The sequence below is a fragment of the Procambarus clarkii genome, chromosome 29 (genome assembly GCF_040958095.1).
Source record: "Procambarus clarkii isolate CNS0578487 chromosome 29, FALCON_Pclarkii_2.0, whole genome shotgun sequence".
NCBI lineage: Eukaryota > Metazoa > Arthropoda > Malacostraca > Decapoda > Cambaridae > Procambarus > Procambarus clarkii.
In genome coordinates, this window is record NC_091178.1 from 44,643,196 (window position 1) to 44,715,284 (window position 72,089).

Sequence of the window (72,089 nt, forward strand, 5' to 3'; positions counted from 1 at the left end):
AGAGGACGACATGGAGACAGAGAGAGTAAGCCACACAAGCACACATATACTCAAACTGAGACAAATATGAAAGTTTTACGTGTTCATTGTTGACTCAAAATCCGGAATTCTAGGTTCGATTACCAGTGGCTGCAGATATGGCTTGGGCACATTTCTTCTCACCTAATGCATCTGTTCACCTAGCAGTAAATATGAACCCAGTACGTAGTCAGCATGTTGTGGGGTTGTATCGTGGGGTAGGGTAGTAATTGGACCTACTAAGCCGTTCACGACATAAAATGTTTGGGCACATTTCCTCTCATTAAATGCATCTGTTCACCTAGCAGTAAATTGGTAGCCAGGAGTTAGTCAGCATGTTGTGAACTGGTATCACGGGAGAGCGAGAGAGGCAGAAATACAGAGAAAGAAACAGGCATAACATACAAAGTCAGAAAGAGAACAGAAGAGAGGAAGATCAGAGGAAGATCAGAGAGAGAGACAGCGAGAGAACGGCAACAGCCTGTTTGTATAAATTAGCTGTCCTCACTCCTACTCTGCAGATAAGGAGAAAAAACTCTTATAATGTTGATTGCCCTTTTTTTTCTAACTAATAGCTTACCACAATTCCTACAACTTCTCTCACAAAGTGAAAATAGTCCCTTTCAGTACCATAAAAGTTAGTAAATTATTAACCTTCATGAGACAAAAAACACTTGAGTCTCTCTCTGTAAATTTTACTTCCGTGTATATTAATTTAAATGTCGAAAAATGCCCTCAATATTGTCTAAGTTATCAACGTGTTGGTCTCCTTCTGGGCTTCACACTCCCCCTTCAGCTTCCAGTCAAGACGTCATCCTCCTCCTCCTCCCCAAATAGCCCAAACAAAAACCCATCCACGCCAGGCAAATTTACGTCGGAGCTTTACCCTGTTTATTAACGCCCAGATACAATAATTACAGATATTATTTACTCAAACGTATCAAAGTTAACTGTTGCAGCCAAATATATATTTTGTTCAGCTGGAATATTGGAGCAATAAACCGCCGACGACATGTTACCAAATTACTCAATATAAATATAAGAACCAGCTTTGGAAAACTTGGCGACCCCAGAATGGCCTAGTCGGATGGGAATCTGTTCTCATGAGAACTGACGTGTGTTCGAGTCTGTCAAAACGGTGTAACTAAAGGGCACAGATTTGTGTGTGTCCCGTCCTGTAGCTGCGTCCGTCCATCTCGACTGTGAGGTCTCTGGGTAGCTAAAACTTGACCTGACCTGACCTGACCCTGGGATGTGGGGAAGGGTGGAAGTCCGGGGGCCCACGGACCCACACCTGGACCCGAGTTAGATTAGGTAAGGCGAGGTCAGGTCGTGTCGGGTCAGGTCGTGTCGGGTCATGTCGTGTCTATATAATAAAATAAATAATATGTCTATATCTAATGTCTGTAATCTAATATCTAATGTAATGTAATGTAATATGTAATGTAATGTAATGTAATGTATATGTAATGTAATGTAATGTAATGTAATATGTAATGTAATGTAATATGTAATGTAATGTAATATGTAATGTAATGTAATGTAATGTAATGTAATATGTAATGTAATGTAATATGTAATGTAATGTAATATGTAATGTAATGTAATATGTAATGCAATGTAATATGTAATGTAATATGTAATGTAATGTAATATGTAATGTAATGTAATATGTAATGTAATGTAATATGTAATGTAATGTAATATGTAATGTAATGTAATGTAATATGTAATGCAATGTAATGTAATGTAATATGTAATGTCTATATAATAAAATAAATAATGTCTATATCTAGTGTCTGTAACCTAATATCTAATGTAATGTAATATCTAATGTAATGTAATATCTAATGTAATGTAATATCTAATGTAATCTGTATATCTAATGTAATGTAATATCTAATGTAATGTAATATCTAATGTAATGTAATATCTAATGTAATCTGTATATCTAATGTAATGTAATATCTAATGTAATCTGTATATCTAATGTAATGTAATATCTAATGTAATCTGTATATCTAATGTAATATATATGTAATGTCTATATAATAAAATAAATAATATGTCTATATCTAATGTCTCTAACCTAATATCTAATGTAATGTAATATCTAATGTAATCTGTATATCTAATGTAATGTATATATATAATGTCTATAAAATAAATAAAAAATTAAAAATAAAAATAAAATAAATAAAAATGAATAAATAAAAATGAATAAATAAAGCGCCGAATGAATCGCTGAATGAATCGTAAATCGTCGGGTAAATCGTCGGGTAAATCGTCGGATAAATCGTCGGGTAAATCGTCGGATAAATCGTCGGGTAAATCGTCAGGTAAATCGTCGGGTAATTTTTACCCGTTTTTTACCCGTGTAAAAACGGGTAAACCCGACAGGTAAACCCGACGGGTTTACCCGCCGTGTAAGTCGTCGAATAATTAAAATAAAATAGTCGAAAATCTGTTCTCGTGATAACTGACGTGTAATCTGTAAACTAAACAAGTCGGGTAAACCGTCATTGTAAACCGTCGGATAAACCGTCGGGTAAACCGTCATTGTAAACCGTCGGGTAAACTGTCGGGTAAACCGTCGGGTAAACCGTCGGGTAAACTGTCAGAGTAAACCGTCGGGTAAACCGTCGGGTAAACGTCGGATAAAACGTCGGGTAAACTGTCAGGGTAAACCGTCGGGTAAACCGTCGGGTAAACGTCGGATAAAGCGTCGGGTAAAGCGTGAAAGACCCCTGCCAGTGTGTTGCTGGAGACCTCTGCCAGTGTGTTGCTGGAGTCCCCTGCCAGTGTGTTGCTGGAGACCCCTGCCAGTGTGTTGCTGGAGACCTCTGCCAGTGTGTTGCTGGAGACCCCTGCCAGTGTGTTGCTGGAGACCCCTGCCAGTGTGTTGCTGGAGACCCCTGCCAGTGTGTTGCTGGAGACCTCTGCCAGTGTGTTGCTGGAGACCTCTGCCAGTGTGTTGCTGGAGACCTCTGCCAGTGTGTTGCTGGAGACCCCTGCCAGTGTGTTGCTGGAGACCCCTGCCAGTGTGTTGCTGGAGACCTCTGCCAGTGTGTTGCTGGAGACCCCCTGCCAGTGTGTTGCTGGAGACCCCTGCCAGTGTGTTGCTGGAGACCCCTGCCAGTGTGTTGCTGGAGACCCCTGCCAGTGTGTTGCTAGAGACCCCTGCCAGTGTGTTGCTGGAGACCTCTGCCAGTGTGTTGCTGGAGACCCCTGCCAGTTTGTTGCTGGAGACCTCTGCCAGTGTGTTGCTGGAGACCTCTGCCAGTGTGTTGCTGGAGACCCCTGCCAGTGTGTTGCTGGAGACCCCTGCCAGTGTGTTGCTGGAGATCTCTGCCAGTGTGTTGCTGGAGACCCCTGCCAGAGTGTTGCTGGAGACCTCTGCCAGTGTGTTGCTGGAGACCTCTGCCAGTGTGTTGCTGTTTGATATTACGTAAATATATTCATTTTTACCAATATTTCGATACAATTTCATGTAGTATTACGATATGTGATTTGGCCTTCAAATCTCAGATTTTCGCATAATATTGCATTTTAAGCAAGTTTTCTTGCATTTTGTTTCGTACTAAAAATCATCTAATTCAGCAATATTTTGACGTTTATCATCCCCTTTTCCTTTATGTGATATAAACAAAATATCATCGAATTAGGCAATATTTTGCTGTTTTTCCACGTTTATGTGAATTTTCAGATTATTGCTATTAATTCATTAAATATACGATAAAAATGATGCAAACACATAATTGATTAGAAATTAACCTTAAACACTTCATTTTCAATCAACTATTTGTTTCTCGTTAAAATACTGAGTAAGATATTAAAAAGGGGAGAAGTTCTGTTTTGGGAGAAGGGTTTCGTCAAAATGTGATCCATCGCTGCTTTCAGTAATTGGCATATTTTCGGTATAAAAAGTCGTAATTTCAAACGGCGAATAAATGCAGAAAGCCAAAAATTGGCTCCAAAATATGGCTCAAGGGTCGAATTTGGGATGTTTTGGATATTTTGAAAACTGCAGGGAGGGCTTGGGCAAAATGTAATCCATCGCCGCACTCAGTAATTGCCATATTTTCGATAAGAAATGTCATAATTTCAAACTGCTAATACGTGCAGAGAGCCCGAATTTGACTCCAAAATATGGCTCAAGCGTCGAATTTGGGATGTTTGGGATATATTAAAAGCTGCAGGGAAGGTTTAGGCAAAATGTGATCCATTGCCGTATTCAATAATTGTCATGTTTTCGTTATAAAATGTCGTAATTTCAAACAGCGAATACGTGCAGAGAGCAAGAATTTGGCTCCAAAATATAGCTCATGGGTCGAATTTGGGATGTTTGGGATATTTTGCAAACTTCCGGGGGGATTGGGCAAAATGTGACCCTTCGCTGCTTTCAGTAATTGGCTAATTTTCAAGCGTCAAATTTGGGATGTTTGGGATAAAAAGTCGTAATTTCAAACTGCGAATACGTGCAAAGAGCCAGAATTTAGCTCCAAAATAATTCTCAAGGGTCGAATTTGGGATGTTTGGGATATTGTTGTTGTTGTTGTTATATGGATGTTTGGGATCGCTGCTCTTAGTAATTAACATATTTTCGGTATAAAATGTCGTAATTTCAACCTGTGAATATGTGCAGAGAGCCAGAATTTGGCTCCAAAATATGGCTCAAGGGTCGAATTAGTGATGCTTGGGATATTTTGAAAACTGCAGGGAGGGTTTGGGCAAAATGTGGCCCATCGCCGCTCTCAGTAATTGGTATTTTGTCGGTATAAAAAGACGTAATATCTGACTGCGAATACGTGGAGAGAGCCCGAATTTGGCTCCAATATATGGCTCAAGCTTCGAATTTAGGATGGTTTGGATATTTTGAAAACTGCAGGGGGGGGGGGTAAAATGTGACCCATCGCCGCTCTCAGTAATTGACATATCTTCGAATTTATACACCGAAGATATGTCAATTACTGAGAGCGGCGATAGGTCAAATTTTGCCCAAACCCCCCCATGCAGTTTTCAAAATATCCCAAACATCCCAAATTCGACGCATGAGCCATATTTTGGAGCCAAATTCAGGGTCTCTGCACGTGTTTGCAGTTTGAAATTATTTAATTTTATACTGAAAATATGCCAATTACTGAGTGCGGCGTTGGATCACATTTTGCCCAGGCCATCCCTGCAGTTTTCAAAATATCCCAAACATCCCCTATTCGACCCTTGAGCCATATTTTGGAGCCAACCTTTGGCTTTCTGCATGTATTCGCAGTTTGAAATTACGACTTTTCATACCGAAAATATTCCAATTACTGAAAGCTTCGATGGATAACATTTTGCCCAAACCCTCCCTGCAGTTTTCAAAATATCCTACACATCCCAAATTCGAAGCTTGAGCCATATTTTCGAGCTAAATTCCGGCTCTCTGCACGTATTCGCAGTTTGAAATACCGACTTTTTATACCGAAAATATGACAATTACTGAAAGCGACGATAGATCACATTTTGCCCAAACCCACCATTCAGTTTTCAAAAAATCCTAAGCATCCCAAATTCGACCCTTGAGCCATATTTTGGAGCCAAATTCTGGCTCTCTGCACACATTTGCAGGTTGAAATTACGACATTTTATACCGAAAATATGTCAATTACTGAAAGCAGCGATGGGTCACATTTCGTTCAAACCCCCCACCCTGCAGTTTTCAAAATATCCCAAACATCCCAAATTCGACGCTTGAGCCTTATTTTGGAGCCACATTCGCGCTCTCTGCAGGTATTCGCAGTTTGAAATTACGTCATATTATGAAGAGAATATGCCAATTACTGAGAGCGGCGATGGGTCACATTTTACCCAAACCCCCCTGCAGTTTTCAAAATTTCCCAAACATCCCAAATTCAACCCTTGAGCCAAATTTTGGAGCCATATTGTGGCTCTCTGCACATATTCGCAGTTTGAAATTACGACTTTTTGTACCGATACTATGTGAATTACTGAGAGCAGCGATAGGTCACATTTTGCCCATACCCCTTCCTTGTAGTTTTCAAAATATCCCAATCATCCCAAATTCGACCATTGAGAATTGTTTTGGAGCCAAATTCTGGCTCTCTACAAGTATTCGCAGTTTGAAATTACGACTTTTTATCCCAAACATCCCAAATTTGACGCTTGAAAATATGCTAATTACTGAAAGAAGCGATGGGTCACATTTTGCCCAAACCCCCCTGCAGTTTGCAAATATCCCAAACATGCCAAATTCGACCTTTGAGCCATATTTTGGAGCCAAATTCTGGCTTTCTGCGCTTATTCGCAGTTTGAAATTACGACTTTTTATACCGAAAATATGCCAATTACTGAAAGCAGCGATGGATCACATTTTGCCCAAACCCTCCCTGCAGTTTCCAAAATATCCCAAATATCCCAAATTCAACGCTTGAGTCATAATTTGGAGCCAAATTCTGGCTCTCTGCACGTATTCGCAGTTTGAAATTACGAAATTTTATACCGAAAATAGGCCAATTAATGAGAGCGGCGATGGATCACATTTTTCCCAAACCTTCCCTGCAGTTTTCGAAATATCCCAAACATCCCAAATTCGACCCTTGAGTATTATTTTGGAGCTAAATTCTGGCTCTCTGAACGTATTCGCAGTTTGAAATTACGACTTTTTATACCGAAAACATGACAATTACTGAAAGCGGCGATGTATCACATTTTGCCCAAACCCTCCCTGCAGTTTTCAAAATATCCCAAACATCCAAAATTCTACGCTTGAGCCATATTTTGGAGCCAAATTCGGGGTCTCCGCACGTGTTCGCAGTTTGAAATTATTTCATTTTATACCGAAAATATATCAATTACTGAGTGCGGCGTTGGATCACATTTTGCCCAGGCCATCCCTGCAGTTTTCAAAATATCCCAAACATCCCCAATTCGACCCTTGAGCCATATTTTGGAGCCAACGTTTGGTTTTCTGCATGTATTCGCAGTTTGAAATTTCGACTTTTCATACCGAAAATATTCCAATTACTGAAAGCGGCGATGGATCACATTTTGCCCAAACCATCCCTGTAGTTTTCAAGATATCCCAAACATCCCAAATTCGACCCTTGAGAATTATTTTGGAGCCAAATTCTGGCTCCCTGCACGTGTTCTCAGTTTGAAATTACGAATTTTTATCCCAAACCTCCCAAATTTGACGCTTGAAAATAAGCCAATTACTGAAAGCAGCGATGGGTCACATTTTGCCCAAACCCTCCGGCTGTTTGCAAAATATCTCAAACAACCCAAATTCGACTCATGAGCTATATTTTGGAGTCAAATTCTAGCTCTCTGCACGTATTCGCTGTTTGAAATTTCGACATTTTATAATGAAAACATAACAATTACTGAAAGCGGCAATGGATCACATTTTGCCCAAACCCTCCCTGCAGTTTTCAATATATCCCAAATATCCCAAATTCGACGCTTGAGCCATATTTTCGAGCCAAATTCGGGCTCTCTGCACGTGTTAGCAGTTTGAAATTATTTCATTTTCTACCGAAAATATGCCAATTACTGATTGCGACGATGGGTTACATTTTGCCCAAACCCCCCTGCAGTTTTCAAAATATCCCAAACATCCCAAGTTCGACCCATGACTTATTTTTTGGAGCCAAATTCTGGCTCTCTGCAATTATTAGCAGTTTGAAATTATTTCATTTTCTACCGAAAATATGCCAATTACTGATTGCGACGATGGGTCACATTTTGCCCAAACCCCCCTGCAGTTTTCAATATATCCCAAACATTCCAAATTCGACGCTTGAGCCATATTTTGGAGCCAAATTCGGGTTCTCGGCACGTATTTGCAGTTTGAAATTATTTCACTTTTTACCGAAAATATGCCAATTACTGAGTGCGGCGATGGATCACATTTTGCATAAAGCCGTCCCTGAAGTTTTCAAAATATCCCAAACATCCCAAATTCGACGCTTGAGCAATATTTTGGAGCCAAATTCTGGCTCTCTGCACATATTCGCAGTTTGAAATTACGAATTTATTCAACGAAGATATGTCAATTACTGAGAGCGGCGATAGGTCACATTTTGCCCAACCCCCCCCCCCCTGCAGTTTTCAAAATATCCCAAACATTCAATACAAATGATAAAAATCAATGTGTTCTCATTAGAATTGACTAAAATGTTCCTGATTTTCCGTTTATATTACCGATGGAAGATGTTCACGTAAAACCGTTCTATTCCGGCTGAAACGTCGATATATGCAATAAAAACCGAACTTCTCCCATTTTCCATATCCTACTCAGTATTTCAACGAGAAACAAGCAGATGATTGAAAAAGAAGTATTTAAGGTTATTATCTAATCCATTATGTGTTTGTCTCATTTTTATCGTATATATCATGAATTAATAACAATAAACTGGAAATTCACAAAAACGTTGAAAAACAGCAAAATATTGCCTAATTCGATGATATTTTGTTTATATCACATTAAGGAAAAGGGGGATGATAAACGTCAAAATATTACTAAATTCGATGATTTTAAGTACAAAACAAAATGCAAGAAAACTTGCTTAAAATGCAATATTAGGCGAGAATCTGAGATATGAAGGCCAAATCACATATCGTGATACTACATAAAATTGTATCGAAATATTGGTAAAAATGAATATACTTACGTAATATCAAACTACATAAAAAACGTGAAAAAAGTCACTATTACGCCAAATTTGTGGATTTTAACTTCGAATCATAAAGCGAGGTTTCGTATTATTTAGATCCAAGAAAAGACATATGACAATATTGTTTCCAATACAAATGATAAAAATCAATGTGTTTTCATTAGAATTGACTAAAATGTTCCTGATTTTCCGTTTATATTACCGATGGAAGATGTATACGTAAACCCGCTATATTCCGGCTGAAACGTCGATATATGCAATAAAAACCGAACTTCTCCCCGTTTCCATATCTTACTCAGTATTTCAACGAGAAACAAATAGATGATTGAAAATGAAGTACTTATGGTTATTATCTAATCAATTATGTGTTTGTCTCATTTTTATCGTATATTTCATGAATAATAACAATAAACTAGAAATTCACAAAAACGTTGAAAAAACGAAAAATATTGCCTAATTCGATGATATTTTGTTTATATCACATTAAAGAAAAGGGGGATGATAAACGTCAAAATATTACTAAATTCGATGATTTTTAGTACGAAACAAAATGCAAGAAAACTTGCTTAAAATGCAATATTATGCGAAATTCTGAGATTTGAAGGCCAAATCACATATCGTGATACTACATGAAATAGTATCGAAATATTGTTAAAAATTAATATATTTATGTAATATCAAACTACATGAAAAACGTGAAAAAAGTCACTATTATGCCAAATTTGTGGATTTTAACTTCGAGTCATAAAGCGAGGTTTGGAATTTTTAGATCCAAGAAAAGACATATGACAATGTTGTTTCCAATACAAATGATAAAAATCAATGTGTTTTCATTAAAATTAACTAAAATGTTCCTGATTTTCCGTTTATATTTCAGATGGAAGATGTACACGTAAAACCGCTCTATTCCGTCTGAAACGTCGATATATGCAATAAAAACCGAACTTCTCCCCTTTTCAATATCTTACTCAGTATTTCAACGAGAAACCAATAGATGATTGAAAATGAAGTATTTAAGGTTATTATCTAATCAATTATATGTTTATCTCATTTTTATCGTATATATAATGAATTAGTAACAATAAACTGGAAATTCACAAAAACGTTGAAAAACAGCAAAATATTGCCTAATTCGATGATATTTTGTTTATATCACATTAAGTAAAAGGGGAATGATAAACGTCAAAATATTACTAAATTCGATGATTTTTAGTACGAAACAAAATGCAAGAAAACTTGCTTAAAATGCAATATTAGGCGAGAATCTGAGATATGAAGGCGAAATCACATATCGTGATACTACATGAAATAGTATCGATACTAAATAGTATGAAATAGTATTTCGATACTACATGAAATAGTATCGAAATATTGGTAAAAATGAATATATTTATGTAATATCAAACTACATGAAAAACGTGAAAAAAGTTACTATTATACCAAATTTGAGGATTTTAACTTCGAATTATAAAGCAAGGTTTCGTATTATTTAGATCCAAGAAAAGACATATGACAATGTTGTTTCCAATACAAATGATAAATGATGTTTTCATTAGAATTGACTAAAATGTTCCTGATTTTCCGTTTATATTTCCGATGGAAGATGTACACGTAAAACCGCTCTATTCCGGCTGAAACGTCGATATATGCAATAAAAACCGAACTTCTCCCCTTTTCAATATCTTACTCAGTATTTCAACGAGTAACAAATAGATGATTGAAAATGAAGTATTTAAGGTTATTATCTAATCAATTAGGTGTTTGTCTCATTTTTCCCTTATATTCAATGAATTAATAACAATAAACTGGAAATTCACAAAAACATTGAAAAACAGCAAAATATTGCCTAATTCGATGATATTTTGTTTATATCACATAAAGTATAAAAGGGGATGATAAACGTCAAAATATTAATAAATTCGATGATTTTTAGTACGAAACAAAATGCAAGGAAATTTGCTTAAAATGCAATATTATGCGAAATTCTGAGAATTGAAGGCCAAATCACATATCGTGATACTACATGTAATAGTACCGAAATATTGGTAAAAATGAATATATTTATGTAATATCAAACTACATGAAAAACTTGAAAAAAGTTACTATTATACCAAATTTGAGGATTTTAACTTCGAATCATAAAGCGAGGTTTCGTATTATTTAGATCCAAGAAAAGACATATGACAATGTTGTTTCCAATACAAATGATAAAAATCAATGTGTTTTCATTAGAATTGACTAAAATGTTCCTGATTTTCCGTTTATATTACCGATGGAAGATGTACACGTAAAACCTCTCTATTCCGGCTGAAACGTCGATATATGCAATAAAATTGAATTTCTCCCCTTTTCCATATCTTACTCAGTATTTCAACGAGAAACAAATAGATGATTGAAAATGAAGTACTTAAGGTTATTATCTAATCAATTATGTGTTTGTCTCATTTTTATCGTATATTTCATGAATAATAACAATAAACTAGAAATTCACAAAAACGTTGAAAAAACGCAAAATATTGCTTAATTCGATGATATTTTGTTTATATCACATTAAAGAAAGGGGGATGATAAACGTCAAAATGTTACTAAATTCGATGATTTTTAGTACGAAACAAAATGCAAGAAAACTTGCTTAAAATGCAATATTATGCGAAATTCTGAGATTTGAAGGCCAAATCACATATCGTGATACTACATGAAATAGTATCAAAATATTGGTAAAAATGAATATATTTATGTAATATCAAACTACATGAAAAACTTGAAAAAAGTTACTAATATACCAAATTTGAGGATTTTAACTTCGAATCATAAAGCGAGGTTTCGTATTATTTAGATCCAAGAAAAGACATATGACAATGTTGTTTCCAATACAAATGATAAAAATCAATGTGTTTTCATTAGAATTAACTAAAATGTTCCTGATTTTCCGTTTATATTACCGATGGAAGATGTACACGTAAAACCGCACAATTCCGGCTGAAACGTCGATATATGCAATAAAAACCGAACTTCTCCCCTTTTCCATATCTTACTCAGTATTTCAACGAGAAACAAATAGATGATTGAAAATAAAGTATTTAAGGTTATTATCTAATCAATTATGTGTTTGTCTCATTTTTATCGTATATATAATGAATTAGTAACAATAAACTGGAAATTCACAAAAGCGTTGAAAAACAGCAAAATATTGCCTAATTTGATGATATTTTGTTTATATCACATAAAAGAAAAGGGGGATGATAAACGTCAAAATATTGCTAAATTCGAAGATTTTTAGTACGAAACAAAATGCAAGAAAACTTGCTAAAAATGCAATATTATGCGAAATTCTGAGATTTAAAGGCCAAATCAAATATCGTGATACTACATGAAATAGTATCAAAATATTGGTAAAAATGAATATATTTATGTAATATCAAATTACATCAAAAACGTGAAAAAAGACACTATTATACCATATTTGAGGAAATTAACTTCGAATCATAAAGCGAGGTTTCGTATTATTTAGATCCAAGAATAGACATATGACAATGTTGTTTCCAATACAAATGATAAAAATCAATGTGTTTTCATTAGAATGAACTAAAATGTTCCTGATTTCCGTTTATATTACCGATGGAAGATGTACACGTAAAACCGCTCTATTCCGGCTAAAACGTCGATATATGCAATAAAAACCGAACTTCTCCCCTTTTCCATATCTTACTCAGTATTTCAACGAGAAACAAATAGATGATTGAAAATGAAGTATTTAAGGTTATTATCTAATCAATTATGTGTTTGTCTCATTTTTATCGAATATTTCATGAATTAATAACAATAAACTGAAAATTCACAAAAACGTTAAAAAATGGCAAAATATTGCCTAATTCGATGATATTTTGTTTATATCACATAAAGGAAAAGGGGATGATAAACGTCAAAATATTGCTAAATTCGATGATGTTTAGTAAGAAACAAAATGCAAGAAAACTTGCCTAAAATGCAATATTATTCGAAAATCTGAGATATGAAGTCCAAATCATATATCGTGATACTACATGAAATAGTATCGAAATATTGGTAAAAATGAATATACTTACGTAATATCAAACTACATAAAAAACGTGAAAAAAGTCACTATTACGCCAAATTTGTGGATTTTAACTTCGAATCATAAAGCGAGGTTTCGTATTATTTAGATCCAAGAAAAGACATATGACAATGTTGTTTCCAATACAAATGATAAAAATCAATGTGTTCTCATATAGAATTGACTAAAATGTTCCTGATTTTCCGTTTATATTACCGATGGAAGATGTACACGTAAAACCGCTCTATTCCGGCTAAAACGTCGATATATGCAATAAAAACCGAACTTCTCCCCTTTTCCATATCTTACTCAGTATTTCAACGAGAAACAAATAGATGATTGAAAACGAAGTATTTAAGGTTATTATCTAATCAATTATGTGTTTGTCTCATTTTTATCGTATATATAATGAATTAGTAACAATAAACTGGAAATTCACAAAAACGTTGAAAAACAGCAAAATATTGCCTAATTCGATGATATTTTGTTTATATCACATAAAGGAAAAGGGGGATGATAAACGTCAAAATTTTGCTAAATTCGATGATTTTTAGTACGAAACAAAATGCAAGAAAACTTGCTTAAAATGCAATATTATGCGAAATTCAGAAATTTAAAGGCCAAATCAAATATCGTGATACTACATGAAATAATATCAAAATATTGGTAAAAATGAATATATTTATGTAATATCAAACTACATCAAAAACGTGAAAAAAGACACTATTATACCATATTTGGGGAAATTAACTTCGAATCATAAAGCGAGGTTTCGTATTATTTAGATCCAAGAATAGACATATGACAATGTTGTTTCTAATACAAATGATACAAATCAATGTTTTCATTAGAATGAACTAAAATGTTCCTGATTTTCCGTTTATATTACCGATGGAAGATGTTCACGTAAAACCGTTCTATTCCGGCTGAAACGTCGATATATGCAATAAAAACCGAACTTCTCCCATTTTCCATATCCTACTCAGTATTTCAACGAGAAACAAACAGATGATTGAAAAAGAAGTATTTAAGGTTATTATCTAATCCATTATGTGTTTGTCTCATTTTTATCGTATATATCATGAATTAATAACAATAAACTGGAAATTCACAAAAACGTTGAAAAACAGCAAAATATTGCCTAATTCGATGATATTTTGTTTATATCACATTAAGGAAAAGGGGGATGATAAACGTCAAAATATTACTAAATTCGATGATTTTTAGTACGAAACAAAATGCAAGAAAACTTGCTTAAAATGCAATATTAGGCGAGAATCTGAGATGTGAAGGCCAAATCACATATCGTGATACTACATGAAATAGTATCGAAATATTGGTAAAAATGAATATACTTACGTAATATCAAACTACATAAAAAACGTGAAAAAAGTCACTATTACGCCAAATTTGTGGATTTTAACTTCGAATCATAAAGCGAGGTTTCGTATTATTTAGATCCAAGAAAAGACATATGACAATGTTGTTTCCAATACAAATGACAAAAATCAATGTGTTTTCATTAGAATTGACTAAAATGTTCCTGATTTTCCGTTTATATTACCGATGGAAGATGTACACGTAAAACCGCTCTATTCCTGCTGAAACGTCGATATATGCAATAAAAGCCGAACTTCTCCCCTTTTCCATATCTTACTCAGTATTTCAACGAGAAACAAATAGATGATTGAAAATGAAGTACTTAAGGTTATTATCTAATCAATTATGTGTTTGTCTCATTTTTATCGAATATTTCATGAATAATAACAATAAACTAGAAATTCACAAAAACGTTGATAAAACGCAAAATATTGCCTAATTCGATGATATTTTGTTTATATCACATTTAAGAAAAGGGGGATGATAAACGTCAAAGTATTACTAAATTCGATGATTTTTAGTACGAAACAAAATGCAAGAAAACTTGCTTAAAATGCAATATTATGCGAAATTCTGAGATTTGAAGGCCAAATCACATATCGTGATACTACATGAAATAGTATCGAAATATTTGTAAAAATGAATATATTTATGTAATATCAAACTACATGAAAAACGTGAAAAAAGTTACTATTATACCAAATTTGAGGATTTTAACTTCGAATCATAAAGCGAGGTTTCGTATTATTTAGATCCAAGAAAAGACATATGACAATGTTGTTTCTAATACAAATGATAAAAATCAATGTGTTTTTATTAGAATTGACTAAAATGTTCCTGATTTTCCGTTTATATTACCGATGGAAGATGTACACGTAAAACCGCTCTATTCCGGCTGATACGTCGATATATTAAATAAAAACCGAACTTCTCCCCTTTTCCATATCTTACTCAGTATTTCAACGAGAAACAAATAGATGATTGAAAATGAAGTATTTAAGGTTATTATATAATCAATCATGTGTTTGTCTCATTTTTATCGTATATTTCATGAATAAATAACAATAAACTGGAAATTCACAAAAACGTTGAAAAACAGCAAAATATTGCCTAATTCGATTTTATTTTGTTTATATCATATTAAGGAAATGGGGGATGATAAACGTCAAAATATTACTAAATTCGATGATTTTTAGTAAAAAACAAAATGCAAGGAAACTTGCTTAAAATGCAATATTATGCGAAATTCTGAGATTTGAAGGCCAAATCACATATCGTGATACTACATGAAATAGTATCGAAATATTGGTAAAAATTAATATATATATGTAATATCAAACTACATTAAAAACGTGAAAAAGACAGTATTATACCAAATTTGAGGAATTTACCTTCGAATCATAAAGCGAAGTTTAGTATTATTTAGATCCAAGAAAAGACATATGACAATGTTGTTTCCAATACAAATGATAAAAATCAATGTGTTTTCAATAGAATTGACTAAAATGTTCATGATTTTCCGTTTATATTACCGATGGAAGATGTACACGTAAAAGCGCTCTATTCCGGCTGAAACGTCGATACATGCAATAAAAACCGAACTTCTCCCCTTTTTCATTTCTTACTCAGTATTTTAAGGAGAAACAAATAGTTGATTGAATATGAGGTATTTAAGGGTAATTTCTAATCAATTACGTGTTTGCATCAATTTTATCGTATATTTAATGAATTAATAACAATATACTGAAAATTCACAAAAACGTTGAAAAACGGCAAAATATTGCCTAATTCGATGATATTTTCTTTAAATCACATAAAGGAAAAGGGGATGATAAACGTCAAAATATTACTAAATTCGATGATTTTTAGTACGAAACAAAATGCAAGGAAACTTGCTTAAAATGCAATATTATGCGAAATTCTGAGATATGAAGGCCAAATCACATATCGTGATACTACATGAAATAGTATCGAAATATTGGTAAAAATGTATTTATGTAATATCGAACTACATCAAAAACGTGAAAAGACACTATTATACCAAATTTGAGGAATTTAACTTCGATTCATAAAGTGAGGTTTCGTATTATTTATATCCAAGAATAGACATATGACATTGTTGTTTCCAATACAAATGATAAAAATCAATGTGTTTTCATTAGAATTGACTAAAATGTTCCTGATTTTGCGTTTATATTACCGATGGAAGATGTACACGTAAAACCGCTCTATTCCGGCTGAAACGTCGATATATGCAATAAAAACCGAACTTCTCCCTTTTTTCATATCTTACTCAGTATTTTAAGGAGAAACAAATAGTTTATTGAAAATGAGGTTTTTAAGGTTAATTTCTAATCAATTACGTGTTTGCATCATTTTTATCGTATATTTAATGAATTAATAACAATAAACTGAAAATTCACAAAAAACGTTGAAAACGGCAAAATATTGCCCAATTCGAAGATATTTTGTTTAAATCACATAAAGGAAAAGGGGATGATAAACGTCAAAATATTGCTAAATTCGATGATGATAGTACGAAACAAAATGCAAGAAAACTTGCCTAAAATGCAATATTATTCGAAAATCTGAGATATGAAGGCCAAATCACATATCGTGATACTACATGAAATAGTATCGAAATATTGTTAAAAAGGAATATATTTACGTAATATCAAACTACTTGAAAAACGTGAAAAAAGTCACTATTACGCCAAACTTGTGGATTTTAACTTCGAATCATAAAGCGATGTTTCGTATTATTTAGATCCAAAAAAATAGCCATAAGACAATGTTGTTTCCAATACAAATGATAAAAATCAATGTGTTTTCATTAGAATTGACTAAAATGTTCCTGATTTTCCGTTTATATTACCGATGGGAGATGTACACGTAAAACCGCTCTATTCCGGCTGAAACGTCGATATATGCAATAAAAACCGAACTTCTCCCCTTTTCATATCTTACTCAGTATTTCAACGAGAAACAAATAGATGATTGAAAATGAAGTATTTAAGGTTATTATCTTATCAATAATGTGTTCGTCTCATTTTTATCGTATATTTCATGAATCATTAACAATAAACTGGAAATTCACAAAAACGTTGAAAAACAGCAAAATATTGCCTAATTCGATGATATTTTGTTTATATCACATTAAGGAAAAGGGGGATGATAAACGTCAAAATATTGCTAAATTCGATGATTTTAGGTACGAAACAAAATGCAAGAAAACTTGCTTAAAGTGCAATATTATGCGAAATTCTGAGATTTAAAGGCCAAATCAAATATCGTGATACTACATGAAATAGTATCGAATTATTAGTAAAATTGAATATATTTATGTAATATCAAACTACATCAAAAACGTGAAAAAAGACACTATTATATCAAATTTCAGGAATTTAACTTGGAATCATAAAGCGAGGTTTCGTATTATTTAGATCCAAGAATAGACATATGTCAATGTTGTTTCCAATACAAATGATAAAAATCAATGTGTTTTCATTAGAATGAACTAAAATGTTCCTGATTTTCCGTTTATATTACCGATGGAAAATGTACACGTAAAACCGCTCTACTCCGGCTGAAACGTCGATATATGGAATAAAAACCAAACTTCTCCCCATTTCCATATCTTACTCAGTATTTCAACGAGAAACAAATAGATGATTGAAAAAGAAATATTTAAGGTTATTATCTAATCAATTATATGTTTGTCTCGTTTTTATCGTATATATCATGAATTAATAACAATAAACTGGAAATTCACAAAAACGTTGAAAAACAGCAAAATATTGCCTAATTCGATGATATTTTGTTTATATCACATAAAGTAAAAAGGGGATGATAAACGTCGAAATATTACTAAATTTGATGATTTTTAGTACGAAACAAAATGCAAGAAAACTTGCTTAAAATGCAATATTATGCGATATTCTGAGATTTGAAGGCCAAATCACATATAGTGATACTAAATGAAATAGTATCGAAATATTGGTAAAAATGAATATATTTATGAAATATCAAACTACATGAAAAACGTGAAAAAAGTTACTATTATACCAAATTTGAGGATTTTAACTTCGAATCATAAAGCGAGGTTTCGTATTATTTAGATCCAAGAAAAGACATATGACAATGCTGTTTCCAATACAAATGATAAAAATCAATGTGTTTTCATTAGAATTAACTAAAATTTTCCTGATTTTCCGTTTATATTACCGATGGAAGATATATACGTAAAACCGCTCTATTCCGGCTGAAACGTCGATATATGCAATAAAAACCGAACTTCTCCCCTTTTCCATATCTTACTCAGTATTTCAACGAGAAACAAATAGATGATTGAAAATGAAGTATTTAAGATTATTATCTAATCAATTATGTGTTTGTCTCATTTTTATCGTATATTTTATGAATCAATAACAATAAACTGGAAATTCACAAAAACGTTGAAAAACAGCAAAATATTGCCTAATTCGATGATATTTTGTTTATATCACATTAAAGAAAAGGGGGATGATAAACGTCAAAATATTACTAAATTCGATGATTTTTAGTACGAAACAAAATGCAAGGAAACTTGCTTAAAATGCAACATTATGCGAAATTCTGAGATTTGAAAGCCAAGTCACATATCGTGATACTACATGAAATAGTATCGAAATATTGGTAAAAATGAATATATTTATGTAATATCAAACTACATTAAAAACGTGAAAAAAGACACTATTATACCAAATTTGAGGAATTTAAGTTCGAATCATAAAGCGAGGTTTCATATTATTTAGATCCAAGAAAAGACATATGACAATGTTGTTTCCAATACAAATGATAAAAATCAATGTGTTTTCATTAGAATTAACTAAAATGTTCCTGATTTTCCGTTTATATTACCGATGGAAGATGTACACGTAAAACCGCTCTATTCCGGCTGAAACGTCGATATAAGCAATAAAAACCGAACTTCTCCCCTTTTCCATATCTTACTCAGTATTTCAATAAGAAACAAATAGATGATTGAAAATGAAGTATTTGAGGTTATTATCTAATCAATTATGTGTTTGTCTCATTTTTCCCGTATATTCAATGAATTAGTAACAATAAACTGGAAAGTCACAAAAACGTTGAAAAACAGCAAAATATTGCCTAATTCGATGATATTTTGTTTATATCACATAAAGTAAAAAGGGGATGATAAACGTCAAAATATTACTAAATTTGATGATTTTTAGTACGAAACGAAATGCAAGAAAACTTGCTTAAAATGCAATATTATGCGATATTCTGAGATTTGAAGGCCAAATCACATATAGTGATACTAAATGAAATAGTATCGAAATATTGGTAAAAATGAATATATTTATGAAATATCAAACTACATGAAAAACGTGAAAAAACTTACTATTATACCAAATTTGAGGATTTTAACTTCGAATCATAAAGCGAGGTTTCATATTATTTAGATCCAAGAAAAGACATATGACAATGTTGTTTCCAATATAAATGATAAAAATCAATGTGTTTTCATTAGAATTAACTAAAATTTTCCTGATTTTCCGTTTATATTACCGATGGAAGATATACACGTAAAACCGCTCTATTCCGGCTGAAACGTCGATATATGCAATAAAAACCGAACTTCTCCCCTTTTCCATATCTTACTCAGTATTTCAACGAGAAACAAATAGATGATTGAAAATGAAGTATTTAAGGTTATTATCTAATCAATCATGTGTTTGTCTCATTTTTATCGTATATTTCATGAATCAATAACAATAAACTGGAAATTCACAAAAACGTTGAAAAACAGCAAAATATTGCCTAATTCGATGATATTTTGTTTATATCACATTAAAGAAAAGGGGGATGATAAACGTCAAAATATTACTAAATTCGATGATTTTTAGTACGAAACAAAATGCAAGGAAACTTGCTTAAAATGCAATATTATGCGAAATTCTGAGATTTGAAGGCCAAATCACATATCGTGATACTACATGAAATAGTATCGAAGTATTGGTAAAAATGAATATATTTACGTAATATCAAACTACATGAAAAACGTGAAAAAAGTCACTATTATGCCAAATTTTCCTGCTGAAACGTCGATATATGCAATAAAAACCGAACTTCTCCCTTTTTCAATATCTTACTCAGTACTTCAACGAGAAACAAATAGATGATTGAAGATGAAGTATTTAAATTTATTATCTAATCAATTACGTGTTTGCATCATTTTTATCGTATATTTAATGAATTAATACCAACAAACTTAAAATTCACAAAAACGTTGAAAAACGGCAAAATATTGCCTAATTCGATGATATTTTGTTTAAATCACATAAAGGAAAAGGGGATGGGATGATAAAAGTCAAAATATTGCTAAATTCGATGATGTTTAGTACGAAACAAAATGCAAGAAAACTTGCTTAAAATGTAATATTATGCGAAAATCTGAGATATGAAGGCCAAATCACATATCGTGATACTATATGAAATAGTATCGAAATATTGGTAAAAATGAATATATTTACGTAATATCAAACTACATGAAAAACGTGAAAAAAGTCACTATAATGCCAAATTTGTAGATTTTATCTTCGATTCATAAAGCGAGGTTTCGTATTATTTAGATCGAAGAAAAGACACATGACAATGTTGTTTCCAATACAAATGATAAAAATCAATGTGTTTGCAATAGAATTGACTAAAATGTTCCTGATTTTCCGTTTATATTACCGATAGAAGATGTACACGTAAAACCGCTCTATTCCGGCTGAAACGTCGATACATGCAACAAAAACCGAACTTTTAACCTTTTTCATTTCTTACTCAGTATTTTAAGGAGAAACAAATAGTTGATTGAATATGAGGTATTTAAGGTTAATTTCTAATCAATTACGTGTTTGCATAAATTTTATCGTATATTTAATGAATTAATAACAATAAACTGAAAATTCACAAAAACGTTGAAAAACGGCAAAATATTGCCTAATTCGATGATATTTTCTTTAAATCGCATAAAGGAAAAGGGGATGATAAACGTCAAAATATTGCTAAATTCGATGATGTTTAGTACGAAACAAAATGCAAGTAAACTTGCTTAAAGTGCAATATTATGCGAAAATCTGAGATATGAAGGCCAAATCACATATCGTGATACTACATGAAATAGTATCGAAATATTTGTAAAAATTAATATATTTACGTAATATCAAACTACATGAAAAACGTGAAAAAAGTCACTATTATGCCAAATTTGTGGATTTTAACTTCGAATCACAAAGCGAGGTTTGGAATTTTTAGATCCAAAAAAAGACATATGACAATGTTGTTTCCAATACAAATGAGAAAAATCAATGTGTTTTCATTAGATTTAACTAAAATGTCCCTGATTTTCCGTTTATATTACAGATGGAAGATGTACACGTAAAACCGCTCTATTCCGGCTGAAACGTCGATATATGCAATAAAAACCGAACTTCTCCCCTTTTCCATATCTTACTTAGTATTTCAACGAGAAACAAACAGGTGATTGAAAATGAAGTATTTAAGGTTATTATCTAATCAATTATGTGTTTGTCTCATTTTTATCGTATATTTCATGAATTAATAACAATAAACTGAAAATTCACAAAAACGTTAAAAAATGGCAAAATATTGCCTAATTCGATGATATTTTGTTTATATCACATAAAGGAAAAGGGGATGATAAACGTCAAAATATTGCTAAATGCGATGATGTTTAGTAAGAAACAAAATGCAAGAAAACTTGCCTAAAATGCAATATTATTCGAAAATCTGAGATATGAAGGCCAAATCACATATTGTGATACTACATGAAATAGTATCGAAATATTGGTAAAAATGAATATACTTACGTAACATCAAACTACATAAAAAACGTGAAAAAAGTCACTATTACGCCAAATTTGTGGATTTTAACTTCGAATCATAAAGCGAGGTTTCGTATTATTTAGATCCAAGAAAAGACATATGACAATATTGTTTCCAATACAAATGATAAAAATCAATGTGTTTTCATTAGAATTGACTAAAATGTTCCTGATTTTCCGTTTATATTACCGATGGAAGATGTACACGTAAAACCGCTCTATTCCGGCTGAAACGTCGATATATGCAATAAAAACCGAACTTCTTCCCTTTTCCATATCTTACTCAGTATTTCAACGAGAAACAAATAGATGATTGAAAATGAATTATTTATGGTTATTATCTAATCAATTATGTGTTTGTCTCATTTTTCCCGTATATTCAATGAATTAATAACAATAAACTGGAAATTCACAAAAACATTGAAAAACAGCAAAATATTGCCTAATTCGATGATATTTTGTTTATATCACATAAAGTAAAAAGGGGATGATAAACGTCAAAATATTAATAAATTCGATGATTTTTAGTACGAAACAATATGCAAGAAAACTTGCTTAAAATGCAATATTAGGCGAAATTCTGAGATTTGAAAGCCAAGTCACATATCGTGATACTACATGAAATAGTATCGAAATAATGGTAAAAATGAATATATTTATGTAATATCAAACTACATTAAAAACGTGAAAAAAGACACTATTATACCAAATTTGAGGAATTTATCTTCGTATCATAAAGCAAGGTTTCATATTATTTAGATCCAAGAAAAGACATGACAATGTTGTTTCCAATACAAATGATAAAAATCAATGTGTTTTCATTAGAATTAACTAAAATGTTCCTGATTTTCCGTTTATATTACCGATGGAAGATGTACACGTAAAACCGCTCTATTCCGGCTGAAACGTCGAAATATGCAATAAAAACCGAACTTCTCCTCTTTTCCATATCTTTCTCAGTATTTCAACGAGAAACAAATAGATGATTGAAAATGAAGTACTTAATGTTATTATCTAATCAATTATGTGTTTGTCTCATTTTTATCGTATATTTCATGAATAATAACAATAAACTAGAAATTCACAAAAACGTTGAAAAAACGCAAAATATTGCTTAATTCGATGATATTTTGTTTATATCACATTAAAGAAAAGGGGGATAATAAACGTCAAAATATTACTAAATTCGATGATTTTTAGTACGAAACAAAATGCAAGAAAACTTGCTTAAAAAGCAATATTATGCGAAATTCTGAGATTTGAAGGCCAAATCACATATTGTGATACTACATGAAATAGTATCGAAATATTGGTAAAAATGAATATATTTATGTAATATCAAACTACATTAAAAACGTGAAAAAAGACTATTATTCCAAATTTGAGGATTTTAACTTCGAATCATAGAGCGAGCTTTTGTATTATTTAGATCCAAGAAAAGACATATGACAATGTTGTTTCCAATACAAATGATAAAAATCAATGTGTTTTCATTTGAATTAACTAAAATGTTCCTGATTTTCCGTTTATATTACCGATGGAAGATGTACACGTAAAACCGCACAATTCCGGATGAAACGTCGATATATGCAATAAAAACCGAATTTCTCCCCTTTTCCATATCTTACTCAGTATTTCAACGAGAAACAAATAGATGATTGAAAATGAAGTATTTAAGGTTATTATCTAATCAATTATGTGTTTGTCTCATTTTTATCGTATATATAATGAATTAGTAACAATAAACTGGAAATTCACAAAAACGTTGAAAAACAGCAAAATATTGCCTAATTCGATGATATTTTGTTTATATCACATAAAGGAAAAGGGATGATAAACGTCAAAATTTTGCTAAATTCGATGATTTTTAGTAAGAAACAAAATGCAAGAAAACTTGCTTAAAATGCAATATTATGCGAAATTCTGAGATTTAAAGGCCAAATCAAATATCGTGATACTACATGAAATAGTGTCAAAATATTGGTAAAAATGAATATATTTATGTAATATCAAACTACATCAAAAACGTGAAAAAAGACACTATTATACCATATTTGGGGAAATTAACTTCGAATCATAAAGCGAGGTTTCGTATTATTTAGATCCAAGAATAGACATATGACAATGTTGTTTCTAATACAAATGATACAAATCAATGTTTTCGTTAGAATGAACTAAAATGTTCCTGATTTTCCGTTTATATTACCGATGGAAGATGTTCACGTAAAACCGCTCTTTTCCGGCTGAAACGTCGATATATGCAATAATAACCGAACTTCTCCCATGTTCCATATCCTACTCAGTATTTCAACGAGAAACAAACAGATGATTGAAAAAGAAGTATTTAAGGTTATTATCTAATCAATTATGTGTTTGTCTAATTTTTATCGTATATATCATGAATTAATAACAATAAACTGGAAATTCACAAAAACGTTGAAAAACAGCAAAATATTGCCTAATTCGATGATATTTTGTTTATATCACATTAAAGAAAAGGGGGATGATAAACGTCAAAATATTACTAAATTCGATGATTTTTAGTACGAAACAAAATGCAAGAAAACTTGCTTAAAACGCAATATTATGCGAAATTCTGAGATTTGAAGGCCAAATCACATATCGTGATACTACATGAAGTAGTATCGAAATATTGTTGAAAATTAATATATTTATGTAACATCAAACTACATGAAAAACGTGAAAAAAGTCACTATTATGCCAAAGAGAGGCTTAAGAGAGTGATGCAGAGGCTCAAAAGAGTAATGCAGAGGCTCATGAGAATGATGTAGATGCTTAAGAGAGAGATGCAGAGGCTCAAGAGAATGATGCAGAGGCTCAAGAGAGGGATGCAGAGGATCGAGGGAGGGATGCAGAGGCTTAAGAGAGTGATGCAGAGGCTCAAGAAAGTGATGTAGACTCTCAAGAGTGTGATGTAGAGGCTCAAGAGAGTGATGCAGAGGCTCAGGAGAGTGATGCAGAATATCATGAGAGTGATACAGAGGCTCAGGAGAGTGATGCAGAAGATCAAGAGGGGTAAGCAGAGGCTTAAGAGAGTGATGCAGAGGCCGAATAGAGTGATGCAGAGGCTTAAGAGAGTGATGCAGAGGCTGAAGAGAGTGTTGCAGAGGCTCAAGAGAGTGATGCAGAGGCTAAAAAGAGTTGTGCTGAGGCACAAGAGACTGATGCAGAGGCTTACGTGAGAGATGCAGAGGCTGAAGAGAGTGTTCCAGACGCTCAACAGATGGATACAGAGGCTTACGAGAGTGATGCAGAGGCTCAAGAGAGGGATGCAGAGGCTTAAGAGAGTGATGCAAAGGCTCAGGAGAGGGATGCAGAGGCTCATGAGAGGGATGCAGGAGTTCAAGAGAGGGATGCCGAGTCTTATGAGAGTGATGCAGAGGCTGAAGAGAGTGTTGCAGAGGCTGAAGAGAGGAATGCAGAGGCTCACGAGAGTGATGCAGAGACTAAAGAGAGTTATGCAGAGGCTCAGTAGAGTGATGCAGAGGCTAACGAGAGTGATGCAGAGGGTCATGAGAGGGATGCAGAGGCTTAAGAGAGTGATGCAAAGGCTCAGGAGAGGGATGCAGAGGCTCATGAGAGGGATGCAGGAGTTCAAGAGAGTGATGCAGAGGCTCAAGAATGTGATGTAGAGGCTTAAGAAAGTGATGCAGAGGCTCAAAATAGGGATACAGAGGCTTAAGAGGGTCATGCAGAGGCTCAAGTGAGTGATGGAGAGGCTCAAGAGAGGGATGCAGGGGGCCAAGTGAGTGATGCAGATGCTCAAGAGAGGGATGCAGAGGATGAAGAGAGTGATGCAGAGGCTCGAGAGAGTGATGCAGAGGCTCAAGAGAGGGATTCAGAGGCTCAAGAGATGGATGCAAAGGCTTAAGAGAGTGATGTAGAGGCTGAAGAGAGGGATGCAGGGGCTCAAGAAAGGGATGCAGAGGCTCAATAGAGGGATGCAGGGGCTAAAGAGAGTGATGGAGAGGCTCAAGAGAGTGATTCAGAGGTTTACGAGAGTGATGCAGAGGCTGAAGAGAGTGTTGCAGAGGCTCAAGAGAGGGATACAGAGGCTCAAGAGAGTGATGCAGAGACTCAAGAGAGTTATGCAATGGCTCAAGAGAGTGATGCAGAGGATCAAGAGAGGTAAGCAGAGGCTTAAGAGAGTGATACAGAGGCCGAAGAGAGTGATGCAGAGGCTTAAGAGAGTGATGCAGAGGCTGAAGAGTGTGTTGCAGAGGCTCAAGAGAGGGATGGAGAGGGATGCAGAGGCTCAAGTGAGGGATGAAAAGGCACAAGAGAGGGATGCAAATGCTCTTGGGAGTAATGCAGAGGCTTAAGAGTGGGATGCAGAGGCTTAAAAGAATGATGCAAAGGCTGAAGTGAGAGATGCAGACGCTCATGAGAGGGATGCAGGAGTTCAAGAGAGTGATGCAGAGGCTCAAGAGAGGGATGCAAATGCTCTTGGGAGTAATGCAGAGGCTCAAGAGAGGGATGCAGAGGTTCAAGAGAGTAATTCAGAGGCTTATGAGAGTGATGCAAAGGCTTAAGAGAGTGATGCAGAGGCTTTAGAAAGTGATGCAGAGGATCAAAAGAGGGATGCAGAGGCTTAAAAGGGTCATGCAGAGGCTCAAGAGAGTGATGCAGAGGCTCAAGAGTGGGATGCAGGGGCTCAAGAGAGTGATGCAGAGGCTCAAGAGAGTGATTCAGAGGATTACGAAAGTGATGCAGAGGCTTAAGAGAGTGATGCAAAGGCTCAAGAGAGTGATGCAGAGGATCAAGAGAGGGAAGCAGAGGCTTAAGAGAGTGATGCAGAGGCTGAAGAGAGTGATGCAGAGGATCAAGAGAGTTATGCAGAGGCTCGAGAAAGTGATTCAGAGTCTTACGAGAGTGATGCTGAGAATGAAGAGAGTGATGCAGAGGCTCGAGAGACTTATGCAGAGGCCTCGGGAGAGGGATTCAGAGGCTTAAGAGAGTGATGCAGAGGCTGAAGAGAGTGTTGCAGAGGCTCAAGAGAGGGACGAAGAGACTGAAGAGAGTGATGCAGAGGCTCAAGAGAGGGATACAGAGGCTCAAGAGAGTGATGCAGAGGCGTAAGAGAGTGAGGCAGAGGCTTAGGAAAGGGATGCAGAGGCTCAAGAGTAATGCAGAGGCTTAAGAGGGTGATGCAGAGGCTCAAGAGAGTGATGCAGAGGCTTGCGAGATGGATGCAGGGGCTCAAGAGAGTGATGTAGAGGATCAAGATAGTGATTCAGAGGCTTAAGAGAGTGATGCAGAGGCTGAAGAGAGTGTTACAGAGTCTCAAGAGAGGGATGAAAAGCGGCGATGGATCACATTTTGCCCAAACCCTCTCTTTAGTTCTCAAAATATCCGAAACATCCCAAATTCGACGCCTGAGCCCTATTTTGCAGACAAATTCTGGCCCTCTGCACGTATTAGCAGTTTGAATATACGAATTTTTTTACCGAAAATATGCCAATTACTGAGAGTGGCGATGGGTCACATTTTGCCCAAACCCCCCTGCAGTTTTCAATATATTATAAACATCCCAAATTCGACGCTTGAGCCATATTTTGGAGCCAAATTCTGGCTCTCTGCACGTATTCGCAGTTTGAAATTACGACTTTTTATACCGAAAATTTGCCAATTTCTTGAATGCATCGATGGATCACATTTTGCCCTAACCCTCCCTGCTGTTTTCAAAATATCCCAAACATCCCAAATTCTACACTTGAGCCATATTTTGGATTCAAATTCTGGCTCTCTGCACGTATTCGCAGTTTGAAATTACGACTTTTTATGCAGAAAATAGGCCAATTACTGAAGGCCAGGTCAGGTCAGGTTGTGTCAGGTCAGGTTGAATCAGGTCAGGTAGCGTCAGATCAGGTTGCGTCAGGTCAGGTTGTGTCAGGTCAGGTTGCGTCAGGTCAGGTTGTGTCAGGTCAGGTTGCGTCAGGTCAGGTTACGTCTGGTCAGGTTGCGTCAGGTCAGGTTGCATCAGGTCAGGTTGTGTCAGGTCAGGTTGCGTCAGGTCAGGTAGCATCAGGTCAGGTTGCGTCAGGTAAGGTTGCGTCAGGTCAGGTTGCGTCAGGTCAGGTTGCGTCAGGTCAGGTTGCGTCAGGTCAGGTAGGGTCAGGTCAGGTAGCGTCAGGTCAGGTTGCGTCAGGTCAGGTAGCGTCAGGTCAGGTCAGGTTGCGTCAGGTTAGGTTGCGTCAAGCCAGGTTGCGTCAGGTCAGGTAGCGTCAGGTCAGGTTGCGTCAGATCAGGTTGAGTCAGGTCAGGTAGCGTCAGGTCAGGTTGCATCATGTCAGGTTGCGTCAGGTCAGGCAGTACCAGGTCAGGTTGTATCAGGTCAGGTTGCGTCAGGTCAGGTTGCGTCAGGTCAGGTTGAGTCAGGTTAGATGTCATTACCTAAACCATGACTGACATATGAGGGTGATAGTATCTGTGTTCCAGTAGCATGTGTGAGAGAATCTTTGTGAACCACATTTATTCCTGATAGAGTCTGTACGTACCAGAAATATCGAAGTTTAACTGTTTTATGATATATAATGAGATAAAGAGAAAGATATGTATGGAGAGAGGACGACATGGAGACAGAGAGAGTAAGCCACACAAGCACACATATACTCAAACTGAGACAAATATGAAAGTTTTACGTGTTCATTGTTGACTCAAAATCCGGAATTCTAGGTTCGATTACCAGTGGCTGCAGATATGGCTTGGGCACATTTCTTCTCACCTAATGCATCTGTTCACCTAGCAGTAAATATGAACCCAGTACGTAGTCAGCATGTTGTGGGGTTGTATCGTGGGGTAGGGTAGTAATTGGACCTACTAAGCCGTTCACGACATAAAATGTTTGGGCACATTTCCTCTCATTAAATGCATCTGTTCACCTAGCAGTAAATTGGTAGCCAGGAGTTAGTCAGCATGTTGTGAACTGGTATCACGGGAGAGCGAGAGAGGCAGAAATACAGAGAAAGAAACAGGCATAACATACAAAGTCAGAAAGAGAACAGAAGAGAGGAAGATCAGAGGAAGATCAGAGAGAGAGACAGCGAGAGAACGGCAACAGCCTGTTTGTATAAATTAGCTGTCCTCACTCCTACTCTGCAGATAAGGAGAAAAAACTCTTATAATGTTGATTGCCCTTTTTTTTCTAACTAATAGCTTACCACAATTCCTACAACTTCTCTCACAAAGTGAAAATAGTCCCTTTCAGTACCATAAAAGTTAGTAAATTATTAACCTTCATGAGACAAAAAACACTTGAGTCTCTCTCTGTAAATTTTACTTCCGTGTATATTAATTTAAATGTCGAAAAATGCCCTCAATATTGTCTAAGTTATCAACGTGTTGGTCTCCTTCTGGGCTTCACACTCCCCCTTCAGCTTCCAGTCAAGACGTCATCCTCCTCCTCCTCCCCAAATAGCCCAAACAAAAACCCATCCACGCCAGGCAAATTTACGTCGGAGCTTTACCCTGTTTATTAACGCCCAGATACAATAATTACAGATATTATTTACTCAAACGTATCAAAGTTAACTGTTGCAGCCAAATATATATTTTGTTCAGCTGGAATATTGGAGCAATAAACCGCCGACGACATGTTACCAAATTACTCAATATAAATATAAGAACCAGCTTTGGAAAACTTGGCGACCCCAGAATGGCCTAGTCGGATGGGAATCTGTTCTCATGAGAACTGACGTGTGTTCGAGTCTGTCAAAACGGTGTAACTAAAGGGCACAGATTTGTGTGTGTCCCGTCCTGTAGCTGCGTCCGTCCATCTCGACTGTGAGGTCTCTGGGTAGCTAAAACTTGACCTGACCTGACCTGACCCTGGGATGTGGGGAAGGGTGGAAGTCCGGGGGCCCACGGACCCACACCTGGACCCGAGTTAGATTAGGTAAGGCGAGGTCAGGTCGTGTCGGGTCAGGTCGTGTCGGGTCATGTCGTGTCTATATAATAAAATAAATAATATGTCTATATCTAATGTCTGTAATCTAATATCTAATGTAATGTAATGTAATATGTAATGTAATGTATATGTAATGTAATGTAATGTAATGTAATATGTAATGTAATGTAATATGTAATGTAATGTAATATGTAATGTAATGTAATGTAATGTAATGTAATATGTAATGTAATGTAATATGTAATGTAATGTAATATGTAATGTAATGTAATATGTAATGTAATGTAATATGTAATGCAATGTAATATGTAATGTAATATGTAATGTAATGTAATATGTAATGTAATGTAATATGTAATGTAATGTAATATGTAATGTAATGTAATGTAATATGTAATGCAATGTAATGTAATGTAATATGTAATGTCTATATAATAAAATAAATAATGTCTATATCTAGTGTCTGTAACCTAATATCTAATGTAATGTAATATCTAATGTAATGTAATATCTAATGTAATGTAATATCTAATGTAATCTGTATATCTAATGTAATGTAATATCTAATGTAATGTAATATCTAATGTAATGTAATATCTAATGTAATCTGTATATCTAATGTAATGTAATATCTAATGTAATCTGTATATCTAATGTAATGTAATATCTAATGTAATCTGTATATCTAATGTAATATATATGTAATGTCTATATAATAAAATAAATAATATGTCTATATCTAATGTCTCTAACCTAATATCTAATGTAATGTAATATCTAATGTAATCTGTATATCTAATGTAATGTATATATATAATGTCTATAAAATAAATAAAAAATTAAAAATAAAAATAAAATAAATAAAAATGAATAAATAAAAATGAATAAATAAAGCGCCGAATGAATCGCTGAATGAATCGTAAATCGTCGGGTAAATCGTCGGGTAAATCGTCGGATAAATCGTCGGGTAAATCGTCGGATAAATCGTCGGGTAAATCGTCAGGTAAATCGTCGGGTAATTTTTACCCGTTTTTTACCCGTGTAAAAACGGGTAAACCCGACAGGTAAACCCGACGGGTTTACCCGCCGTGTAAGTCGTCGAATAATTAAAATAAAATAGTCGAAAATCTGTTCTCGTGATAACTGACGTGTAATCTGTAAACTAAACAAGTCGGGTAAACCGTCATTGTAAACCGTCGGGTAAACCGTCGGGTAAACCGTCATTGTAAACCGTCGGGTAAACTGTCGGGTAAACCGTCGGGTAAACCGTCGGGGAAACTGTCAGAGTAAACCGTCGGGTAAACCGTCGGGTAAACGACGGATAAAACGTCGGGTAAACTGTCAGGGTAAACCGTCGGGTAAACCGTCGGGTAAACGTCGGATAAAGCGTCGGGTAAAGCGTGAAAGACCCCTGCCAGTGTGTTGCTGGAGACCTCTGCCAGTGTGTTGCTGGAGTCCCCTGCCAGTGTGTTGCTGGAGACCCCTGCCAGTGTGTTGCTGGAGACCTCTGCCAGTGTGTTGCTGGAGACCCCTGCCAGTGTGTTGCTGGAGACCCCTGCCAGTGTGTTGCTGGAGACCCCTGCCAGTGTGTTGCTGGAGACCTCTGCCAGTGTGTTGCTGGAGACCTCTGCCAGTGTGTTGCTGGAGACCTCTGCCAGTGTGTTGCTGGAGACCCCTGCCAGTGTGTTGCTGGAGACCCCTGCCAGTGTGTTGCTGGAGACCTCTGCCAGTGTGTTGCTGGAGACCCCCTGCCAGTGTGTTGCTGGAGACCCCTGCCAGTGTGTTGCTGGAGACCCCTGCCAGTGTGTTGCTGGAGACCCCTGCCAGTGTGTTGCTAGAGACCCCTGCCAGTGTGTTGCTGGAGACCTCTGCCAGTGTGTTGCTGGAGACCCCTGCCAGTTTGTTGCTGGAGACCTCTGCCAGTGTGTTGCTGGAGACCTCTGCCAGTGTGTTGCTGGAGACCCCTGCCAGTGTGTTGCTGGAGACCCCTGCCAGTGTGTTGCTGGAGATCTCTGCCAGTGTGTTGCTGGAGACCCCTGCCAGAGTGTTGCTGGAGACCTCTGCCAGTGTGTTGCTGGAGACCTCTGCCAGTGTGTTGCTGTTTGATATTACGTAAATATATTCATTTTTACCAATATTTCGATACAATTTCATGTAGTATTACGATATGTGATTTGGCCTTCAAATCTCAGATTTTCGCATAATATTGCATTTTAAGCAAGTTTTCTTGCATTTTGTTTCGTACTAAAAATCATCTAATTCAGCAATATTTTGACGTTTATCATCCCCTTTTCCTTTATGTGATATAAACAAAATATCATCGAATTAGGCAATATTTTGCTGTTTTTCCACGTTTATGTGAATTTTCAGATTATTGCTATTAATTCATTAAATATACGATAAAAATGATGCAAACACATAATTGATTAGAAATTAACCTTAAACACTTCATTTTCAATCAACTATTTGTTTCTCGTTAAAATACTGAGTAAGATATTAAAAAGGGGAGAAGTTCTGTTTTGGGAGAAGGGTTTCGTCAAAATGTGATCCATCGCTGCTTTCAGTAATTGGCATATTTTCGGTATAAAAAGTCGTAATTTCAAACGGCGAATACATGCAGAAAGCCAAAAATTGGCTCCAAAATATGGCTCAAGGGTCGAATTTGGGATGTTTTGGATATTTTGAAAACTGCAGGGAGGGCTTGGGCAAAATGTAATCCATCGCCGCACTCAGTAATTGCCATATTTTCGATAAGAAATGTCATAATTTCAAACTGCTAATACGTGCAGAGAGCCCGAATTTGACTCCAAAATATGGCTCAAGCGTCGAATTTGGGATGTTTGGGATATATTAAAAGCTGCAGGGAGGGTTTAGGCAAAATGTGATCCATTGCCGTATTCAATAATTGTCATGTTTTCGTTATAAAATGTCGTAATTTCAAACAGCGAATACGTGCAGAGAGCAAGAATTTGGCTCCAAAATATAGCTCATGGGTCGAATTTGGGATGTTTGGGATATTTTGCAAACTTCCGGGGGGATTGGGCAAAATGTGACCCTTCGCTGCTTTCAGTAATTGGCTAATTTTCAAGCGTCAAATTTGGGATGTTTGGGATAAAAAGTCGTAATTTCAAACTGCGAATACGTGCAAAGAGCCAGAATTTAGCTCCAAAATAATTCTCAAGGGTCGAATTTGGGATGTTTGGGATATTGTTGTTGTTGTTGTTATATGGATGTTTGGGATCGCTGCTCTTAGTAATTAACATATTTTCGGTATAAAATGTCGTAATTTCAACCTGTGAATATGTGCAGAGAGCCAGAATTTGGCTCCAAAATATGGCTCAAGGGTCGAATTAGTGATGCTTGGGATATTTTGAAAACTGCAGGGAGGGTTTGGGCAAAATGTGGCCCATCGCCGCTCTCAGTAATTGGTATTTTGTCGGTATAAAAAGACGTAATATCTGACTGCGAATACGTGGAGAGAGCCCGAATTTGGCTCCAATATATGGCTCAAGCTTCGAATTTAGGATGGTTTGGATATTTTGAAAACTGCAGGGGGGGGGGGTAAAATGTGACCCATCGCCGCTCTCAGTAATTGACATATCTTCGAATTTATACACCGAAGATATGTCAATTACTGAGAGCGGCGATAGGTCAAATTTTGCCCAAACCCCCCCATGCAGTTTTCAAAATATCCCAAACATCCCAAATTCGACGCATGAGCCATATTTTGGAGCCAAATTCAGGGTCTCTGCACGTGTTTGCAGTTTGAAATTATTTAATTTTATACTGAAAATATGCCAATTACTGAGTGCGGCGTTGGATCACATTTTGCCCAGGCCATCCCTGCAGTTTTCAAAATATCCCAAACATCCCCTATTCGACCCTTGAGCCATATTTTGGAGCCAACGTTTGGCTTTCTGCATGTATTCGCAGTTTGAAATTACGACTTTTCATACCGAAAATATTCCAATTACTGAAAGCTTCGATGGATAACATTTTGCCCAAACCCTCCCTGCAGTTTTCAAAATATCCTACACATCCCAAATTCGAAGCTTGAGCCATATTTTCGAGCTAAATTCCGGCTCTCTGCACGTATTCGCAGTTTGAAATACCGACTTTTTATACCGAAAATATGACAATTACTGAAAGCGACGATAGATCACATTTTGCCCAAACCCACCATTCAGTTTCCAAAAAATCCTAAGCATCCCAAATTCGACCCTTGAGCCATATTTTGGAGCCAAATTCTGGCTCTCTGCACACATTTGCAGGTTGAAATTACGACATTTTATACCGAAAATATGTCAATTACTGAAAGCAGCGATGGGTCACATTTCGTCCAAACCCCCCACCCTGCAGTTTTCAAAATATCCCAAACATCCCAAATTCGACGCTTGAGCCTTATTTTGGAGCCACATTCGCGCTCTCTGCAGGTATTCGCAGTTTGAAATTACGTCATATTATGAAGAGAATATGCCAATTACTGAGAGCGGCGATGGGTCACATTTTACCCAAACCCCCCTGCAGTTTTCAAAATTTCCCAAACATCCCAAATTCAACCCTTGAGCCAAATTTTGGAGCCATATTGTGGCTCTCTGCACATATTCGCAGTTTGAAATTACGACTTTTTGTACCGATACTATGTGAATTACTGAGAGCAGCGATAGGTCACATTTTGCCCATACCCCTTCCTTGTAGTTTTCAAAATATCCCAATCATCCCAAATTCGACCATTGAGAATTGTTTTGGAGCCAAATTCTGGCTCTCTACAAGTATTCGCAGTTTGAAATTACGACTTTTTATCCCAAACATCCCAAATTTGACGCTTGAAAATATGCTAATTACTGAAAGAAGCGATGGGTCACATTTTGCCCAAACCCCCCTGCAGTTTGCAAATATCCCAAACATGCCAAATTCGACCTTTGAACCATATTTTGGAGCCAAATTCTGGCTTTCTGCGCTTATTCGCAGTTTGAAATTACGACTTTTTATACCGAAAATATGCCAATTACTGAAAGCAGCGATGGATCACATTTTGCCCAAACCCTCCCTGCAGTTTCCAAAATATCCCAAATATCCCAAATTCAACGCTTGAGTCATAATTTGGAGCCAAATTCTGGGTCTCTGCACGTATTCGCAGTTTGAAATTACGAAATTTTATACCGAAAATAGGCCAATTAATGAGAGCGGCGATGGATCACATTTTTCCCAAACCTTCCCTGCAGTTTTCGACATATCCCAAACATCCCAAATTCGACCCTTGAGTATTATTTTGGAGCTAAATTCTGGCTCTCTGAACGTATTCGCAGTTTGAAATTACGACTTTTTATACCGAAAACATGACAATTACTGAAAGCGGCGATGTATCACATTTTGCCCAAACCCTCCCTGCAGTTTTCAAAATATCCCAAACATCCAAAATTCTACGCTTGAGCCATATTTTGGAGCCAAATTCGGGGTCTCCGCACGTGTTCGCAGTTTGAAATTATTTCATTTTATACCGAAAATATATCAATTACTGAGTGCGGCGTTGGATCACATTTTGCCCAGGCCATCCCTGCAGTTTTCAAAATATCCCAAACATCCCCAATTCGACCCTTGAGCCATATTTTGGAGCCAACGTTTGGTTTTCTGCATGTATTCGCAGTTTGAAATTTCGACTTTTCATACCGAAAATATTCCAATTACTGAAAGCGGCGATGGATCACATTTTGCCCAAACCATCCCTGTAGTTTTCAAGATATCCCAAACATCCCAAATTCGACCCTTGAGAATTATTTTGGAGCCAAATTCTGGCTCCCTGCACGTGTTCTCAGTTTGAAATTACGAATTTTTATCCCAAACCTCCCAAATTTGACGCTTGAAAATAAGCCAATTACTGAAAGCAGCGATGGGTCACATTTTGCCCAAACCCTCCGGCTGTTTGCAAAATATCTCAAACAACCCAAATTCGACTCATGAGCTATATTTTGGAGTCAAATTCTAGCTCTCTGCACGTATTCGCTGTTTGAAATTTCGACATTTTATAATGAAAACATAACAATTACTGAAAGCGGCAATGGATCACATTTTGCCCAAACCCTCCCTGCAGTTTTCAATATATCCCAAATATCCCAAATTCGACGCTTGAGCCATATTTTCGAGCCAAATTCGGGCTCTCTGCACGTGTTAGCAGTTTGAAATTATTTCATTTTCTACCGAAAATATGCCAATTACTGATTGCGACGATGGGTTACATTTTGCCCAAACCCCCCTGCAGTTTTCAAAATATCCCAAACATCCCAAGTTCGACCCATGACTTATTTTTTGGAGCCAAATTCTGGCTCTCTGCAATTATTAGCAGTTTGAAATTATTTCATTTTCTACCGAAAATATGCCAATTACTGATTGCGACGATGGGTCACATTTTGCCCAAACCCCCCTGCAGTTTTCAATATATCCCAAACATTCCAAATTCGACGCTTGAGCCATATTTTGGAGCCAAATTCGGGTTCTCGGCACGTATTTGCAGTTTGAAATTATTTCACTTTTTACCGAAAATATGCCAATTACTGAGTGCGGCGATGGATCACATTTTGCATAAAGCCGTCCCTGAAGTTTTCAAAATATCCCAAACATCCCAAATTCGACGCTTGAGCAATATTTTGGAGCCAAATTCTGGCTCTCTGCACATATTCGCAGTTTGAAATTACGAATTTATTCAACGAAGATATGTCAATTACTGAGAGCGGCGATAGGTCACATTTTGCCCAACCCTCCCCCCCCCCTGCAGTTTTCAAAATATCCCAAACATTCAATACAAATGATAAAAATCAATGTGTTCTCATTAGAATTGACTAAAATGTTCCTGATTTTCCGTTTATATTACCGATGGAAGATGTTCACGTAAAACCGTTCTATTCCGGCTGAAACGTCGATATATGCAATAAAAACCGAACTTCTCCCCTTTTCCATATCTTACTCAGTATTTCAACGAGAAACAAATAGATGATTGAAAATGAAGTATTTAAGGTTATCTAATCAATTATGTGTTTGTCTCATTTTTATCGTATATATAATGAATTAGTAACAATAAACTGGAAATTCACAAAAACGTTGAAAAACAGCAAAATATTGCCTAATTCGATGATATTTTGTTTATATCACATAAAGGAAAAGGGGGATGATAAACGTCAAAATTTTGCTAAATTCGATGATTTTTAGTACGAAACAAAATGCAAGAAAACTTGCTTAAAATGCAATATTATGCGAAATTCTGAAATTTAAAGGCCAAATCAAATATCGTGATACTACATGAAATAGTATCAAAATATTGGTAAAAATGAATATATTTATGTAATATCAAACTACATCAAAAACGTGAAAAAAGACACTATTATACCATATTTGGGGAAATTAACTTCGAATCATAAAGCGAGGTTTCGTATTATTTAGATCCAAGAATAGACATATGACAATGTTGTTTCTAATACAAATGATACAAATCAATGTTTTCATTAGAATGAACTAAAATGTTCCTGATTTTCCGTTTATATTACCGATGGAAGATGTTCACGTAAAACCGTTCTATTCCGGCTGAAACGTCGATATATGCAATAAAAACCGAACTTCTCCCATTTTCCATATCCTACTCAGTATTTCAACGAGAAACAAGCAGATGATTGAAAAAGAAGTATTTAAGGTTATTATCTAATCCATTATGTGTTTGTCTCATTTTTATCGTATATATCATGAATTAATAACAATAAACTGGAAATTCACAAAAACGTTGAAAAACAGCAAAATATTGATTAATTCGATGATATTTTGTTTATATCACATTAAGGAAAAGGGGGATGATAAACGTCAAAATATTACTAAATTCGATGATTTTAAGTACAAAACAAAATGCAAGAAAACTTGCTTAAAATGCAATATTAGGCGAGAATCTGAGATATGAAGGCCAAATCACATATCGTGATACTACATAAAATTGTATCGAAATATTGGTAAAAATGAATATACTTACGTAATATCAAACTACATAAAAAACGTGAAAAAAGTCACTATTACGCCAAATTTGTGGATTTTAACTTCGAATCATAAAGCGAGGTTTCGTATTATTTAGATCCAAGAAAAGACATATGACAATATTGTTTCCAATACAAATGATAAAAATCAATGTGTTTTCATTAGAATTGACTAAAATGTTCCTGATTTTCCGTTTATATTACCGATGGAAGATGTATACGTAAACCCGCTATATTCCGGCTGAAACGTCGATATATGCAATAAAAACCGAACTTCTCCCCGTTTCCATATCTTACTCAGTATTTCAACGAGAAACAAATAGATGATTGAAAATGAAGTACTTATGGTTATTATCTAATCAATTATGTGTTTGTCTCATTTTTATCGTATATTTCATGAATAATAACAATAAACTAGAAATTCACAAAAACGTTGAAAAAACGAAAAATATTGCCTAATTCGATGATATTTTGTTTATATCACATTAAAGAAAAGGGGGATGATAAACGTCAAAATATTACTAAATTCGATGATTTTTAGTACGAAACAAAATGCAAGAAAACTTGCTTAAAATGCAATATTATGCGAAATTCTGAGATTTGAAGGCCAAATCACATATCGTGATACTACATGAAATAGTATCGAAATATTGTTAAAAATTAATATATTTATGTAATATCAAACTACATGAAAAACGTGAAAAAAGTCACTATTATGCCAAATTTGTGGATTTTAACTTCGAGTCATAAAGCGAGGTTTGGAATTTTTAGATCCAAGAAAAGACATATGACAATGTTGTTTCCAATACAAATGATAAAAATCAATGTGTTTTCATTAAAATTAACTAAAATGTTCCTGATTTTCCGTTTATATTACAGATGGAAGATGTACACGTAAAACCGCTCTATTCCGTCTGAAACGTCGATATATGCAATAAAAACCGAACTTCTCCCCTTTTCAATATCTTACTCAGTATTTCAACGAGAAACCAATAGATGATTGAAAATGAAGTATTTAAGGTTATTATCTAATCAATTATGTGTTTGTCTCATTTTTATCGTATATATAATGAATTAGTAACAATAAACTGGAAATTCACAAAAACGTTGAAAAACAGCAAAATATTGCCTAATTCGATGATATTTTGTTTATATCACATTAAGTAAAAGGGGAATGATAAACGTCAAAATTTTTAGATCCAAGAAAAGACATATGACAATGTTGTTTCCAATACAAATGATAAAAATCAATGTGTTTTCATTAAAATTAACTAAAATGTTCCTGATTTTCCGTTTATATTACAGATGGAAGATGTACACGTAAAACCGCTCTATTCCGTCTGAAACGTCGATATATGCAATAAAAACCGAACTTCTCCCCTTTTCAATATCTTACTCAGTATTTCAACGAGAAACCAATAGATGATTGAAAATGAAGTATTTAAGGTTATTATCTAATCAATTATGTGTTTGTCTCATTTTTATCGTATATATAATGAATTAGTAACAATAAACTGGAAATTCACAAAAACGTTGAAAAACAGCAAAATATTGCCTAATTCGATGATATTTTGTTTATATCACATTAAGTAAAAGGGGAATGATAAACGTCAAAATATTCGATGATTTTTAGTACGAAACAGAATGCAAGAAAACTTGCTTAAAATGCAATATTAGGCGAGAATCTGAGATATGAAGGCGAAATCAAATATCGTGATACTACATGAAATAGTATCGATACTAAATAGTATGAAATAGTATTTCGATACTACATGAAATAGTATCGAAATATTGGTAAAAATGAATATATTTATGTAATATCAAACTACATGAAAAACGTGAAAAAAGTTACTATTATACCAAATTTGAGGATTTTAACTTCGAATTATAAAGCAAGGTTTCGTATTATTTAGATCCAAGAAAAGACATATGACAATGTTGTTTCCAATACAAATGATAAATGATGTTTTCATTAGAATTGACTAAAATGTTCCTGATTTTCCGTTTATATTTCCGATGGAAGATGTACACGTAAAACCGCTCTATTCCGGCTGAAACGTCGATATATGCAATAAAAACCGAACTTCTCCCCTTTTCAATATCTTACTCAGTATTTCAACGAGTAACAAATAGATGATTGAAAATGAAGTATTTAAGGTTATTATCTAATCAATTAGGTGTTTGTCTCATTTTTCCCTTATATTCAATGAATTAATAACAATAAACTGGAAATTCACAAAAACATTGAAAAACAGCAAAATATTGCCTAATTCGATGATATTTTGTTTATATCACATAAAGTATAAAAGGGGATGATAAACGTCAAAATATTAATAAATTCGATGATTTTTAGTACGAAACAAAATGCAAGAAAATTTGCTTAAAATGCAATATTATGCGAAATTCTGAGAATTGAAGGCCAAATCACATATCGTGATACTACATGTAATAGTACCGAAATATTGGTAAAAATGAATATATTTATGTAATATCAAACTACATGAAAAACTTGAAAAAAGTTACTATTATACCAAATTTGAGGATTTTAACTTCGAATCATAAAGCGAGGTTTCGTATTATTTAGATCCAAGAAAAGACATATGACAATGTTGTTTCCAATACAAATGATAAAAATCAATGTGTTTTCATTAGAATTGACTAAAATGTTCCTGATTTTCCGTTTATATTACCGATGGAAGATGTACACGTAAAACCTCTCTATTCCGGCTGAAACGTCGATATATGCAATAAAATTGAATTTCTCCCCTTTTCCATATCTTACTCAGTATTTCAACGAGAAACAAATAGATGATTGAAAATGAAGTACTTAAGGTTATTATCTAATCAATTATGTGTTTGTCTCATTTTTATCGTATATTTCATGAATAATAACAATAAACTAGAAATTCACAAAAACGTTGAAAAAACGCAAAATATTGCTTAATTCGATGATATTTTGTTTATATCACATTAAAGAAAGGGGGATGATAAACGTCAAAATGTTACTAAATTCGATGATTTTTAGTACGAAACAAAATGCAAGAAAACTTGCTTAAAATGCAATATTATGCGAAATTCTGAGATTTGAAGGCCAAATCACATATCGTGATACTACATGAAATAGTATCAAAATATTGGTAAAAATGAATATATTTATGTAATATCAAACTACATGAAAAACTTGAAAAAAGTTACTAATATACCAAATTTGAGGATTTTAACTTCGAATCATAAAGCGAGGTTTCGTATTATTTAGATCCAAGAAAAGACATATGACAATGTTGTTTCCAATACAAATGATAAAAATCAATGTGTTTTCATTAGAATTAACTAAAATGTTCCTGATTTTCCGTTTATATTACCGATGGAAGATGTACACGTAAAACCGCACAATTCCGGCTGAAACGTCGATATATGCAATAAAAACCGAACTTCTCCCCTTTTCCATATCTTACTCAGTATTTCAACGAGAAACAAATAGATGATTGAAAATAAAGTATTTAAGGTTATTATCTAATCAATTATGTGTTTGTCTCATTTTTATCGTATATATAATGAATTAGTAACAATAAACTGGAAATTCACAAAAGCGTTGAAAAACAGCAAAATATTGCCTAATTTGATGATATTTTGTTTATATCACATAAAAGAAAAGGGGGATGATAAACGTCAAAATATTGCTCAATTCGAAGATTTTTAGTACGAAACAAAATGCAAGAAAACTTGCTAAAAATGCAATATTATGCGAAATTCTGAGATTTAAAGGCCAAATCAAATATCGTGATACTACATGAAATAGTATCAAAATATTGGTAAAAATGAATATATTTATGTAATATCAAATTACATCAAAAACGTGAAAAAAGACACTATTATACCATATTTGAGGAAATTAACTTCGAATCATAAAGCGAGGTTTCGTATTATTTAGATCCAAGAAAAGACATATGACAATGTTGTTTCCAATACAAATGATAAAAATCAATGTGTTCTCATATAGAATTGACTAAAATGTTCCTGATTTTCCGTTTATATTACCGATGGAAGATGTACACGTAAAACCGCTCTATTCCGGCTAAAACGTCGATATATGCAATAAAAACCGAACTTCTCCCCTTTTCCATATCTTACTCAGTATTTCAACGAGAAACAAATAGATGATTGAAAACGAAGTATTTAAGGTTATTATCTAATCAATTATGTGTTTGTCTCATTTTTATCGTATATATAATGAATTAGTAACAATAAACTGGAAATTCACAAAAACGTTGAAAAACAGCAAAATATTGCCTAATTCGATGATATTTTGTTTATATCACATAAAGGAAAAGGGGGATGATAAACGTCAAAATTTTGCTAAATTCGATGATTTTTAGTACGAAACAAAATGCAAGAAAACTTGCTTAAAATGCAATATTATGCGAAATTCAGAAATTTAAAGGCCAAATCAAATATCGTGATACTACATGAAATAGTATCAAAATATTGGTAAAAATGAATATATTTATGTAATATCAAACTACATCAAAAACGTGAAAAAAGACACTATTATACCATATTTGGGGAAATTAACTTCGAATCATAAAGCGAGGTTTCGTATTATTTAGATCCAAGAATAGACATATGACAATGTTGTTTCTAATACAAATGATACAAATCAATGTTTTCATTAGAATGAACTAAAATGTTCCTGATTTTCCGTTTATATTACCGATGGAAGATGTTCACGTAAAACCGTTCTATTCCGGCTGAAACGTCGATATATGCAATAAAAACCGAACTTCTCCCATTTTCCATATCCTACTCAGTATTTCAACGAGAAACAAACAGATGATTGAAAAAGAAGTATTTAAGGTTATTATCTAATCCATTATGTGTTTGTCTCATTTTTATCGTATATATCATGAATTAATAACAATAAACTGGAAATTCACAAAAACGTTGAAAAACAGCAAAATATTGCCTAATTCGATGATATTTTGTTTATATCACATTAAGGAAAAGGGGGATGATAAACGTCAAAATATTACTAAATTCGATGATTTTTAGTACGAAACAAAATGCAAGAAAACTTGCTTAAAATGCAATATTAGGCGAGAATCTGAGATGTGAAGGCCAAATCACATATCGTGATACTACATGAAATAGTATCGAAATATTGGTAAAAATGAATATACTTACGTAATATCAAACTACATAAAAAACGTGAAAAAAGTCACTATTACGCCAAATTTGTGGATTTTAACTTCGAATCATAAAGCGAGGTTTCGTATTATTTAGATCCAAGAAAAGACATATCACAATGTTGTTTCCAATACAAATGACAAAAATCAATGTGTTTTCATTAGAATTGACTAAAATGTTCCTGATTTTCCGTTTATATTACCGATGGAAGATGTACACGTAAAACCGCTCTATTCCGGCTAAAACGTCGATATATGCAATAAAAACCGAACTTCTCCCCTTTTCCATATCTTACTCAGTATTTCAACGAGAAACAAATAGATGATTGAAAATGAAGTATTTAAGGTTATTATCTAATCAATTATGTGTTTGTCTCATTTTTATCGTATGTATAATGAATTAGTAACAATAAACTGGAAATTCACAAAAACGTTGAAAAACAGCAAAATATTGCCTAATTCGATGATATTTTGTTTATATCACATTAAAGAAAAGGGGGATGATAAACGTCAAAATATTACTAAATTCGATGATTTTAATACGAAACTAAATGCAAGAAAACTTGCCTAAAATGCAATATTATGCGAAATTCTGAGATTTGAAGGCCAAATCACATATCGTGATACTACATGAAATAGTATCGAAATATTGGTAAAAATGAATATATTTACGTAATATCAAACTACATGAAAAACGTGAAAAAATCACTATTATGCCAAATTTGTGGATTTTAACTTCGAATCATAAAGCGAGGTTTGGAATTTTTAGATCCAAGAAAAGACATATGACAATGTTGTTTCCAATACAAATGATAAAAATCAATGTGTCAATACAAATGATAAAAATCAATGTGTTTTCATTAGAATTGACTAAAATGTTCCTGATATTACCGATGGAAGATGTACACGTAAAACCGCTCTATTCCGGCTGAAACGTCGATATATGCAATAAAACCGAACTTCTCCCCTTTTCCATATCTTACTCAGTATTTCAACGAGAAACAAATAGATGATTGAAAATGAAGTATTTAAGGTTATTATAAAATCAATCATGTGTTTGTCTCATTTTTATCGTATATTTCATGAATAAATAACAATAAACTGGAAATTCACAAAAACGTTGAAAAACAGCAAAATATTGCCTAATTCGATTTTATTTTGTTTATATCATATTAAGGAAATGGGGGATGATAAACGTCAAAATATTACTAAATTCGATGATTTTTAGTAAAAAACAAAATGCAAGGAAACTTGCTTAAAATGCAATATTATGCGAAATTCTGAGATATGAAGGCCAAATCACATATCGTGATACTACATGAAATAGTATCGAAATATTGGTAAAAATTAATATATATATGTAATATCAAACTACATTAAAAACGTGAAAAAGACAGTATTATACCAAATTTGAGGAATTTACCTTCGAATCATAAAGCGAAGTTTAGTATTATTTAGATCCAAGAAAAGACATATGACAATGTTGTTTCCAATACAAATGATAAAAATCAATGTGTTTTCATTAGAATTGACTAAAATGTTCATGATTTTCCGTTTATATTACCGATGGAAGATGTACACGTAAAAGCGCTCTATTCCGGCTGAAACGTCGATACATGCAATAAAAACCGAACTTCTCCCCTTTTTCATTTCTTACTCAGTATTTTAAGGAGAAACAAATAGTTGATTGAATATGAGGTATTTAAGGGTAATTTCTAATCAATTACGTGTTTGCATCAATTTTATCGTATATTTAATGAATTAATAACAATATACTGAAAATTCACAAAAACGTTGAAAAACGGCAAAATATTGCCTAATTCGATGATATTTTCTTTAAATCACATAAAGGAAAAGGGGATGATAAACGTCAAAATATTACTAAATTCGATGATTTTTAGTACGAAACAAAATGCAAGGAAACTTGCTTAAAATGCAATATTATGCGAAATTCTGAGATATGAAGGCCAAATCACATATCGTGATACTACATGAAATAGTATCGAAATATTGGTAAAAATGTATTTATGTAATATCAAACTACATCAAAAACGTGAAAAGACACTATTATACCAAATTTGAGGAATTTAACTTCGATTCATAAAGTGAGGTTTCGTATTATTTATATCCAAGAATAGACATATGACATTGTTGTTTCCAATACAAATGATAAAAATCAATGTGTTTTCATTAGAATTGACTAAAATGTTCCTGATTTTGCGTTTATATTACCGATGGAAGATGTACACGTAAAACCGCTCTATTCCGGCTGAAACGTCGATATATGCAATAAAAACCGAACTTCTCCCTTTTTTCATATCTTACTCAGTATTTTAACGAGAAACAAATAGTTTATTGAAAATGAGGTTTTTAAGGTTAATTTCTAATCAATTACGTGTTTGCATCATTTTTATCGTATATTTAATGAATTAATAACAATAAACTGAAAATTCACAAAAAACGTTGAAAACGGCAAAATATTGCCCAATTCGAAGATATTTTGTTTAAATCACATAAAGGAAAAGGGGATGATAAACGTCAAAATATTGCTAAATTCGATGATGATAGTACGAAACAAAATGCAAGAAAACTTGCCTAAAATGCAATATTATTCGAAAATCTGAGATATGAAGGCCAAATCACATATCGTGATACTACATGAAATAGTATCGAAATATTGTTAAAAAGGAATATATTTACGTAATATCAAACTACATGAAAAACGTGAAAAAAGTCACTATTACGCCAAACTTGTGGATTTTAACTTCGAATCATAAAGCGATGTTTCGTATTATTTAGATCCAAAAAAATAGCCATATGACAATGTTGTTTCCAATACAAATGATAAAAATCAATGTGTTTTCATTAGAATTGACTAAAATGTTCCTGATTTTCCGTTTATATTACCGATGGGAGATGTACACGTAAAACCGCTCTATTCCGGCTGAAACGTCGATATATGCAATAAAAACCGAACTTCTCCCCTTTTCATATCTTACTCAGTATTTCAACGAGAAACAAATAGATGATTGAAAATGAAGTATTTAAGGTTATTATCTTATCAATAATGTGTTCGTCTCATTTTTATCGTATATTTCATGAATCATTAACAATAAACTGGAAATTCACAAAAACGTTGAAAAACAGCAAAATATTGCCTAATTCGATGATATTTTGTTTATATCACATTAAGGAAAAGGGGGATGATAAACGTCAAAATATTGCTAAATTCGATGATTTTAGGTACGAAACAAAATGCAAGAAAACTTGCTTAAAGTGCAATATTATGCGAAATTCTGAGATTTAAAGGCCAAATCAAATATCGTGATACTACATGAAATAGTATCGAATTATTAGTAAAATTGAATATATTTATGTAATATCAAACTACATCAAAAACGTGAAAAAAGACACTATTATATCAAATTTCAGGAATTTAACTTGGAATCATAAAGCGAGGTTTCGTATTATTTAGATTCAAGAATAGACATATGTCAATGTTGTTTCCAATACAAATGATAAAAATCAATGTGTTTTCATTAGAATGAACTAAAATGTTCCTGATTTTCCGTTTATATTACCGATGGAAAATGTACACGTAAAACCGCTCTACTCCGGCTGAAACGTCGATATATGGAATAAAAACCGAACTTCTCCCCATTTCCATATCTTACTCAGTATTTCAACGAGAAACAAATAGATGATTGAAAAAGAAATATTTAAGGTTATTATCTAATCAATTATATGTTTGTCTCGTTTTTATCGTATATATCATGAATTAATAACAATAAACTGGAAATTCACAAAAACGTTGAAAAACAGCAAAATATTGCCTAATTCGATGATATTTTGTTTATATCACATAAAGTAAAAAGGGGATGATAAACGTCAAAATATTACTAAATTTGATGATTTTTAGTACGAAACAAAATGCAAGAAAACTTGCTTAAAATGCAATATTATGCGATATTCTGAGATTTGAAGGCCAAATCACATATAGTGATACTAAATGAAATAGTATCGAAATATTGGTAAAAATGAATATATTTATGAAATATCAAACTACATGAAAAACGTGAAAAAAGTTACTATTATACCAAATTTGAGGATTTTAACTTCGAATCATAAAGCGAGGTTTCGTATTATTTAGATCCAAGAAAAGACATATGACAATGCTGTTTCCAATACAAATGATAAAAATCAATGTGTTTTCATTAGAATTAACTAAAATTTTCCTGATTTTCCGTTTATATTACCGATGGAAGATATACACGTAAAACCGCTCTATTCCGGCTGAAACGTCGATATATGCAATAAAAACCGAACTTCTCCCCTTTTCCATATCTTACTCAGTATTTCAACGAGAAACAAATAGATGATTGAAAATGAAGTATTTAAGATTATTATCTAATCAATTATGTGTTTGTCTCATTTTTATCGTATATTTTATGAATCAATAACAATAAACTGGAAATTCACAAAAACGTTGAAAAACAGCAAAATATTGCCTAATTCGATGATATTTTGTTTATATCACATTAAAGAAAAGGGGGATGATAAACGTCAAAATATTACTAAATTCGATGATTTTTAGTACGAAACAAAATGCAAGGAAACTTGCTTAAAATGCAACATTATGCGAAATTCTGAGATTTGAAGGCCAAATCACATATCGTGATACTACATGAAATAGTATCGAAATATTGGTAAAAATGAATATATTTACGTAATATCAAACTACATGAAAAACGTGAAAAAAGTAACTATTATGCCAAATTTTCCGGCTGAAACGTCGATATATGCAATAAAAACCGAACTTCTCCCTTTTTCAATATCTTACTCAGTACTTCAACGAGAAACAAATAGATGATTAAAGATGAAGTATTTAAGTTTATTATCTAATCAGTTACGTGTTTGCATCATTTTTATCGTATATTTGACGAATTAATACCAACAAACTGAAAATTCACAAAAACGTTGAAAAACGGCAAAATATTGCCTAATTCGATGATATTTTGTTTAAATCACATAAAGGAAAAGGGGATGATAAAAGTCAAAATATTGCTAAATTCGATGATGTTTAGTGCGAAACAAAATGCAAGAAAACTTGCTTAAAATGCAATATTATGCGAAAATCTGAGATATGAAGGCCAAATCACATATCGTGATACTACATGAAATAGTATCGAAATATTGGTAAAAATGAATATATTTACGTAATATCAAACTACATGAAAAACGTGAAAAAAGTAACTATAATGCCAAATTTGTGGATTTTAACTTCGAATCATAAAGCGAGGTTTCGTATTATTTAGATCCAAAAAAAGACATATGACAATGTTGTTTCCAATACAAATTATAAAAATCAATGTGTTTTCATTAGAATTAACTAAAATGTTCTTGATTTTCCGTTTATATTACCGATGGAAGATATACACGTAAAACCGCTCTATTCCGCCTGAAACGTCGATATATGCAATAAAAACCGAACTTCTCCCCTTTTCAATATCTTACTCAGTATTTTGACGAGAAACATATAGATGATTGAAAATGAAGTATTTAAGGTTATTATCTAATCAATTATGTGTTTGTCTCATTTTTATCGTATATATAATGAATTAGTAACAATAAACTGGAAAGTCACAAAAACGTTGAAAAACAGCAAAATATTGCCTAATTCGATGATATTTTATTTATATCACATTAAGTAAAAGGGGGATGATAAACCTCAAAATATTACTAAATTCGATGATTTTTAGTACGAAACACAATGCAAGAAAACTTGCTTAAAATGCAATATTAGGCGAAATTCTGAGATTTGAAAGCCAAGTCACATATCGTGATACTACATGAAATAGTATCGAAATATTGGTAAAAATGAATATATTTATGTAATATCAAACTACATTAAAAACGTGAAAAAAAGACACTATTATACCAAATTTGAGGAATTTAAGTTCGAATCATAAAGCGAGGTTTCATATTATTTAGATCCAAGAAAAGACATATGACAATGTTGTTTCCAATACAAATGATAAAAATCAATGTGTTTTCATTAGAATTAACTAAAATGTTCCTGATTTTCCGTTTATATTACCGATGGAAGATGTACACGTAAAACCGCTCTATTCCGGCTGAAACGTCGATATAAGCAATAAAAACCGAACTTCTCCCCTTTTCCATATCTTACTCAGTATTTCAATAAGAAACAAATAGATGATTGAAAATGAAGTATTTGAGGTTATTATCTAATCAATTATGTGTTTGTCTCATTTTTCCCGTATATTCAATGAATTAGTAACAATAAACTGGAAAGTCACAAAAACGTTGAAAAACAGCAAAATATTGCCTAATTCGATGATATTTTGTTTATATCACATAAAGTAAAAAGGGGATGATAAACGTCAAAATATTACTAAATTTGATGATTTTTAATACGAAACGAAATGCAAGAAAACTTGCTTAAAATGCAATATTATGCGATATTCTGAGATTTGAAGGCCAAATCACATATAGTGATACTAAATGAAATAGTATCGAAATATTGGTAAAAATGAATATATTTATGAAATATCAAACTACATGAAAAACGTGAAAAAATTTACTATTATACCAAATTTGAGGATTTTAACTTCGAATCATAAAGCGAGGTTTCATATTATTTAGATCCAAGAAAAGACATATGACAATGTTGTTTCCAATACAAATGATAAAAATCAATGTGTTTTCATTAGAATTAACTAAAATTTTCCTGATTTTCCGTTTATATTACCGATGGAAGATATACACGTAAAACCGCTCTATTCCGGCTGAAACGTCGATATATGCAATAAAAACCGAACTTCTCCCCTTTTCCATATCTTACTCAGTATTTCAACGAGAAACAAATAGATGATTGAAAATGAAGTATTTAAGGTTATTATCTAATCAATCATGTGTTTGTCTCATTTTTATCGTATATTTCATGAATCAATAACAATAAACTGGAAATTCACAAAAACGTTGAAAAACAGCAAAATATTGCCTAATTCGATGATATTTTGTTTATATCACATTAAAGAAAAGGGGGATGATAAACGTCAAAATATTACTAAATTCGATGATTTTTAGTACGAAACAAAATGCAAGGAAACTTGCTTAAAATGCAATATTATGCGAAATTCTGAGATTTGAAGGCCAAATCACATATCGTGATACTACATGAAATAGTATCGAAATATTGGTAAAAATGAATATATTTACGTAATATCAAACTACATGAAAAACGTGAAAAAAGTCACTATTATGCCAAATTTTCCTGCTGAAACGTCGATATATGCAATAAAAACCGAACTTCTCCCTTTTTCAATATCTTACTCAGTACTTCAACGAGAAACAAATAGATGATTGAAGATGAAGTATTTAAATTTATTATCTAATCAATTACGTGTTTGCATCATTTTTATCGTATATTTAATGAATTAATACCAACAAACTTAAAATTCACAAAAACGTTGAAAAACGGCAAAATATTGCCTAATTCGATGATATTTTGTTTAAATCACATAAAAGAAAAGGGGATGGGATGATAAAAGTCAAAATATTGCTAAATTCGATGATGTTTAGTACGAAACAAAATGCAAGAAAACTTGCTTAAAATGTAATATTATGCGAAAATCTGAGATATGAAGGCCAAATCACATATCGTGATACTATATGAAATAGTATCGAAATATTGGTAAAAATGAATATATTTACGTAATATCAAACTACATGAAAAACGTGAAAAAAGTCACTATAATGCCAAATTTGTAGATTTTATCTTCGAATCATAAAGCGAGGTTTCGTATTATTTAGATCGAAGAAAAGACATATAACAATGTTGTTTCCAATACAAATGATAAAAATCAATGTGTTTGCAATAGAATTGACTAAAATGTTCCTGATTTTCCGTTTATATTACCGATAGAAGATGTACACGTAAAACCGCTCTATTCCGGCTGAAACGTCGATACATGCAACAAAAACCGAACTTTTAACCTTTTTCATTTCTTACTCAGTATTTTAAGGAGAAACAAATAGTTGATTGAATATGAGGTATTTAAGGATAATTTCTAATCAATTACGTGTTTGCATAAATTTTATCGTATATTTAATGAATTAATAACAATAAACTGAAAATTCACAAAAACGTTGAAAAACAGCAAAATATTGCCTAATTCGATGATATTTTCTTTTAATCACATAAAGGAAAAGGGGATGATAAACGTCAAAATATTGCTAAATTCGATGATGTTTAGTACGAAACAAAATGCAAGTAAACTTGCTTAAAGTGCAATATTATGCGAAAATCTGAGATATGAAGGCCAAATCACATATCGTGATACTACATGAAATAGTATCGAAATATTTGTAAAAATTAATATATTTACGTAATATCAAACTACATGAAAAACGTGAAAAAAGTCACTATTATGCCAAATTTGTGGATTTTAACTTCGAATCACAAAGCGAGGTTTGGAATTTTTAGATCCAAAAAAAGACATATGACAATGTTGTTTCCAATACAAATGAGAAAAATCAATGTGTTTTCATTAGATTTAACTAAAATGTCCCTGATTTTCCGTTTTTATTACAGATGGAAGATGTACACGTAAAACCGCTCTATTCCGGCTGAAACGTCGATATATGCAATAAAAACCGAACTTCTCCCCTTTTCCATATCTTACTTAGTATTTCAACGAGAAACAAACAGGTGATTGAAAATGAAGTATTTAAGGTTATTATCTAATCAATTATGTGTTTGTCTCATTTTTATCGTATATTTCATGAATTAATAACAATAAACTGGAAATTCACAAAAACGTTGAAAAACAGCAAAATATTGCCTAATTCGATGATATTTTGTTTATATCACATTAATGAAAAGGGGGATGATAAACGTCAAAATATTACTAAATTCGATGATTTTTAGTACGAAACAAAATGCAAGAAAACTTGCTTAAAATGCAATATTATGCGAAATTCTGAGATAAAAAGGCCAAATCACATATCGTGATACTACATGAAATAGTATCGAAATATTGGTAAAAATGAATATATTTACGTAATATCAAACTACATGAAAAACGTGAAAAAAATCAATATTATGCCAAAATTGTGGATTTTAACTTCGAATCATAAAGCGAGGTTTCGTATTATTTACATCCAAGAAAAGACATATGACAATGTTGTTTCCAATACAAATGATAAAAATCAATGTGTTTTCATTAGAATTGACTAAAATGTTCCTGATATTACCGATGGAAGATGTACACGTAAAACCGCTCTATTCCGGCTGAAATGTCGATATATGCAATAAAACCGAACTTCTCCCCTTTTCCATATCTTACTCAGTATTTCAACGAGAAACAAATAGATGATTGAAAATGAAGTTTTTAAGGTTATTATCTAATCAATCATGTGTTTGTATCATTTTTATCGTATATTTCATGAATCAATAACAATAAACTGGAAATTCACAAAAACGTTGAAAAACAGCAAAATATTGCCTAATTCGATGATATTTTGTTTATATCACATTAAAGAAAAGGGGGATGATAAACGTCAAAATATTACTAAATTCGATGATTTTTAGTACGAAACAAAATGCAAGGAAACTTGCTTAAAATGCAATATTATGCGAAATTCTGAGATTTGAAGGCCAAATCACATATCGTGATACTACATGAAATAGTATCGAAATATTGGTAAAAATGAATATATTTACGTAATATCAAACTACATGAAAAACGTGAAAAAAGTCACTATTATGCCAAATTTTCCGGCTGAAACGTCGATATATGCAATAAAAACCGAACTTCTCCCTTTTTCAATATCTTACTCAGTACTTCAACGAGAAACAAATAGATGATTGAAGATGAAGTATTTAAGTTAATTATCTAATCAATTACGTGTTTGCATCATTTTTATCGTATATATAATGAATTAATACCAACAAACTTAAAATTCACAAAAACGTTGAAAAACGGCAAAATATTGCCTAATTCGATGATATTTTTTTTAAATCACATAAAGGAAAAGGGAATGGGATGATAAAAGTGAAAATATTGCTAAATTCGATGATGTTTAGTACGAAACAAAATGCAAGAAAACTTGCTTAAAATGTAATATTATGCGAAAATCTGAGATATGAAGGCCAAATCACATATCGTGATACTATATGAAATAGTATCGAAATATTGGTAAAAATGAATATATTTACGTAATATCAAACTACATGAAAAACGTGAAAAAAGTCACTATAATGCCAAATTTGTGGATTTAATCTTCGAATCATAAAGCGAGGTTTCGTATTATTTAGATCGAAGAAAAGACATATGACAATGTTGTTTCCAATACAAATGATAAAAATCAATGTGTTTGCAATTGAATTGACTAAAATGTTCCTGATTTTCCGTTTATATTACCGATAGAAGATGTACACGTAAAACCGCTCTATTCCGGCTGAAACGTCGATACATGCAATAAAAACCGAACTTTTAACCTTTTTCATTTCTTACTCAGTATTTTAAGGAGAAACAAATAGTTGATTGAATATGAGGTATTTAAGGTTAATTTTTAATCAATTACGTGTTTGCATAAATTTTATCGTATATTTAATGAATTAATAACAATAAACTGAAAATTCACAAACACGTAAAATATTGCTAAATTCGATGATGTTTAGTACGAAACAAAACGCTAGTAAACTTGCTTAAAGTGCAATATTATGCGAAAATCTGAGATATGAAGGCCAAATCACATATCGTGATACTACATGAAATAGTATCGAAATATTGGTAAAAATTAATATATTTACGTAATATCAAACTACATGAAAAACGTGAAAAAAGTCACTATTATGCCAAATTTGTGGATTTTAACTTCGAATCATAAAGCGAGGTTTGGAATTTTTAGATCCAAAAAAAGACATATGACAATGTTGTTTCCAATACAAATGAGAAAAATCAATGTGTTTTCATTAGAATTAACTAAAATGTCCCTGATTTTCCGTTTATATTACAGATGGAAGATGTACACGTAAAACCGCTCTATTCCGGCTGAAACGTCGATATATGCAATAAAATCCGAACTTCTCCCCTTTTCCATATCTTACTCAGTATTTCAACGAGAAACAAACAGATGATTGAAAATGAAGTATTTAAGGTTATTATCTAATCAATTATGTGTTTGTCTCATTTTTATCGTATATTTCATGAATTAATAACAAAAAACTGGAAATTCACAAAAACGTTGAAAAACAGCAAAATATTGCCTAATTCGATGATATTTTGTTTATATCACATTAATGAAAAGGGGGATGATAAACGTCAAAATATTACTAAATTCGATGATTTTTAGTACGAAACAAAATGCAAGAAAACTTGCTTAAAATGCAATATTATGCGAAATTCTGAGATAAAAAGGCCAAATCACATATCGTGATACTACATGAAATAGTATCGAAATATTGGTAAAATGAATATATTTACGTAATATCAAACTACATGAAAAACGTAAAAAAAGTCACTATTATGCCAAAATTGTGGATTTTAACTTCGAATCATAAAGCGAGGTTTCGTATTATTTACATCCAAGAAAAGACATATGACAATGTTGTTTCCAATACAAATGATAAAAATCAATGTGTTTTCATTAGAATTGACTAAAATGTTCCTGATATTACCGATGGAAGATGTACACGTAAAACCGCTCTATTCCAGCTGAAATGTCGATATATGCAATAAAACCGAACTTCTCCCCTTTTCCATATCTTACTCAGTATTTCAACGAGAAACAAATAGATGATTGAAAAAGAAGTATTTAAGGTTATTATCTAATCAATTATGTGTTTGTCTCATTTTTATCGTATATATAATGAATTAATAAAAATAAACTTTAAATTCACAAAAACGTTGAAAAACAGCAAAATATTGCCTAATTCGATGATATTTTGTTTATATCACATAAAGGAAAAGGGGGATGATAAACGTTAAAATATTACTAAATTCGATGATTTTTAGTACGAAACAAAATGCAAGAAAATGCAATATTATGCGAAATTCTGAGATTTAAAGGCCAAATCACATATCGTGATACTACATGAAATAGTATCGAAATATTGGTAAAAATTATTATATTTATGTAATATCAAACTACATTAAAAACGAGAAAAAAGACACTATTATACCAAATTTGAGGAATTTAACTTCGAATCATAAAGCGAGGTTTCGTATTATTTAGATCCAAGAAAAGACATATGACAATGTTGTTTCCAATACAAATGATAAAAATCAATGTGAATATATTTATAATTACAATTATAATTACAATATATTTATAAAGACAATTATACCAAATTTGAGGAATTTACCTTCGAATCATAGAGCGAGGTTTCGTATTATTTAGATCCAAGAAAAGACATATGACAATGTTGTTTCCAATACAAATGAAAGAAATCAATTTTAGTTCATTAGAATGAACTAAAATGTTCCTGATTTTCCGTTTATATTACCGATGGAAGATGTACACGTAAAACCGCACAATTCCGGCAGAAACGTCGATATATGCAATAAAAACCGAACTTCTCCCCTTTTCAATATCTTACTCAGTATAATAACGAGAAACAAGTAGATGATTGAAGATGAAGTATTTTAGTTTATTATCGTTGTTGCATCCTTTTTATCGTATATTTAATGAATTAATACCAATAAACTGAAAATTCACAAAAACGTGGAAAATTGGCAAAATATTGCCTAATTCGATGATGTTTTGTTTAAATCACATAAAGGAAACGGGGATGATAAACGTCAAAATATTGTTAAATTCGATGATGTTTAGTCTAAAACAAAATGCAAGAAAACTTTTTTTAAATGCAATATTATGCGAAAATATGAGATATGAAGGCCAAGTCACATATCGTGATACTACATGAAATAGTATCGAAATATTGGTAAAAACGAATATATTTACGTAATATCAAACTACATGAAAAACGTGAAAAAAGTCACTATTATACAAAATTTGAGGATTTTAACTTCGAATCATAGAGCGAGGTTTCGTATTATTTAGATCCAAGAAAAGACATATGACAATGTTGTTTCCAATACAAATGATAAAAATCAATGTGTTTTCATTAGAATGAACTAAAATGTTCCTGATTTTCCGTTTATATTACCGATGGAAGATGTACACGTAAATCCGCTCTATTCCGGCTGAAACGTCGATATATGCAATAAAAACTGAACTTCTCCCCTTTTCAATATCTTACTCAGTATTTCAACGAGTAACAAATAGATGATTGAAAATGAAGTATTTAAGGTTATTATCCAATCAATTATGTGTTGGTCTCATTTTCATCGTATATTCAATGAATTAATAACAATAAACTGGAAATTCACAAAAACGTTGAAAAACAGCAAAATATTGCCTAATTCGATGATATTTTGTTTATATCACATAAAGTAAAAAGGGGATGATAAACGTCAAAATATTACTAAATTCGAAGATTTTTAGTACTAAACAAAATGCAAGAAAACTTGCTTTAAATGCAATATTATGCGAAAATCTGAGATATGAAGGATAAATCACATATCGTGATACTACATGAAATATTATCGAAATATTGGTAAAAATGAATATATTTACGTAATATCAAACAACATGAAAAACGTGAAAAAGTCACTATTATGCCAAATTTGTGGATTTTAACTTCGAATCATAAAGCGAGGTTTCGTATTATTTAGATCCAAGAAAAGACATATGAAAATGTTGTTTCAAATACAAATGATAAAAATCAATGTGTTTTCATTAGAATTGACTAAAATGTTCCTGATTTTCCGTTTATATTACCGATGGAAGATGTACACGTAAAACCGCTCTATTCCGGCTGAAACGTCGATATATGCAATAAAAACCGAACTTCTCCCCTTTTTCATATCTAACTCAGTATTTTAAGGAAAACAAATAGTTGATGAATAATGAAGCATTTAAGGTTAATTTCTAATCAATTACGTGTTTGCATCATTTTTATCGTATATTTAATGAATTAATAACAATAAACTGAAAATTCACAAAAACGTTGAAAACGGCAAAATATTGCCTAATTCGATGATATTTTGTTTAAATCACATAAAGGAAAAGGGGATGATAAACGTCAAAATATTGCTAAATTCGATGATGTTTAGTACGAAACAAAATGCAAGAAAACTTGCCTAAAATGCAATATCATTTGAAAATCTGAGATATGAAGGCCAAATCATATATCGTGATACTACATGAAACAGTATCGAAATATTGGTAAAAATGAATATATTTATGTAATATCAAACTACATGAAAAACGTGAAAAAAGATACTGTTATACCAAATTTGAGGATTTTAACTTCGAATCGTAAAGCGAGGTTTCGTATTATTTAGATCCAAGACAAGACATATGACAATGTTGTTTCCAATACAAATGATAAAAATCAATGTGTTTTCATTAGAATTGACTAAAATGTTCCTGATTTTTCGTTTATATTACATATGGAAGATGTACACGTAAAACCGCTCTTTACCGGCTGAAACGTCGATATATGCAATAAAAACCGAACTTCTCCCCTTTTCAATATTTTACTCAGTATTTCAACGAGAAACAAATAGATGATTGAAAATGAAGTATTTATGGTTATTATCTAATCAATTATGTGTTTGTCTCATTTTTATCGTATATATATAATGAATTAATAACAATAAACTTGAAATTCACAAAAACGTTGAAAAACAGCAAGATATTGCCTAATTCGATGATGTCTTGTTTATATCACATAAAGGAAAAGGGGGATGATAAACGTCAAAATATTACTAAATTCGATGATTTTTAGTACGAAACAAAATGCAAGAAAATGCAATATTATGCGACATTCTGAGATTTAAAGGCCAAATCACATATCGTGATACTACATGAAATAGTATCGAAATATTGGTAAAAATGAATATATTTATGTAATATCAAACTACATTAAAAACGAGAAAAAAGACACTATTATACCAAATTTGAGGAATTTAACTTCGAATCATAAAGCGAGGTTTCGTATTATTTAGATCCAAGAAAAGACATATGACAATGTTGTTTCCAATACAAATGATAAAAATCAATGTGTTTTCATTAGAATGAACTAAAATGCTCCTGATTTTCCGTTTATATTACCGATGGAAGATGTACACGTAAAACCGCACAATTCCGGCTAAACGTCGATATATGCAATAAAAACCGAAATTTTCCCCTTTTCAATATCTTACTCAGTATATTAACGAGAAACAAATAGATGATTGAAGATGAAGTATTTTAGTTTATTATCTAATCAATTACGTTGTTGCATCATTTTGATCGTATATTTAATGAATTAATACCAATAAACTGAAAATTCACAAAAACCTGGAAAATTGGCAAAATATTGCCTAATTCGATGATATTTTGTTTAAATCACATAAAGGAAACGGGGATGATAAACGTCAAAATATTGCTAAATACGATGATGTTTAGTCTGAAACAAAATGCAAGAAAACTTTCTTAAAAAGCAATATTATGCGAAAATCTCAGATATGAAGGCCAAATCACATATCGTGATACTACATGAAATAGTATCGAAATATTGGTAAAAAGGAATATATTTATGTAATATCAAACTACATGAAAAACGTGAAGAAAGTCACTATTATACCAAATTTGAGGATTTTAACAATAACAATGTATGATATTAACAAATCATAAAGCGAGGTTTCGTATTATTTACATCCAAGAAAAGACATATGACAATGTTGTTTCCAATACAAATGATAAAAATCAATGTGTTTTCATTAGAATTGACTAAAATGTTCCTGATATTACCAATGGAAGATGTACACGCAAAACCGCTCTATTCCGGCTGAAACGTCGATATATGTAATAAAACCGAACTTCTCCCCTTTTCCATATCTTACTCAGTATTTCAACGAGAAACAAATAGATGATTGAAAATGAAGTATTTAAGGTTATTATCTAATCAATTATGTGTTTGTCTCATTTTTATCGTATATTTCATGAATTAATAACAATAAACTGGAAACTCACTAAAACGTTGAAAAAAAAGCAAAATATTGCTTAATTCGATTATAATTTGTTTATATCACATTAAGGAAATGGGGGATGATAAACGTCAAATTATTACTAAATTCGATGATTTTTAGTACGAAACAAAATGCAAGAAAACTTGCTTAAAATGCAATATTATGCGAAATTCTGAGATTTGAAGGGCAAATCACATATCGTGATACTACATGAAATAGTATCGAAATATTGGTAAAAATTAATTTATATATATATGTAATATCAAACTACATTAAAAACGTGAAAAAAGAGAGTATTATACCAAATTTCAGGAATTTAACTTCGAATCATAAAGCGAGGTTTCGTATTATTTAGATCCAAGAAAAGACATATGACAATGTTGTTTCCAATACAAATGATAAAAATCAATGTGTTTTCATTAGAATGAACTAAAATGTTCCTGATTTTCCGTTTATATTACCGATGGAAGATGTTTAAGTAAAACCGCACAATTCCGGCTGAAACGTCGATATATGCATAAAAACCGAACTTCTCCCTTTTTCAATATCTTACTCAGTACTTCAACGAGAAACAAATAGATGATTGAAGATGAAGTATTTTGTATGTATGAAGTATGATGTTTTGTTTAAATCACATAAAGGAAAAGGGGATGATAAACGTCAAAATATTGCTAAATTCGATGATGTTTAGTACGAAACAAAATGCAAGAAAACTTGCCTAAAATGCAATATTATTCGAAAATCTGAGATATAAATGCCAAATCATATATCGTGATACTACATGAAATAGTATCGAAATATTGGTAAAAATGAATATATTTACGTAATATCAAACTACATGAAAAACGTGAAAAAAGTCACTATTACGCCAAATTTGTGGATTTTAATTTCGAATCATAAAGCGAGGTTTCGTATTATTTAGATCCAAGAAAAGACATATGACAATGTTGTTTCCAATACAAATCATAAAAATCAATGTGTTTTCATTAGAATATACTAAAATGTTCCTGATTTTCCGTTTATATTACCGATGGAAGATGTATAAGTAAAACCGCACAATTCCGGCTGAAACGTCGATATATGCATAAAAACCGAACTTCTCCCTTTTTCAATATCTTACTCAGTACTTCAACGAGAAACAAACAGATGATTGAAGATGAAGTATTTAAGTTTATTATCTAATCAATTACGTGTTTGCATCATTTTTATCGTGTATTTAATGAATTAATAACAATAAACTGAAAATACACAAAAACGTTGAAACGGCAAAATATTGTCTAATTCGATGATATTTTGTTTAAATCACATAAAGGAAAAGGGGATGATAAACGTCAAAATATTGCTAAATTCGATGATGTTTAGTACGAAACAAAATGCAAGAAAACTTGCCTAAAATGCAATATTATTTGAAAATCTGAGATATGAAGGCCAAATCATATATCGTGATACTACACGAAATAGTATCGAAATATTGGTAAAAATGAATATATTTACGTATTATCAAACAACATGAAAAACGTGAAAAAAGTCACTATTACGCCAAATTTGTGGATTTTAACTTCGAATCATAAAGCGAGGTTTCGTATTATTCAGATCCAAGAAAAGACATATGACAATGTTGTTTCCAATACAAATTATAAAAATCAATTTGTTTTCATTAGAATTGACTAAAATGTTCCTGATTTTCCGTTTATATTCCCGATGGAAGATGAACACGTAAAACCGCTCTATTCCGGCTGAAACGTCGATATATGCAATAAAAACCGAACTTCTCCCTTTTTCCATATCTTACTCAGTATTTCAACGAGAAACAAATAAATGATTGAAAATGAAGTATTTAAGGTTATTATCTAATCAATTATGTGTTTGTCTCATTTTTATCGTATATTTCATGATTTAATAACAATATACTGGAAATTCACAAGAACGTTGAAAAACAGCAAAAAATTGCGTAATTCGATGATAATTTGTTTGTATGAAATTAAGGAAAAGGGGTATGATAAACGTCAAAATATTACGAAATTCAATGATTTTTAGTACGAAATAAAATGCAAGAAAACTTGCTTAAAATTCAATATTATGCGAAATTCTTAGATTTGAAGGCCAAATCACATATCGTGATTCTACATGAAATAGTGTCGAAATATTGTTAAAAAAGAATATATATACGTAATATCAAACTACATGAAAAACGTGAAAAAGTCACTTTTATGCCAAATTTGAGGATTTTAACTTCGAATCATAGAGCGAGGTTTGGAATTTTTAGAACCAAGAAAAGACATATGACAATGTTGTTTCCAATACAAATTATAAAAATCAATTTGTTTTCATTAGAATTGACTAAAATGTTCCTGATTTTCCGTTTATATTCCCGATGGAAGATGTACACGTAAAACCTTATCATACAAATGATAAAATTTATCATACAAATGATAAAAATCAATGTGTATTCATTACAATTAACTAAAATGTTCCTGATTTTCCGTTTATATTATAGATGGAAGATGTCACGTAAAACCGCTCTATTCCGGCTGAAACGTCGATATATGCAATAAAAACCGAACTTCTCCCCTTTTCAATATCTTACTCAGTATTTCAACGAGAAACAAATAGATGATTGAAAATGAAGTATTTAAGGTTATTATCTAATCAATTATGTGTTTGTCTCATTTTTATCGTATATATAATGAATTAGTAACAATAAACTGGAAATTCACAAAAACGTTGAAAAACAGTAAAATATTGCCTAATTCGATGATATTTTGTTTATATCACATTAAGTAAAAGGGGGATGATAAACGTCAAAATATTACTATATTCGATGATTTTTAGTATGAAACAAAATGCAAGAAAACTTGCTTAAAATGCAATATTAGGCGAAATTCTATGATTTGAAAGCCAAATCACATATCGTGATACTACATGAAATAGTATCGAAATATTGGTAAAAATGAATATATTTATGTAATATCAAACTACATGAAAAACGTGAAAAAAGTTACTATTATACCAAATTTCAGGATTTTAACTTCGAATCATAAAGCGAGGTTTCGTATTATTTAGATCCAAGAAAAGACATATGACAATGTTGTTTCCAATAAAAATAATAAAAATGAATGTGTTTTCATTAGAATTAACTAAAATGTTCCTGATTTTCCTTTTATATTACCGATGGAAGATATACACGTAAAACCGCTCTATTCCGGCTGAAACGTCGATATATGCAATAAAAACCGAGCTTCTCCCCTTTTCAATATCTTACTCAGTATTTTAACGGGAAACAAATAGTTGATTGAAAATGAGGTATTTAAGGTTAATTTCTAATCAATTACGTGTTTGCATCATTTTTATCGTATATTTAATGAATTAAAAACAATAAACTGAAAATTCACATAAACGTGGAAAAACGGCAAAATATTGCCTAATTCGATGATATTTTGTTTATATCACATAAAGGAAAAGGGGATGATAAACGTCAAAATATTGCTAAATTCGATGATGTTTAGTTCGAAACAAAATGCAAGAAAACTTGCCTAAAATGCAATATTATTCGTAAATCTGAGATATGAAGGCAAAATCATATATCGTGATACTACATGAAATAGTATCGAAATATTGGTAAATATGAATATATTTACGTAATATCAAACTACATGAAAAACTTGAAAAAAGTCACCATTACGCCAAATTTGTGGACTTTAACTTCGAATCATAAAGCGAGGTTTCGTATTATTTAGATCCAAGAAAAGACATATGACAATGTTGTTTCCAATACAAATTATAAAAATCAATGTGTTTTCATTAGAATTGACTAAAATTTCCTGATTTTCCCTTTATATTACCGACGGAAGATGTACACGTAAAACCGTTCAATTCCGGCTGAAACGGGGATATATGCAATAAAAACTAAACTTCTCCCCTTTTCAATATCTTACTCAGTATTTCAACGAGAAACAAATAGATGATTGAAGATGAAGTATTTAAGTTTATTATCTAATCAATTACGTGTTTGCATCATTTTTATCGTATATTTAATGAATTAATACCAATAAACTGATAATTCACAAAAACGTTGAAAACGGCAAAATATTGCCTAATTCAGTGATATTTTTTTAAATCACATAAAGGAAAAGGCGATGATAAACGTCAAAATATTGCCAAATTCGATGATGTTTAGTACGAAACAAAATGCAAGAAAACTTGCTTAAAATGCAATACTATGCGAAAATCTGAGATATTAAGGCCAAATCACATATCGTTATACTACATGAAAACGTATCGAAATATTGGTAAAAATGAATATATTTACGTAATATCAAACTACATGAAAAACGTAATAAACGTCACTATTATGCCAAATTTGTGGATTTTAACTTCGAATCATAAAGCGAGGTTTCGTACTATTTAGATCCAAGAAAAGACATATGACAATGTTGTTTCCAATACAAATGATAAAAATCAATGTGTTTTCATTTGAATTAACTAAAATCTTCCTGATTTTCCGTATATATTACCGATGGAAGATGTACACGTAAAACCGCTCTATTCCGGCTGAAACGTCGATATATGCAATAAAAACCGAACTTCTCCCCTTTTCCATATCTTACTCAGTATTTCAACGAGAAACAAATAGATGATTGAAAAAGAAGTATTTAAGGTTATTATCTAATCAATTATGTGTTTGTCTCATTTTTATCGTATATATCATGAATTAATAACAATAAACTGGAAATTCACAAAAACGTTGAAAAACAGCAAAATATTGCCTAATTCGATGATATTTTGTTTATATCACATAAAGGAAAAGGGGGATGATAAACGTCAAAGTATTGCTAAATTTGATGATTTTTAGTACGAAACAAAATGCAAGAAAACTTGTTTAAAATTCAATATTATGCGAAATTCTGAGATTTAAATGCCAAATCAAATATCGTGATACTACATGAAATAGTATCGAAATATTGGTAAAAATGAATATATTTATGTAATATCAAACTACATCAAAAACGTGAAAAAAGACACTATTATACCAAATTTGAGGAATTTAACTTCGAATCATAAAGCGAGGTTTCGTATTATTTAGATCCAAGAAAAGACATATGACAATGTTGTTTCCAATACAAATGATAAAAATCATTGAGTTTCATTAGAATGAACTAAAATGTACCTGATTTTCCGTTAATATTACCGATGGAAGATGTACATGTAAAACTGCACAATTCCGGCTGAAACGTCGATATATGCAATAAAAACTAAACTTCTCCCCTTTTCAATATCTTACTCAGTATTTCAACGAGAAACAAATAGATGATTGAAGATGAAGTATTTAAGTTTATTATCTAATCAATTACGTTTTTGCATAATTTTTATCGTATATTTAATGAATTAATACCAATAAACTGATAATTCAAAAAACGTTGAAAACGGCAAAATATTGCCTAATTCGGTGATATTTTGTTTAAATCACATAAAGGAAAAGGCGATGATAAAAGTCAAAATATTGCCAAATTCGACGATGTTTAGTACGAAACAAAATGCAAGAAAACTTGCTTAAAATGCAATATTATGCGAAAATCTGAGATATGAAGGCCAAATCACATATCGTGATACTACATGAAAACGTATCGAAATATTGGTAAAAATGAATATATTTACGTAATATCAAACTACATGAAAAACGTACTAAAAGTCACTATTATGCCAAATTTGTGGATTTTAACTTCGAATCATAAAGCGAGGTTTCGTATTATTTAGATCCAAGAAAAGACATATGACAATGTTGTTTCCAATACAAATGATAAAAATCATTGTGTTTTCATTAGAATTAACTTTAATGTTCCTGATTTTCCGTTTATATTACCGATGGAAGATATACACGTAAAACCGCTCTATTCCGGCTGAAACGTCGATATATGCAATAAAAACCGAACTTCTCCCCTTTTCAATATCTTACTCAGTATTTTAACGAGAAACAAATAGTTGATTGAAAATGAGGTATTTAAGGTTATTATACAATCAATTATGTGTTTGCATCATTTTTATCGAATATTTAATGAATTAATACCAATAAACTAAAAATTCACAGAAACGTGGAAAAATGGCAAAATATTGCCTAATTCGATGATATTTTGTTTAAATCACATAAAGGAAAAGGGGATGATAAACGTCAAAATATTGCTAAATTCGATGATGTTTATTACGAAACAAGATGCAAGAAAACTTACCTAATATGCAATATTATTCGAAAATCTGAGATATGAAGGCCAAATCATATATCGTGATACTACATGAAATAGTATCGAAATATTGGTAAAAATGAATATATTTACGTAATATCAAACTACATGAAAAACGTGAAAAAAGTCACTATTATGCCAAATTTGTGGATTTTAACTTCGAATCATAAAGCGAAGTTTGGAATTTTTAGATCCAAAAAAAGACATATGACAATGTTGTTTCCAATACATATGATAAAAATTAATGTGTTTTCATTAGAATTTCCTAAAATGTTCCTGATTTTCCAATTATATTACCGACGGAAGATATACACGTAAAACCGTTCAATTCCAGCTGAAACGGCGATATATGCAATAAAAACCGTACGTCTCCCCTTTTCAATATCTTACTCAGTATTTCAACGAGAAACAAATTGTTGATTGAAAATGAGGTATTTAAGGTTAATTTCTAATCAATTACGTGTTTGCATCATTTTTATCGTATATATAATGAATTAATAACAATAAACTGAAAATTCACAAAAACGTTGAAAACGGCAAAATATTGCCTAATTCGATGATATTTTGTTTAAATCATATAAAGGAAAAGGGGATGATAAACGTCAAAATATTGCTAAATTCGATGATGTTTAGTACGAAACAAAATGCAAGAAAACTTGCCTAAAATGCAATATTATTCGAAAATCTGAGATATGAAGGCCAAATCATATATCGTGATACTACATGAAATAGTATCGAAATATTGGTAAAAATGAATATATTTACGTAATATCAAACTACATGAAAAACGTGAAAAAATTCACTATTACGCCAAATATGTGGATTTTAACTTCGAATCATAAAGCGAGGTTTTGTATTATTTAGATCCAAGAATAGACATATGACAATGTTGTTTCCAATACAAATGATAAAAATCAATGTGTTTTCATTAGAATTGACTAAATTGTTCCTGATTTTCCGTATATATTACCGATGGAAGATGTACACGTATAACCGCTCTATTCCGGCTGAAACGTCGATATATGCAATAAAAACCGAACTTCTCCCCTTTTCCATATCTTACTCAGTATTTCAACGAGAAACAAATAGATGATTGAAAAAGAAGTATTTAAGATTATTATCTAATCAATTATGTGTTTGTCTCATTTTTATCGTATATATCATGAATTAATAACAATAAACTGGAAATTCACAAAAACGTTGAAAAACAGCAAAATATTGCCTAATTCGATGATATTTTGTTTATATCACATAAAGGAAAAGGGGCATGATAAACGTCAAAATATTGCTAAATTTGATGATTTTTAGTACGAAACAAAATGCAAGAAAACTTGCTTAAACTTCAATATTATGCGAAATTCTGAGATTTAAATGCCAAATCAAATATCGTGATACTACATGAAAACGTATCGAAATATTGGTAAAAATGAATATATTTACGTAATATCAAACTACATGATGAACGTGAAAAAAGTCATAATTACGCCAAATTTTAGGATTTTAACTTCGAATCATAAAGCGAGGTTTCGTATTATTTAGATCCAAGAAAAGACATATGACAATGTTGTTTCCAATACAAATGATAAAAATCAATGTGTTTTCATTTGAATTAACTAAAATCTTCCTGATTTTCCGTATATATTACCGATGGAAGATGTACACGTAAAACCGCTCTATTCCGGCTGAAACGTCGATATATGCAATAAAAACCGAACTTCTCCCCTTTTCCATATCTTACTCAGTATTTCAACGAGAAACAAATAAATGATTGAAAAAGAAGTATTTAACGTTATTATCTAATCAATTATGTGTGTCTCATTTTTATCTTATATATCATGAATTAATAACAATAAACTGGAAATTCACAAAAACGTTGAAAAACAGCAAAATATTGCCTAATTCTATGATATTTTGTTTATATCACATTAAGGAAAAGGGGGATGATAAACGTCAAAATTTTACTAAATTCGATGATTTTTAGTACGAAACAAAATTCAAGAAAACTTGCTTAAAATGCAATATTATGCGAAATTCTGAGATTTAAATGCCAAATCAAATATCGTGATAGTACATGAAATAGTATCGAAATATTGGTAAAAATGAATATATTTATGTAATATCAAACTACATCAAAAACGTGAAAAAAGACACTATTATACCAAATTAGAGGAATTTAACTTCGAATCATAAAGCGAGGTTTCGTATTATTTAGATCCAAGAAAAGACATATGACAATGTTGTTTCCAATACAAATGATAAAAATCATTGTGTTTTCATTAGAATGAACTAAAATGTGCCTGATTTTCCGTGAATATTACCGATGGAAGATGTACATGTAAAACCGCACAATTCCGGCTGAAACGTCGATATTTGCAATAAAAACTAAACTTCTCCCCTTTTCAATATCTTACTCAGTATTTCAACGAGAAACAAATAAATGGTTGAAGATGAAGTATTTAAGTTTATTATCTAATCAATTACGTGTTTGCATAATTTTTATCGTATATTTAATGAATTAATACCAATAAACTGAAAATTCAAAAAACGTTGAAAACGGCAAAATATTGCCTAATTTGGTGATATTTTGTTTAAATCACATAAAGGAAAAGGGGATGAAGAACGTCAAAATATTGCTAAATTCGATGATGTTTAGTAGGAAACAAAATGCAAGAAAACTTGCCTAAAATGCAATATTATTCGAAAATCTGAGATATGAAGGCCAAATCATATATCGTGATACTACATGAAATAGTATCGAAATATTGGTAAAAATGAATATATTTACGTAATATCAAACTACATGAAAAACGTACTAAAAGTCACTATTATGCCAAATTTGTGGATTTTAACTTCGATTCATAAAGCGAAGTTTGGAATTTTTAGATCCAAAAAAAGACATATGACAATGTTGTTTCCAATACAAATGATAAAAATTAATGTGTTTTCATTAGAATTTCCTAAAATGTTCCTGATTTTCCAATTATATTACCGACGGAAGATATACACGTAAAACCGTTCAATTCCAGCTGAAACGGCGATATATGCAATAAAAACCGTACGTCTCCCCTTTTCAATATCTTACTCAGTATTTCAACGAGAAACAAATGGTTGATTGAAAATGAGGTATTTAAGGTTAATTTCTAATCAATTACGTGTTTGCATCATTTTTATCGTATATATAATGAATTAATAACAATAAACTGAAAATTCACAAAAACGTTGAAAACGGCAAAATATTGCCTAATTCGATGATATTTTGTTTAAATCATATAAAGGAAAAGGGGATGATGAACGTCAAAATATTGCTAAATTCGATGATGTTTAGTAGGAAACAAAATGCAAGAAAACTTGCCTAAAATGCAATATTATTCGAAAATCTGAGATATGAAGGCCAAATCATATATCGTGATACTACATGAAATAGTATCGAAATATTGGTAAAAATGAATATATTTACGTAATATCAAACTACATGAAAAACGTGAAAAAATTACCTATTACGCCAAATATGTGGATTTTAACTTCGAATCATAAAGCGAGGTTTTGTATTATTTAGATCCAAGAATAGACATATGACAATGTTGTTTCCAATACAAATGATAAAAATCAATGTGTTTTCATTAGAATTGACTAAATTGTTCCTGATTTTCCGTATATATTACCGATGGAAGATGTACACGTAAAACCGCTCTATTCCGGCTGAAACGTCGATATATGCAATAAAAAACGAACTTCTCCCCTTTTCCATATCTTACTCAGTATTTCAACGAGAAACAAATAGATGATTGAAAAAGAAGTATTTAAGATTATTATCTAATCAATTATGTGTTTGTCTCATTTTTATCGTATATATCATGAATTAATAACAATAAACTGGAAATTCACAAAAACGTTGAAAAACAGCAAAATATTGCCTAATTCGATGATATTTTGTTTATATCACATAAAGGAAAAGGGGGATGATAAACGTCAAAATATTGCTAAATTTGATGATTTTTAGTACGAAACAAAATGCAAGAAAACTTGCTTAAACTTCAATATTATGCGAAATTCTGAGATTTAAATGCCAAATCAAATATCGTGATACTACATGAAAACGTATCGAAATATTGGTAAAAATGAATATATTTACGTAATATCAAACTACATGAAAAACGTAATAAAAGTCACTATTATGCCAAATTTGTGGATTTTAACTTCGAATCATAAAGCGAGGTTTCGTATTATTTAGATCCAAGAAAAGACATATGACAATGTTGTTTCCAATACAAATGATAAAAATCAATGTGTTTTCATTAGAATTAACTAAAATATTCCTGATTTTCCGTTTATATTACCTATAGAAGATGTACACGCCAAACCGCTCTATTCCGGCTGAAACGTCGATATTTGCAATAAAAACCGAACTTCTCCCCTTTTCAATATCTTACTCAGTATTTCAACGAGAAACAAATAGATGATTGAAAATGAAGTATTTAAGGTTATTATCTAATCAATTACGTGTTTGTCTCATTTTTATCGTATATATAATGAATTAATAACAATAAACAGGAAATTCACAAAAACGTTGAAAAACAGCAAAATATTGCCTAATTCGATGATATTTTGTTTAAATCACATAAAGGAAAAGGGGATGATAAACGTCAAAATATTGCTAAATTCAATGAAGTGTAGTCTAAAACAAAACGCAAGAAAACTTGCATAAAATGCAATATTATGCAAAAATCTGAGATATGAAGGCCAAATCACATATCGTGGTACTACATGAAATAGTTTCGAAATATTGGTAAAAATGAATATATTTACATAATATCAAACTACATGATGAACGTGAAAAAAGTCATAATTACGCCAAATTTTAGGATTTTAACTTCGAATCATAAAGCGAGGTTTCGTATTATTTAGATCCAAGAAAAGACATATGACAATGTTGTTTCCAATACAAATGATACAAATCAATGTGTTTTCATTTGAATTAACTAAAATCTTCCTGATTTTCCGTATATATTACCGATGGAAGATGTACACGTAAAACCGCTCTATTCCGGCTGAAACGTCGATATATGCAATAAAAACCGAACTTCTCCCCTTTTCCATATCTTACTCAGTATTTCAACGAGAAACAAATAGATGATTGAAAAATAAGTATTTAACGTTATTATCTAATCAATTATGTGTGTCTCATTTTTATCTTATATATCATGAATTAATAACAATAAACTGGAAATTCACAAAAACGTTGAAAAACAGCAAAATATTGCCTAATTCGATGATATTTTGTTTAAATCACATGATAAAAGGGGATGATAAACGTCAAAATATTGGTAAATTCAATGATGTTTAGTACGAAACAAGATGCAAGAAAATTTGCTTAAAATGCAATATTATGCGAAAATCTGAGATATGAGGGCCAAATCACATATCGTGATACTACATGAAATAGTATTGATATATTGGTAAAAATGAGTATATTTACGTAATATCAAACTACATGAAAAACGTGAAAAAAGTCACTATTATACCAAGTTTGAGGATTTTAACTTCGAATCATAAAGCGAGGTTTCGTATTATTTAGATCCAAGAAAATACATATGACAATTTTGTTTCCAATACAAAAGATAAAAATCAATGTGTTTTCATTAGAATTAACTAAAATGTTCCTGATTTTCCGTTTATATTACCGATGGAAGATGTACACGTAAAACCGCTCTATTCCGGTTGACTTTCAATATATGCAATAAAAACCGAATATCTCCCCTTTTCAATATCTTACTCAGTATTTCAACGAGAAACAAATAGATGATTGAAAATGAAGTATTTAAGGTTATTATCTAATCAATTACGTGTTTGTATCATTTTTATCGTATATTTAATGAATTAATACCAATAAACTGAAAATTCACAAAAACGTTTAAAAACGGCAAAATATTGCCTAATTTGATGATATTTTGTTTAAATCACATAAAGGAAAAGGGGATGACAAACGTCAAAATATTGGTAAATTCAATGATGTTTAGTACGAAACAAGATGCAAGAAAATTTGCTTAAAATGCAATATTTTGCGAAAATCTGAGATATGAAGGCCAAATCACATATCGTGATACTACATGAAATAGTATTGATATATTGGTAAAAATGAGTATATTTACGTAATATCAAACTACATGAAAAACGTGAAAAAAGTCACTATTATACCAAGTTTGAGGATTTTAACTTCGAATCATAAAGCGAGGTTTCGTATTATTTAGATCCAAGAAAATACATATGGCAATTTTGTTTCCAATACAAAAGATAAAAATCAATGTGTTTTCATTAGAATTAACTAAAGTGTTCCTGATTTTCCGTTTATATTACCGATGGAAGATGTACACGTAAAACCGCTCTATTCCGGTTGACTTTCAATATATGCAATAAAAACCGAACATCTCCCCTTTTCAATATCTTACTCAGTATTTCAACGAGAAACAAATAGATGATTGAAAATGAAGTATTTAAGGTTGATATCTAATCAATTACGTGTTTGTATCATTTTTATCGTATATTTAATGAATTAATACCAATAAACTGAAAATTCAC